General features: G+C 38.5%; 2 protein-coding genes across 3 annotated transcripts in view; one reads left to right on the plus strand and one right to left on the minus strand.

The window, feature by feature from the left end:
- The first annotated feature begins 5,417 nt into the window (after positions 1–5,417).
- Positions 5,418–28,511, plus strand: LOC127441441 (uncharacterized). 2 transcript variants are annotated; one of them, XM_051698886.1, is made up of 4 exons: positions 5,418–7,004; positions 10,976–11,700; positions 24,902–24,979; positions 27,569–28,511. In XM_051698886.1, the coding sequence occupies exons 1-2, from the start codon at positions 6,144–6,146 to the stop codon at positions 11,537–11,539; spliced, it is 1,425 nt and encodes a 474-aa protein (XP_051554846.1). In that variant the 5' UTR covers positions 5,418–6,143; the 3' UTR covers positions 11,540–11,700; positions 24,902–24,979; positions 27,569–28,511. The 2 variants fall into 2 exon arrangements, with proteins under 2 accessions (XP_051554846.1, XP_051554845.1); XM_051698885.1 differs by lacking the exon at positions 24,902–24,979.
- Positions 28,512–49,810: 21,299 nt separating this feature from the next.
- The window catches only part of LOC127441443 (protein-lysine 6-oxidase-like), an 18,523-nt gene continuing 5,910 nt past the window's right edge, over positions 49,811–62,423 (minus strand). The window contains exons 4-7 of the mRNA XM_051698889.1: positions 51,068–51,224; positions 50,742–50,837; positions 50,502–50,617; positions 49,811–50,387 (exon numbers count right to left, since the gene is read on the minus strand). Of these exons, the coding sequence (XP_051554849.1) occupies positions 50,381–50,387; positions 50,502–50,617; positions 50,742–50,837; positions 51,068–51,224 (376 nt within the window). The 3' untranslated portion in view covers positions 49,811–50,380. The remainder of the gene's footprint in view (positions 50,388–50,501; positions 50,618–50,741; positions 50,838–51,067; positions 51,225–62,423) is intronic.

Here is a 62,423-nt window from a genome sequence, read left to right on the forward strand (position 1 = left end):
TGTTGCTATGTGGTTGCTAGGGTGTTCTTTGTGGTTGCCAGGGCACTAGGTAGTTGCTAAGATGTTCTTATGTGGTTTCTAGCACGTTGCTATGCGGTTACTAGGGTGTTTTGGTTGGTTTCTAGAATGTTGCTATGTGATTGCTAGGGTGTTCTGAGTGGTTGCCAGGGCACTATTCAGTTGCTAAGATGTTCTTATATGGTTTCTAGCACGTTGCTATGCGGTTACTAAGGTGTATTGGTTGGTTTCTAGAATGTTGCTGTGTTTGCTAGGGTGGTGCTATGCAGTTGCTAAGATGTTCTGAATGATTTCTAGAATGTTGCTATGTCGTTGCTAGGGTATTCTGGTGGGTTTCTAGATTGTTGCTGTGTTGTTGCTAGGGCGTTCTGGGTGGTTGCCAGGACACTATGCAGTTGCTAAGATGTTCTTATGTGGTTTATAGAATGTTGCTATGTGGTTGCTATGGTGTTCTGGGTGATTGCCAGGGCACTATGTAGTTGCTAAGATGTTATTATGTGGTTTCTAGCACGCTGCTATGCGGTTACTAGGGTGTTCTGGTTGATTCCTAGAACATTGCTATGTGGTTGCTGGATGTTCTGGGTGGTTGACAAGGTGCTGCTATGCAGTTGCTAAGAAGTCCTAAATGGTTTCGAGAATGTTGCTTTATGGTTGCTAGGGTGTTCTGGGTGATTTCTACAATATGTTGTTACATGTTTGCTATGGTGTCCTGGGTAGTTGCCAGGGTGCTGCTATGTGGTTACTAAGGTTCTGAGTGGTTTCTAGCATGTTACAGTGTAATTGCTTGGGTGTATTGGTGGTTGCTAGGTGGTTACTTACTAGCCCAAGTCAAAAGAGTCTAGACTTCACAATTCTGGTCTTTGGCAAACCAATCGGAACATCATAGCAAATACCGGTAATAGGAAATTTGTTAAGCCAATTTCAGCATTGTGGCGAAACACCTTGCAAATGTTCATCAAGTAAAATTTCCTTCTATTTTCAATAAAATCAAGTTTACTTTTATTCTGCATTTTTCCTTCTTTATTTGTCTCTATCAGTGTTATATATCATTACACGAGTGACTTTGTGTGTCCCTGTTATAGTGCAATGGAAAAACAACCTGAAAGAATGTACTGTATCTCTCTACCCCACTGTGATGTGTTCACTGTGACTTCTGCACCTCAATCTCAGTGGTACAATTCACAAGAATGGAGATGTGAGACAGACTCTCTCCCAATTTAGTCCTCTATTCATCTGTCCACGCAGTCGCTAACGGCAACAGTACCTGAAAAAACACTGATCTGATGTACTTCACATTCTGATCTTTAGGTATTTTTTAATAATAATCTCCATCACATTCAACATCAGTATCATAATCATCAGCTGTTTTAAAAAAAGACAGTAATGTGGTCAACCTATTTTTCCATCATCACTCTTCATGTTCATCAAAAACAAAAAGAGACAAAAAACCTCAGTATGAGAGAACGTGTTGAATGCATGTTATCCGTGGGGTCAGACTATTGCAAATAAAAGCTGTTCTAGTGCTTTTCACTGCAGCACAAACAATACGTAGTTCCAGGAATTATTAATTATTTTCAATGACAGAAGGACACTTTCCCTCTGTAGCATTTCTTGCTGACATTCTTCTGGTCAAAGTAACTGAATGGACAGAGGAGAATATCAACACAGCACACAAAACCTCTCATCACGTATTCTTTCCCCAATAGATGGTTTCCATAGGAACATAATTCTGTGAAAATATCAGCAACACTTGAGAAATCATAATGGCCGATGGAAATAACTCTGAAGGCAGGACTAAATTTGAATATGTGGAGTTTTACAAAAGCCTTGAGGTTACTGCATGGCTGTGGACGATTACCCCAATTAACCGCTTCAGTTTGATTCCGAGTTCAATGTGAAAGGCTGCTCACAATAATGTTTGCCGTAATTATGCATTAATTATATATGTTCTTTTGTATCAGGAAATGCTTTTGCTTTTAATTTGGCCAGAAGGGAATATTAGAGAAAAAAAGGCACATTTGTGGATTTGGGTTTGAATTAAGTTCAGCCATGCAGAAGAAGTTACATGATGCAAGAAAGCCTTTAGGGAAACCTTTTAGATTTCAAGACAAAATGAAAAAAAGTCCAGAAATAAACAAACACACATACAAGAACACACACACTCACACTCACACACACACACATGATGGTGCAGCTATCATTATGAGGACTCTCCATAGACATTATTATTTTTATACTGTACAAACTATAGATTCTATCCCCTAACCCTAACCCTACCCCTAAACCTAACCCTCACAAAAACCTTTTTGCATTTTTACATTTTCAGTAAAACATAATTTAGTATGTTTTTTAATTGATTACAATTATGGGGACACTAGAAATGTCCTCATAAACCACATTTATAGCATAATACCCTTGTAATTACCAGTTTGTAACCTAAAATAAATTTCCTCGTAAAGCACTTAAACCTGCCCCCCCCCCCCCCCCCCCCCACACACACACACATACACACACACACACACACACACACACACACATACATATCCATGTGGTGAAAATCCATTCTCTATTCTTATAAATAAAAGCTTATAAAAACTTAAATAATATTGACTGACGAATCATGCTAACACTAAAATACACCTTTCTGAAATGTTTATGAAAAGAGTTAAAAAAATGTGTCATTATTTACTCACCATCTAGTTGTCCCAGGAGGTGTTAGGCAGAGTGTCCATGCTTCTCTTTACTTAACAACAAAAATAGTTTGTGATATATGGGTGTTTCTTCAACTTTCTTTTTGTTATATTAAAGTCACATTAAAAATGACTTGGAAACTTTTTATTAGGCTATCATCATTTATTTGTGTTACTTTTACATTTATTTGTGTTACTTTTATTTGTGTTACTCATTTATTTGAGTGGTGGTGGTGTAGTGGGCTAAAGCACATAACTGGTAATCAGAAGGTTGCTGGTTTGATCCCCACAGCCATCACCATTGCGTGCTTGAGCAATGCACTTAACTCCAGGTTGCTCTGGGGGGATTGTCCCTGTAATAAGGGCACTGTAAGTCACTTTGGTTAAAAGCATCTGCCAAATGTAAAATGTACTTTTCAAACATCTTTAAATTCTATGTTCAGTTTTAGCCTTGTCACAGACCCAGACTTTTCCAGCACACCAAACAGTTTTGTCCCTAACAAAGGTTTTTCAGAAGTTAGTGTACTTGTGAACCAAGTGGACAAAAGTATCAATGAAATGAAATATGAGACAAAACAAAGAAAAATCAAGGGAAATATCACTTGAGAGCAGAATATTTTTATTGGGAGTCATTTCAAATCAAGCTGCAATTTTGCCAAATTATGCAAAAAGTGTGAAAATATTATTTAATTGTGTGTTTTTAGGATACATTATATGTTAGCTATAAAATTAGCCTTATCAAGACAAAGTAATTGACTATTTTATTACAAAAACGTTAAAAATGTCATTTCCATCAGCGTCATTTCAAGCACTGAATTCTATTAAACACAAAACAGAATTTGAGATATGCTGGAAATGACATTGTGGTGGGAATTTTCATGACTTTCGGAAAACAGTGCATGCACTGTTGGACCTCGTTAGTAGACAAACTAAATAAACAAGTGAGATAAAATTTAGTTGGATTTTACTTTGTAGAAATTCACTGGGCTAAAAGTCAGTGACCAAAAATTGAAGGATTGAAGTTTGCATCATGAAACCAATCTTAAAGGATCCTAATGGGATTAGATGAGATTATACTGGATTAACTGAAATTCCTACACACATTTCTATTATTATTCTTACAGTATTTGACTCTATAAGTCCTATTGAATATTGTATAATCTTAAGTAGAACTCTGCTTGTATTGTATCTTTAGACTGGGGTTTGCAGTGATTTCTGCATGTGCACCTTTATCCTCGATTTAACGGAGCTATTTCAAGACACAATGACTATGAAATAATCCATGAATGTGAGGAAATGCTTACACTGTTGTACACCCTGTGCTCTACAGTTGAGACAGCTGCTCAGAACTGATCGGCGCAGTCGTGTTTATCTCTGTGGTATTCACAGCGTACTGTATCCAAACCAACATCAAGGGAACCCAGATTAATATTATATTGCTCAGAGGTTGCCCTGTCACAGCTCTGGGAGACGTGGAGTTCTCAAATATGCTTCATTTAAGTATCAATGTTGTGTCAGGATAAATAATAAAAATCAACCTGGTCTCATAGAATCGCGTTACTATACTTACACTTTTGCAAATTGATTTTTACATGGCTCGTTGTACGTATCGTGTCAGTTTCCTGATGAAGTTAACACTAGAGGCGCTACAGCAAACAATTACTTTTATTCACTTTCACACAAATCACGAGTAAAACGACAGATTATCAGTTCATAGATACTTACTTTTCACCCTGTTCCTCACATAATGCTATCGTATGACATCTAAACACCTTTACTATAGTGCATGACTCATTTTAACGTTTGCATTACATAACCAACTACATTTACAAGCTTGTTCGATTGTGATCAAGTTGCACGGTAGGTTGACTCATAGAGCGTTGCACTTGTGATACAAAGGACCGGGGTATGAGTCCTGAAAAGCACATGAGTTGATACGTGAGCCAAAAGTGTCATAGAAGCACCACAAAATGATTTGGTTGCTTTAGCAATTGTATTTTTTATCTCATATTTGCTTTTTCTGACACTATCGGTTTAAAATCCTCATCTGTTTAGAAGAACATTTAACTCGTTTTTACCGTCACACTTTAGTATCTGTGCAAATATGAGTTCCACAGTTTGAGACATTCAGGGTTAGGGTTAGGCTAGGCTAAAGTTAGGTTAGGGTTAGTGGTTTATGAGATCTCTTCTGAAACTCTAGAGGAGACACATGTAAGATTACCAGGGGTCTTCAGCAAAAGTTTCCATTTGCTCTCTATGGCTGTCTAGGAGAAAGAAATAGAGATATTAAAGAGATCTCATTTGTCATTTTGCTTTGCTACAGGAATTTTAGTTGAAAGGAGTGTTTATTTTAAAATACATAAATAATCAAGATGATTTTTCTACAATGCTTTTATTTTTTATATATAAATATATTAAAAGTCCAAAACTGTGCTGTTCGTTGTTCATTAAACATGTCACAAGAAACCAATAAATGACAAACACTGTGCACGTATCTCAGCTGACTTTATTCAGATAAGCAAATGCACAAGCACGCTGATTCACGTGAGAAAAAGGTGCATGCTTTCAATTCACCCAAACACACATGCTCACGTGGGCTTGTGGGAAAGGAGTTATGCTAAAAATCCCCCTTTTCCTGAGGCCGAGCCTCTCTCTCTCCCCTCCCCACCTCTCTCAGTCTCTCTCTCTTCTTACCACTCCTGTCTGCTTCAGCAACGTCTGAAACCCCACCTCCTCTCTCCCCATCTGTCTCTCGCTCTCTCCACCCCATCTGAGGCGGCGTGGAATCCTGACTGCGTTTAATTGCAGAGTGGCAACCAGGCGCAAGATCTGAGGGAAAGATCGGGAATCACATGGAGCCACCACGTCTGTCAACGCTTTACGAGCCCCGACCCTGAGAGAGCGCGAGAGAGAGGTGCAGAGAGGAAGTGTTAGGAGTTTGGGAAAGAGTGAGTTGAGTCAGAAGGAAATTTCTTTTACGCAGTGGGAAAAACAGAGCTTGGAAGAAGGGTTTTGAGAAAGGTATAGCGGAGGAGAAAGAGTGAAGTAGGAGAGAGGTATACAAGAAAGCCTGCAAGTGAGTGCAAGAATTATAAGAATGGTTGGAGAGAAAAGAAAACAGGAGGGAGGGAGAAGTTAAGAGGCCCACCATTGAAGAAAGGGCAACAGGCTTCGTTCGAGAAGAACAAGAGGGAGAAGTAGGAAAACAAGAGTAAGTTAGAGTAAGAGGAAGGAAGGGGGAGGTGATTCTGAGGGAGAACAAAAAGTTGGAGAGGGAAAGTGAGACAGTATGTGTGAGAAAATCTGAGGAGAAATGACTAGACTAGAGTTGCGCAGATGAGAAAAGCAGGCATTGTGGATGGCCTGGGTGGAGAGATGACGAGTAGGAAACCAGTTGTTTTCTAAGTCGTTTGGACCAGTGGCTTTCGGACTGGTATGCACTCTGAGAGCACGGCAGCGAGACACATTCCATTCCAACCAGCTTTCTGTCACCATTGCTTGCAGCAGGGGCCCCAACATACACGTGGCCCTGTGGATGGATCATGTCTACGCATGGAGCCTGGCATAGCCCAGTGCACAGCCCCGTTCCCGAAGGAGTTTGGGATTGCTGATGGCAGATCGGAAAGGACGGGAACTTGCGGCACGTCTCCGCCACGGCAGGTTTACGTCGAGGAGATTCAGCATCCATGCTATACCTGGTGGGACAGGCCGTTGAACTCTCCGCAAGCCCCTTGCGCCTGTGTGAGAGAGATACGGCAAGAATGCGGGTGCGTCCGGCGGTGGTATTATCCGGAGTTGCCGCTGCACAAATTCAATGGAAGCCATGTTCCACCACACCTGAAGGTCAGAGGTCACAACACAAAGGTGTTGTATGTCTCAGAGCGGCAGCAGCCCCAATGGGACAATGTTAAGTTATCCACATACAACGGACACTGTCCGAGGAGACGAGTGTCTTTCCAGCATCCCGAAGAGCGACATGGCTTCAACTCTACTGAGACTAGTAGACAATCAAGTCCTAGTAAGGCTCACTATAATGGGCCAAACTCTGGACAGGTGGCTTTTTTCCCAACGGAGGTGCCCCCAAGCAAACTAGGGTGCTCCAGGGCCCATGGGCCCATGCTGAAGGTAAACGGAGCAGAGCAGGAAACAGGGACATCTCAGGTGGGCGTAGATCTGGAGAACCATAGCAACAAGAGGAAGAGCCAAGGAACAGTACGAGAACAGATCAAGCAAGTGGTTACAGAGCTCGAAGAAGTGCTGGGTGGTCTCAAACAGGTCCAGTTGGAGATGAAAGAGGTGAGGAGGGTCAGATCAGATTCTGAAATGGTAAATGCGACATATGAAACGAATAAGGTCGTTCCAACTAGAGCTCAAAACAGTTTTTGATTATGTTTTTACCACATTTAGATCCCAATATCTCTGGGATTTAAACATATAGGGGCTTAAAAATGAAGATACAAAAATAAAACTTTGTTCTGAACCAGAATCTAAAAGGATATTTAGATATCTGTAATATGTCTGTTGTTATAGACACTCCAACTTTAGAAAAAAAGTGTTTTTTTCCCATTTTTGGACTCACATCATTGGCATATAAGGCAACAAGGGGTGCTGAAATGAACTGATTTTAGTAATAGACCTACCTATCTCTGTGTAAAAATTGAATCATGATGCTGCCTTTCTAAGGTTATCTTTTGACCTCTAGTTTTGCTCGAAAATCATAGGCGGAAATGAGCATTTTTAGCCTCCTCTACAAAATAATGGATAACTTAGTAGATATTGATCCATTGCATTCAATATTTTAGCTTTCATCTTTCTTCAGAAAAGTATTAAAATGTAAAATTTAAGCAGGGTAAGTTTGGTTGATTTGACATGGAATAACCCAATAGTGTTCATTGTAATTCAAGATCTAAAATTAAAGCTAATTAATGACAATGCTGCCCACTGGGGGAAATGAGTTTTCTTGGTGCTGTACTTTTCTGTTTGAGGAGGTATAAACAAATGAGCCATGAGGAAACTTTACTATAACAAGGTTTGTCAGTGATTTGGGGTTTTGTGTATTTGAGATGGGATTTTAATAAGCGTCAGGACTCTGAAGAGAGATTGTGGATTGGAAAGTTGAAATATAATAACTGTGTGTTCTTCGCAAACATCTTTATATTGAATCCTTTCTGACAAACAGCAAATGCAAGCATCTGCTGAATCCCTCCAGAACCCAACAACTATGACCCAAAATACACATCTAAGGAAAATGTAATGGCAGTTCATTCAGTGGAATTTGAAATGTTCATGTGAAGAGGAGTATTATGTGTTCTGAAAGGGAGAGGGCTATTACAAACAGCATTGAGATCTTAAAATCAATACATAAAGTTAGCTTTAAATATGTAGATTGACATTAGTAATAATGGACTGTGCAGGATGAAACACATTAATTGAATTATTTAGATATGTATCAATGGATGCATCAAGACCTCCATTAAATGCTTTAGAAATGACTGTTGTGCAAAAAGGGGATGATGTCAGTGGATATATTTATCTTTGCATGTGATGTATGTTTACCTGTGAGGATTGTTTAGAACATAGTTTAAAGGCGAAGTGTCATTTTACTTTCTCTTAGTCAAGTTTAAAGGAATAGTTCACCCAAACATGAAAATTCTGACATAATTTACCTACCCCCAAACCAGTATGACTATTTTGCAGAACATTCAGGCAGCTCTTTATTTATTTATTTTTAACAATGCAAGCACATAATGAAAACAAATATTTGTTTTTCACAGAATCTTGCCCACCGCAGCAGCTTTGAAATTTCATTTGCAATTCTACGTATTCAAACTTGCACTGTTGGCTAAATGGACGTCTTAGACTGTTGTGCTGTGTCTCAACCTTTTTCTTTTAGCGTCTCGTGCCGATAGGGACCACACTTTTCAGACACCGTGTAAGGTTTTGAAAACATGTTTTCAGACACATGCATTGTGCATTCTGTTCTATTCTTTGCCATGTGTCAAGGTTATTTTAGCACAAGAATACTTTTGGTCTGAACGGCCCCTTGCGGCAATAAGAAAAATAACGAGAGTGCCGAAACAACAGTCTTTGAATAAATGTCATATTTCTTGTTTTTATTTGCTTCAACCTAACACAGGCCATGAAATTAAACCAGTTGTGAAGTTGTGAAAGTCTTCTTTTGAAATCAAATCATGTCGTATGTTATTGCTAAAGCTGTGGTGGGCATTTTGGGCGACCATGAAAATATATTTTTAAGACTGTTGATTCAGCCTTAAAAAAGGCTTTTGTTGATTCGAGTAAAAAAAACAAAATGCAATTAATCATGTCCCTGGGCCATCCGAGCACATCAAGCTTGAAGTACCACCTGTTTTCTCCAGGGGGCAGTAAACAAAACTCCAGCTGTATAGGCAACGTGCAGCTTATACAGAGAAAAAAACACACTTACCAACAGCAGACAGCACAAGATGAGAACACGTTCTTGCGTTCAAACACACCTTGCTGTAGCGCAAATCCAGACGCAGGGATCTCAAGACGTGTTTCAAACTACGTTTAACTTGATACATCGACCTAAAAACAGTCTGTTTATGACACGACGCAACAAAAGTGAGACACTCCATCTGACACGTGTACATTGACGTGTCGTTAGACAAGCTCTTATTAGAAATCTATCTCGCAATGATGGACAAATTTAATTGCAAAACGGATTGCTGTGGACTGTAGGTCAGTGATTAGTTTATGTTCAATAATATGGAAATAAACAATATATTGGATTCTAAAGTCAACATTTGTATTGTCTTATCAATGCTTCTCAATCAAACTTATCTGTCACAATAATGTAAAATATTTTAATTATCGGAATTATTATTTTTATAATGTAATTAATTCGCTGAAAAAAATGTAATCGATTGACAGCCCTAATTTTTTCACATATCACCTAGCCCTTATTGGCACATAATTTACACTATAAATATAAATAGGATGTAGAGCTAAGAAACATTGTACAATAATAATAATAATAATAAATAATAATCCTGTTAAATTTAAAGTAAAAAAACCTAGCAGCTGAGATTGCAAGATATTCACTGAAACTATGTTTCAGGCATTATGGGATGTCATTATGGTGCCTGTATATTTTACAGTTCACAATAATGTTAATATACCAACCCATCGGGGGCCTGGGTAGCTCAGCGAGTAAAGACGCTGACTACCACCCCTGGAGTCACGAGTTTGAATCCAGGGCGTGCTGAGTGACTCCAGTCAGGTCTCCTAAGCAGCCAAATTGTCCCGGTTGCTAGGGAGGGTAGAGTCACATGGGGTAACCTCCTTGTGGTCGCTATAATGTGGTTCTCGCTCTCGGTGGTGTGCGTGGTGAGTTGTGCGTGGATGCTGCGGAGAATAGCGTGAAGCCTCCACACGCACTATGACTCAACAAGCCACGTGATAAGATGCACAGATTGAATGTCTCAGATGCGGAGGCAACTGAGATTCGTCCTCCGCCACCCAGATTGAGGCGAGTCACTACGCCACCACGAGGACTTAGAGCACATTGGGAATTGGGCATTCCAAATTGGGAAGAAAAGGGGAGAAATATATATATATATATATATATATACCAACCCACCAGAACTGAATATGCTTTTGTGAACTTACAGACGATTTTTACAGAACAGCCGATTTTCTTAAAGAGACAATACTGTTTTGTAGCACGTGTTCAACAAATCAATTTAAATTATAAATAGTAAAAATTTAAAAATGTTAACAATAGTTCCAGTAGAAGTACATGCATTGTCTTGTTAAACATAATATAATTTTTCAGTGAACTATAAGGTAAATCATACATTTTACTTCTAAAATATCATTTTTTACTATATTTACAGTGAAATTAAATATATTGTCTTGTTAAATATAATATAATTTTTCACTGTACATGGTAATCTAACCACCAGAAAACCAATTAACATTCTCTTTTACTGTAGTATTTTTACATGTTTTTTTCCATTAAAATTCAGAACATTTTTTACAGTACAGAAGGTAAGATTTTTAGTGATTCCCAACAAAAATGTTGGTCTGTTTCTCAGAGAAAGCTATTGTATGACTTTAGAAGACTTGAAATCCGGTGCCCTAGTCATAAGGACTACATTCATTCATGTCATTTTTTGGGTCCTTTGGGAGCTTGACAGATTGTTAGTTTGTAATGACATAAGGGTGAGTTAATGAAGACAGAACTTTTCCTTTAACTATGTTATGATCACTCTGCGTCTGTGTAGGTAGTCCAACAGATCGATATTCTAACATCAAACATCGACCTTACCGAAGAAGACCCAAGTCCATCCAATGGAATCGCTCAAGATGGCAGACACCGAAGCAGTTGGACTAGTGTTGTGGCTTTAATCCACAACTCAAATGCTGAACAGGAAGTGTCGCAGAGGAATGGAGTGCAAAATGACACTAAAACAAGGACTTCCTGTTCCTCTATCACACACAGCCCCGTTTCTGTGAATGCAATTCACACTGACAGTCCTCCGCCAATGAGAAACCAGGTGAGTCCATCCCCTACTCAGCAGCAATTGGCTACCGTTGAGGATAAAGACAGCAAAGTTGGGAAACAGAACTCAGAAATGCAAAGGATAAAGAACAAGGCCAACGGCACCTGCCTTCCACATCGAACATATAAAGTCAAACCCCAACATCACAAAGGGCAACTGGAAAACCACAGACCTCCTTCGAATAAAACCCAAAGACCTCCACCATACCCCCAGAATGGACAGGTCAAAATGAGGACACCCCCCTACCCAGGAAAACACAAGACACTCTCCTCCACCATAGTTTAAGGAGACAAAACCAAGTTGTCCTATCATCAATAAAGAGGACAACATACCAACAAATACACCCTTAGACAAAAACATATAGACTTACATGCACAGTCCAATATTGGCACACATACATTTTCGTTCACGAGGGACCCGAATGCCTCTTGGTGACGAAACTCAGGGTAAGTGGACACTACACACCATTGCTAAACATAAATAATCTAATATACTGTATACCCATAGGAAAGAGAAATCCCAAATGAGATATATTTAATCTATCAGCTGTTTCTCCTAGAAAGCAATGAGAATAAAAGGACAGAGACTATTGTTTAAAGGGATAGTTGACCCCAAAAATGAAAATCCTGTCAATCTACTCACCCCCATGTTGTGACCCAATGATCTGAGCTATGCTATCTACATATATTGTATTAATTGTCCACAATGATTTAATTTATTTCTTTCATTTATTCCTCCAAAGAAATTCTAAGAGAAATATCTTAGACACAATTAACACATTATCCATTGATCAATTATGTCTCCTGAGCTTTGAGCAACTTCTAATGGTTTTATTTCCCAAAAGGGCCCACTTCTGAAAGTTTAATGCTAGTAACAAGAGGCCACATGTGTCTTATTGGACGTTTGTTTTGGGAAAAACCTCCCTTTGAAAAGAAAAACATGGAACATCATTAAATAATTTCCTTGGAAATAGAGAGTGCACCATTTGCAATGAAGACACACTCAGAGTTAATACGGCTAACTATGCGTCATGAAAGATGTCCTCCATATGTTCCTCAGGCTAACATGGTATCAATATGCCGCACTTGTTTCCTCCGATTACGCCGAGCTTTGTTGTTTACCCTCGGGGCAGATGAAGGGTGTTAAACGCTGTACAGTTTCGAAACTCTTCCCTAACACATTCCCTTTTCTCAGAACAGAGGGTGAATGTAGAGTTTGGTGCCAGACTGGTGGTTGAGTTTTTGGAGAACATTTGTACAGCGCTGTGCAGTTTATCGCCATGGAATTCAGGATGCAATCAAGGATGTGTGATAAACGTTCTATAAATGAAAGTTCTATTTGCGGTTGAATCGCTGATTTTATCTGGTCTTTTCTGGTTGTTGTTGAGACATGCAAAAACATCAAACATGTTGCTTCAAGGCTGGATTTTCTAGGAATGATCATCTTACACTGCAGTAGACAAAGTGAAGATAATATTGCCGTGTCCATCAATGAACAAAAATGTGAGTGTTGCTTGCCTGTGAAAAACTTGCCGCCACAATGTTATGGTGTTTTGGCGGTTGATAGGTGTTTGCTTACATGCCCAAGTCAAAGAATCCACCCTCAAGTCTCCATGATATTCTGGTCTCTAGATATGGCTCGGGTCCCTCCTTTAATGTAAGTGTGTGTTATCATCATACAGGTATGTTGCCTTGATCATACCATGGAAGAAAAAAAATTAATTCATACTTTAAATTTCACAATTGTAACTTTTTTGAAACTGCAACTTTATATCTTGCAATGCAACCAAATTTCATGTAATTGCAACTTTATTTCTCATAATTGTGATTTTATATGTTGCAATTGCAACATTATTTCTCATAATTGCGACTTTAGCTATATATCTTCCAATTGTGAGTTTATATTTTGCATTTGCAACTTTATTTATCGTAATTGCAACTTTATTTTTCGTAATTGCAACTTTATAAATCTCAATTCCTACTTTATTTCTCCTAATTGCGACTTTAGCCATGTGTCTTGCAGCTTTATTTATTGTAATTGCAACAACATCAATTGCAACTTTATATTTCACAATTGCAACTTTATATATCAATTGCAACTATATTTCTTGTAATTGCAAATTTATATTTCACAATTGAAACTTTATATATCACAATTGAAACTGTATATATCAATTGCAACTTTATATATCACAATTGCAACTTTATTTCTTGTAATTGTAAATTTATATTTCACAATTGAAACTTTATTTGTAGTAATTGCGATTTCTCCCAATTGTGACATTTTCATAATTGTCTTGCAAATGCAAATTTCTCATAAATATTGTGACTTAAGCTACAAGTATATATCTTGCTCTTGCAGAATTATATCTCGCATTTGCATTTTTATCTTCTGTAACTGCAACTTTATATATCTCGCAATTGCAGTTTCATTTCTGGTAATAGCAAATTTTTTCTTGCAATTTTGAATTTATATCTTGTAATTATTTTTTCCTTCCATGGTTGGATCAAGGCACCATTAAAAGTCACAAGTCTTAATCGCTTAAATCATTTGCACTAGAGACTGTTGCGTGTGAAAATCCCGGGAGATCAGCAGTTACAGAAACTCTCAAACAAGCCCGTCTGGCACCAACAATCATGCCACGGTCCAAATCACTGAGATCACATTTTTTCCCCATTCTGATGGTTGATGTGAACATTCACTGAAGCTCCTGGCCCATATTTGCATGATTTTATACACTGCACTGCTGCCACACAATTGGCTGATTGGATAATTGCATTAATAAGTAGATGTACAGGTGTACCTATTAGCTTCTTGTAGAGTGCCATGTGATGTTTTTACCATTACTTTTCCTGTGCCACCGTGAACAGATGTGAAACAAAAGGCAAGCACCTGAGTGTCAACTTTTTAAAACTTGCACATTAGGATCGGTTGTCATCATTACTGAGAGAATTATACATTAGACTAATTTAAGTGCCTCTGATTCAGTTTCATTGTTCAACGGACATGTATGAGATTGGTTAGAATACTCAACCGCTGCAAAAAACATGTTAAAACACGTTGCAACATGTTCAGTACACTGAAATGGAATTGTGTAATTGTCAGTTTTCACTATTAGTTAATAGCACAATCCCTTGATTTTGCTTAATCACACCATTCTGTAAACAGCCAGGGATAATTAACTGTATTTCTTAGATGAAGAATTGTTAATTCTGATAATTTATTTTCATAAATGTAACAATTTATTGAACCCTGGTATCTTTTATCATATTGCTGCTCTTTTATAAAAGCAATAAGCCTCTCTAGGCTGTGTTACACTGATTTTACCATCATTAATGGGGTAAACACCCCTTTTGCATGATAAAATCACTGCAACATACAGCATTCCGGGGCTTGTTGCTTTAAAAATGAGGATTTATCATTCAAAAAGCTGAAAACGTAAATTCAACACTATCCCGTATTCTACATTCCTCTGGGGTTGAAGTTAAAATGGCAGATGTCATCTTCGTGTTTGTGGTTTTGAACAAAAGTAACTGGTTTTTGCCTGCTGGGTTTTGAAAACAGTAGTTACGGTTTGGCAGTAGAGGGTCATTGTCCTCTAGTGGAAGGTATGTGTCTCTGCAGTGTTTTGTTTTTATAGTTTTTGGGCCATTCCTTTTTGTCTGGTTTTCATTAGAAACCACTTGGCTCAAGGCCTAACCGAGTGAGGCAAGCTCGTACAATATTTGTCATGGTCACATAAACACTGGCATTTTCAGACATAATTTACAATGATGACCACCCACTAGATGCAAGGGCCCATGACAGCTGGGCTCAAACCAGGAAGTAGTGCTGCGACCAAAGGCTATTGCAGAAAAGTCACCCTAACATAACGGATGTTTTCATAGACATCTATTTACAGAAAACTCCCACATTTCGGTGCCCTCTTTCTGGCTAAACAGTGTCTTTTTGGGAAACCATGTCTTCATCTTCTGTTAAAACAAACCTATTCAAGATCATGGTGAACATGTCATTATTTGCAAGTGGCTTTTAATCTGTCACTGAATCAGTTAACACTCAAACCGTAGAAAAGAAAGATCACAAATGAGATCTCTTTAATATCTCAATTGTATTGCACACACTGCAGTGAGATTATATAGAGAGCAAATAGAGAAATCGTCTGCTTCTTGAGTTTCATAAAAGATATTAACAATGTAATAACTAAGCTGGTGGAAAAGGCCGATAACCTAATCGGCCTGGTAGTTTAAAAATTGGTTTTATTGGGGGCCTGAGTAACTCAGCAAGTAAAGACGCTGACTACCACACCTGGAGTCGCAAGTTCGAATCCAGGACATGCTGAGTGACTCCAGTCAGGCTTCCTAAGCAACCAATTGGCCCGGTTGCTTGGGTGGGTAGAGTCACGTTGGGGCAACCTCCTCGTGGTCACTATAATGTGGTTCTCACTCTCGGTGGGGGCACGTGGTGAGTTGTGCGTGGATGCTGCGGAGAATAGCGTGAAGCCTCCACACGCACTAGTTCTCCACGGTAACACGCTCTACAAGCCGTGGGATAAGATGCGCAGATTGACGGTCTCAGACACGGAGGCAACTGAGATTCATACTCCGCACACCCAGATTGAGGCGAGTCACTACGCTACCACGAGGACCTAGAGCGCATTGGGAATTGGGCATTCCAAATTGCGGAGAAAAGGGGAGAAAAAAAAATATATTTTTTTATTGAATGTATTTATTTTTACAATTTTTGGGAATACACCATAGTCCAGAATTAATAAACAGTTTATTGTGCAATCAAAATCGCAACAACCACCACAAAAATTGTTTTATGGTTCACATGGGACCTATAGCTATGAACAAGCGGGCAATACGGCAAGGACTCTTATTCTGAAAAGTCTGTGCACCCTGCTCACACAAACACATAAAGGGAAACAAAACATGCACTTTTAAAATCATCTACAATGTATTACAATTAGTGTTGTCAGTCAATTAAAATTTTAATCACGATTAATCGCATAATTTTTCAGTTAATCGTGATTAATAGCAGATTTTGAAATTTGACATTATACACTTCTTTTCCTGGCAAAATGCATTTATTTCCTTCTTAGGAAATAAAATAAAATAGCAAGTAACGATAAATCTTTATTCACATTTTTCAAACAAAGCCTTTCACAGTTTAAAGAGAGAAATGCACTGACATAGCACCAATTTAAGTAACAATAAACGTTACCCAAAGTCTAAATGGGAGGTTTACTAATTAAAAGAACTCCTTTCTAAATTAATAGGTTGAGTATTCATTGCAATATGCTTTAAATCTCTTTGATCACTGACACGGAATCACTGCAGTGTGTGTTTGTGGTGTGTGCATCAGTGTAATGACCCTGGATGGACACATCGCAAAGGTTCCACCCTACTCCAACCAGTGTTCAGAACTCACACGGAGCTGAATAAACTGCCAGAATCTAATGTAAATCGGTAAATGCACTAATCGCGATTAAGAAAAAAACATTGACCGTTTTAAATGAAATGCATGTGTTATCGAGTTAACTTTGACAGCTCTAATTACAATATAAACACTATAAAGTAAACATTTTCATAGTTTAACAAATACAGTATGAGTAGTAATTCATCAACAGTAAATCATCATTCATCAATAGTAGTAGTCACATGGCACAACAAACTCCATGCGGAGTCAGTGATTGTTTTTATTTCACCTCTATAGGCCGCTGTTATACTGTAGAACCAAGGAGTTTGTGACGAGGAGGAGGGCGTGGCTGGGCCGTGAGGGTGCACGGCCGGCGCCGTGAGGGTGCATGAGAGAGAGATAAAGGGGAGCCGGAGATGCCAATGAGGGACTTTATGTTGACTGCTCAGCCGGGTCCCAGCTTCCTCCTTTCCCGACTGAACAGAGGTCTTTTACATTTGGTGCTGAAACCCAGGAAGGAGGATGAGCACGCTGTTCGGGAGAACTCGCCCCTGCCATCCGCCAGGAGATGGACTGGGTCGCTACCATCCGCCAGGAAGCGGAGGAGCCGTTGCCGGCCACCAGGGGACGGAGGACCTGCTGCTGTCCGCCAGGGGGCGGAGCGGATGAGGACCAGTGGACGGCGTGTTCGGGACCGGCGAGCCAGCTTTTCTCTCTCTCTCTCACTGATTAGGTGACTCGCCGCCGGCCGTGCACCCTCACGGCCCGGCCACGCCCTCCTCCTCGTCACAGAGTTCTAACTGTAGAACCTTCCAGTGGCAAAAACGGATGAATAATAATACAAAAAACTATCAGCAACAATCGCCATTGATTTTTGAAGATAATCGATAGTTTCAAAATGCAACTACCGGCCCGATATATCGTAAAACCGATATATCGGTCGATCTCTAATCTAAATGACTTTCTTTTGCAGGACACCAAAGGAGATATTATGCAATGAAAGTGAATGGTGACATTCTGCCTAACATCTCCTTGTGTTTCATGTAAAAAGTCATATAGTCAAGAACAACATGAGGGTGAATAAATGATGAAAGGCGTTTACTTTTTGGGTGAACTATTCCTTTAACCTGCAGCAATAATAAAAGGTATATCAGCTATGATCTATTCCTCATGCAAAAGCTATTCTAGGAGCAGTCATAAAATAGACATAAATGTGCAGGACGGTTTTACTTTGGGGTAGGTGGATAATTACATCTGTCTGCCAGTGCTCAGACTCTGCCTTTGGGGTGGAAGAAGATGTGGACAAATGAGAAATGATGCGATGGTGAGCAAATGATGGGCGTTTGAGAGCTGTACCCTGTTGCATAAAGCACCTTAAGTGTCATTTTCCCTAAAGATCACCCTAAAGTTTCCCTTAAACTTAACAGTGTTGCAGAAAATAAGCCTTAAGTGTTACTGAAGGGTTTTTATAGGTAAAATGACAGAATTAGCAGAATCCTTCATTTACTGGTCTGCATGAAAAACTCAGGACGTTTTTTTACTTTCACAGGAAACATTTGTACACAAAAAAAAGTGTTTGAATCTCTTAGTTTCGAGGGTTGTACTATAAAAAATATTTATGTAGTAATCACAAACGACTTGTAATTGGTGCATCCTGAGAAAAGTAACAGGTGCCACGTGACAATGCCATTTATGCGCTGCTTTAGAAGAAGTTGGACAATAATTAACACGATAATGATACGGAGATACTTTATTGGTCATTAAAATTATAATAAAAACACAGTATAAAGTGAAAGTATTTTCTATGTGGTAAAATTGCCAAAATTTAGGTCAGGACATTTCCGATCTTCTGAAAGTTGGCAGAGACATGTTGTGTCCATCCATAAGAGTAAAATTTTATTACGGTAAAACCTGGCTCACTGTAGAAAATCCCTTAACGGTTGCCCTTACCTAAGAGAAATGTCAAAGACATTATATGCAACACCCTCAAATCATTCCCTCAGACAAGAAGAACCCCTAAAAAACCCAAGTCAACTTGCATAAAACCACTCAAGACACCTTAGTAGCAACTGCATAGCTGGAAATCACATAGTGATTTTAAATCATTAAAGCATCTCAGCAATTGGGTCCGGTATTTTTAAAATCTACAGCATATTTAATCCATTCATTTACATGCTGTGTTTAGCATCAATTATTGGATTGATTTATGCCTTCAGAAAGTCTGTAAACACGCCTTTTACAAGAATTGTGTTAAATAATTTCTGATCTGATTTCAGATCTGCCAGATTTTGTACCCTACTCGTGTAATTTTTTTCAATCAAATGCAATATCGCTCACTTTATGAATTTATAAACTGTGAAGTTGTGCAGTTTTTTGGGGGGGATTTATTGTATTTTTGACCTTATTTGCCTCAAAATTACTATACACCATTCATATAAAATAAGAAATGTTTAAGTTACATTCACTTCAGTGAAGCTCTACATTATACTCGATTTCATTCATGGGGTAAGCAAACATTTTTACAATTAAAATCACATGAAATTACAACTATAACCAGTGGACGGCTGCAGAGGTCCACTCATTTGCCTGGTTGTAGCAAACTGTTTTTTTTTTAGATCTTATCACAAGTTATACATTTGGATATATATTTGGACATTTAAAAATCACTATTTTTGTCAAAGTTTTTTTTTTTTTTTTTTTTTTTTTAAGGTATTCTGAAGTGTCAATGATGCCACATTATGATTACTGACCATGGTATTACAAAGAGAAGACTTAGTAAGATTTTTGTTGCCTATCCTTTATTTTAAACATCCCAATTCAACTCAATAACTTAATAACAAAAAATTGGTCCGCTTTGTAACGTTCGCTGGCGGACGTTCTGAGGACATTCCGAATGTTCGCTATAAGTCCAATTTTCATCCAGGCCAGAGTTTGCGACCGTCCTTATATTGTCCCTCATCTGACCTTTCCATAACAACACTTGCAAAATCCATTCGCCCATGTGTTCCCTTTTATCATCAGACCTGACACCTTGCAACTCAGACAAAGGCAAAATTAAACTAACCCAGCTAACAAAAAAATGTCCTCAGAATGTCCCCTAAATGGCCTCTGTGAATGTCCCCTAAATGTCCTGAATAGACGTCCTGTGAACATCCCCTTGAACGTCCGGAGGACGGCAAGAGGACCCTACACATGGACGTTCGTGGGACATTCGTAGAGGTCATTTAGGGGAAGTTCTGAGGACCTTTTTTTGTTAGCTGGGACATATTCATTCCTGTGTGTGATTGTGTGTGTGAGAAAGCATGTGTGTTCTGCATTGTGGATGTGTTATAGTATCATCCCTTGATTTATGTGTGTGTGTGTGTGTGTTCTGCATTGTGGCTGATTTATTGATATTATTTGACAAATTAAAAAAAATGCTCGGTTTTATCGTCTCCCCCATTCATTTCCTATGTGGAGTCAAATTTGACCCCGAACAGTAAGAGTGTGAGTAGTTTTGTCAAACCACCACACCACCAGATTATAGCCTAATTTTTTGTGTGTGTGTGTGTGTATATAGTAAATGTAGGAAAAGCCACTAAATTTCATGCCACTGAGTTGAAGGAAACCATGTTTTTTAAAGCAGCAAAGATCAAAAGGGGTCAAAATTTACCCCAACAGTACATAAGAGTTAAACACAGTGGTCTCTCACAAAAAAACAATCACATGCCTCCTTCACCATATTCTTTATGATGCCCTTAAATTCATCACTGGATATAAATAAGTTTAATTTTAGATCGTTCTGTATATTATTCCATATCCAAGGAGCATAGTAGGAAAATGCAGTTTTCCCCAGATCTGTCACAACCTGTGGTAAATTAAAAAGCAACCACCTGGAAGAGTGCAGCTGGTAACTTCCAAAGCTGAGACAGAGAAGGGTACAGAGGTAGGCTGGAAGTTTACCTAGTATAGCTTTATAGATAAAAATATACCAGTGCTGTTGTCTGCGATTGGCAATGGTAATACAATAATAAGAATACAATGGTAAGAGACTTTGCATTTGTAATGAAACATAGAGATGCATGGTACACTGAATCAAGGCTCCGTAAAATCGAGGAAGCTGCATGCATATGCAATGTGTCACCGTAATCAATCACAGGCAGAAAAGTAGCTTCCACAAGTTTTTTCTTGGCATTAAAAGTAAAGCAAGATTTATGTCTAAAATAAAAGCCAATCTTTACTTTGAGCTTCCTAACTAGATTAGCAATATGTACATTAAATATAAGCTTGTCGTCTATCCATATACCCAAATACTTGTACGAGCACACCCTTTCAATGGATTTACCACCGGACATGAGAATGCTAACATCATCAAGTAAACGAGCTTTTGAGAAAACCATAAACTTTGTTTTCTGAGCATTCAAAACCAGTTGTAAACTCAACAGAGCAGTTTGTAATGAATGAAATGCAGGCTGAAGCTCTTGCACTTCCTGTACTATGGAGGGAGCATATGTAAACATTGCAGTGTCATCTACATACAGGTGTAATTTTGCTTGAATGTCATTACCCAATTAATTTACAAAAATGGAAAACAAAATAGGTCCCAAAATGGAACCCTGGGGGACACCTTTAGTTATCTCAAGAAAAACAGATTGGATGGCCCTCTACATAGACACACTGAGTTCAATCTACAAAATAATTTCTGAACCATTTAACAGCCTTAGGACCAAGACCAGCATTCCTACGTTTGTTCAGCAGCAATTCATGGTCCACTGAATCAAACGCCTTAGATAGATCCACAAATAAGGCAGTGCAATGCTGCTTTTTTCCAAGGTACCAAAAGGATCATTTGTCACAGCCATAGCAGCAGTAATGGTACTGTGACCAGTTCTAAAGCCAGATTGAAAATCACTTAAAATATTATTATCAAATAAAAACTGTTTTAACTGCAAATTTACCTGTGATTCAAAGATCTTAGCCAGGACTAAAAAGTTTGGAAATCGGACGATAGTTGTTCAACTCTGAGGGGTCTCCACCTTTAAGTAAGTGGCGAACATAAGCAGCTTTCCACATTTTAGGTACTGAATTTGTCAAAAGACTCAAATTAAAAATATAAGTAATGGGCTCAGCAATAATATCTGCCGCCACCTTTACAAGATAAAGATCCAGATTGTATGGACCTGCAGGCTTTTTGTGGTCAATGTCTTTCAGAGCTTTACAAAGTTTTTTTTGTTGTTGTTATTTTCTCCCCTTTTCTCCCCAATTTGGAATGCCAATTCCCAGTGCGCTCTAAGTCCTCGTGGTGGTGTAGTGATTCGCCTCAATCCAGGTGGCGGATGACGAATCTCAGTTGCCTCCGCGTCTGAGACTGTCAATCTGCGCATCTTATCACGTGGCTTGTTGAGCGCGTTACCGCTGAGACCTAGTGCGTGTGGAGGCGTCACACTATTCTCTGCGGCATCCACACACAACTCACCACGGGCCCCACCGAGAGCGAGAACCACATTATAGCGACCACAAGGAGGTTACCCCATGTGACTCTACCCTCCCTAGCAACCGGGCCAATTTGGTTGCTTAGGAGACCTGGCTGGAGTCACTCAGCATGCCCTGCAACTCCAGGGGTGGTTGTCAGCGTCAAAGAGCTTTACAAACTTGAGCAACTGAAATGGGTTTAAAATAAAACAAATCCTGATTTCCATCAATTTCTGTGGTGATAGAACAAGGGACTGATGTATTTTTATTTGTGCTATCAAGTACAGACCCAGCATGGATAAAGTATTTGTTAAACTGACTGACCATAGCGGACTTGTCCTTTATTTCCTCGGAACCAACCAGAACACGTTCAGGGAGGCTTGAAGCAACATGTGTACCTGACAAAGTTTAAATACGTTTTCAGAATTTCGAGCGGTTATTTAGGTTCTCTGTAACTGACTTAAGATAAAACTCTGATTTAGAATGTCTAATCATTAAGGACACTTGTTCCTTAGCATTCTAAATGTAGTCCAATCAGCAGTGGAGCTTGTAAATCTAGCTTGGGCCCGTGATTTATTTCTTAAACTAATTAGCTCTGAAAGACTGTCAGAGAACCAGGGATTGTCCCTACCACTGATCCTAAACTTCTTAATGGGAACATGTTTATTAGAGATAGACAAATAGATTGAATGAAAATATTCCCATGCCATTTTAACATCCGGTCACTGTAGCACAAATCGTGCAGAAAAGCCTGCTCTTCAAAACTTTAAAAATATCTTTTAAAAATGAAACAGTGTTTTACCGTGGGAAATTTTGCATTCCTAACACAAGCAATAGCACAATGATCGCTAACATCATTGCAAAATATGCCAATCTAAGTGTATTTATAAGATGTATTCGATATAATTAAATCAAGCAAGGTAGATTGATTTTGTGCTTTGGGATTTGGCCATGTTGGTGCATTAATAAGTTGCACAAGGTTTAAGGAATCACACAGTTCTTGGATAAAACCATTATGTCAGCGTTTGTCGTATTTGCCCAAATCTTAATCATATCCATTTTAGGAACAAGACTTCTAACATTTAAATATATAAAACCAAGTCCTGATCTACTTTTAAAATCTGAAGCAGGTAAACATTGCACAGAGGTAGTAGGCCCAGGATTGGGCTGAACATTTCCAGACAGCATCAATAAAAGCATAACCATACATTGCAATTTTGATTCGACAGAAATTGGTTTATCAGAAATGCCGTCACCTACAAACTGTGAGAAGAAGTCCTCTGAGACGACAAAATAGTCTGTTAACAGCATTAGACTCTGAAGATACACAATCTCGTTTACTTGCACTTGAGAATGGTAAATCTTCAATTGATGCCGTGGACGGATTGACTGGTGAAATGACTCAATAACTTTCATCCAAGAAATTGAGAATGTTCTGGAATGTAACACGGTGAATTCACTCTCCCTGTTATGCCCATTTAGTTCATTTAATCCAGGGTTGCATTAAATAAGCATCAAAAATATAAAAAAGTACATGATGTCAGCTTAAATGCCGTTATGTTAAGGACAGACCAGGAGAAACACAGTCATTCCAGTTCATCCAGGGTCCACATCTAATTCATCTAGTTTATGTGCTACAAGGCCATAATCAAAAATTAAGTAGGAGAAGCGAGTCACCCAGAGGATCCGTAGAATGCTGTTTTGGCTCCCATAGGTGCTGTCCTCCAGCAGGTGGATTCCAGGTAGGCCTAGGCCTCAAACAGTCCAGATTGAAATCAAGCCAATCACTGAAACATCAGCACCACCTTGAGGAACAAATAGCATGCATAATATGTATGTGCACACGCATATGTGTTAATTCACCATTGCGCAGGTAGTCGTTTGTATGAATATAGTGTCTTGTAATAAACAAAAAAATATATCCTGTGATAATAAACGTATATAGATATGAAATAATCATACAAATATGATTTATGGAAGTGCAAACAAAGTGCAACACTACTACATACAGTGTCTCGGGTCTATAATGACCCTATACGCTTGTGTTAACTGAGCACAAAACTTTTTTTTTTTTTTTTTTTCACAATTCATAAGAGAAAGGTTGAGGAATACTAAAAAGGTGTGGGCACAACTCGGTAGGGGGTGGAATAAGGTCACAGGTCACTAAAGATCCAAGGTATACATTAACGGGTTAAATGCTAAACAATGTGACCAGTGACATTATTATTCTGTATCATTTCATCTTGTCCGTTTAAGGGATGTATGTCCAAAGCCAGAGCGCATAGCTATCACAATCTTCTCTCTCTGCAGCTATTAAAAAGCGTTCCAAATCAACAGTCTGGCATTTACACTAAGATCGTAATAAAGACAGCACACTGCAGCATTACAAAACTCTAGCTCAATCAGATTTGCTGTCCTCAACACTCAGCCAAACAGGGCGTATAAATTACACCAATAAATCACGGTGATAAGCGAGTGCAGTCTTGGCATTGGTAGATCAGGTAGTGGCCAAATTATGTTATGTTACTTTAGCACTTAATTTGAGTCTTTAACAATGCAAGAACATTTGGGTTTGTTGAATCAACAGCTACATTAATGATGCAACAAAACTTATTATCTTAATCAGTACTTTTGTTATGTTTTCTAGTGAAAAAAAAATCCTTACAGAGATTTTTGACATCATCATTTACTCACCCTTATGCTGTTCCAAACCCGTATGACTTCCTGTCTTCCATAGAACACTCAGTGACCATTCATTGCATTTTGTTTTCCATACAGTAAAAGTGAATGGTGACTGAGGCTGTCAGTCCATATCATTCTGCCTGACATAACTTTTCATGTTGGAACAACATGAGGGTGAGTAAATGACTATTCCTTTAAAAAAAACAATGACTAAAGAAGCAAAACTGTGTAAGATAATAAGACTTGTGTTCAGAGAATGTATGTGAATTGAGTAAATATTTTTTCATAAATACTTGTGGAAACTTTATGACAAAAACTTTATGACCTTACCGCCATATGGACATTTTTTTATTTGCTTTGATAAGTAATAATTATGGTATCCCTAGTTGTGCCCACACCTTTTTAGTATTCCTCAACCTTTCTCTTATGCATTATTAAAGTCATAATTATTAGATTTAAAGTCATAATTTTGAGATAAAAAGTCTAAATTGCAAGACAAAAAAGGTTACAATTATTAGATAGTAAGTCATAATGTTTGGAAGCCCATTTCTGCTAAATAAAAAAACAGTTCTTTGATGAGTGATAATTAAGAGATACAAAGTCATATTGAGATTAAAAAAATCAAAATTACGAGATGAAGTCAAAATTCTGATATTAAAAGTAAAACTTATGAGAAAAAAATGCAAAGTCAAAATTAGATAAAAGTCATCTCATAATTAGGATTTAGTAACTCATAGTTATGACTTTTTATCTCAAAATTATGATTTACCAAAGCACTTTTTTATGTGGTGGAAATTGTCTTCCATAATATTGAGAGACTTAATCTGATAATTATGAATTTACTGTATATCTCATAATTATGACTTACCAAAGCATGATTTAAAAAAGAAATATGACAGAAATGGGCTTCCATAAAATACAATAAAATTGAGTGAAGTTTATGTTTAAAACAAGAAATCACTATTCGCAAATAGGGTAAAAAAAACAAAACAATTCTTATCTTGCACAACATCGCTATGCAAATAAATAGATGTTTTTAAAGAATGTTTACATAGTTGTAATTAAGATTTTTTTTGAAGTGGACAAGTTTAAAGTATCACCTTGTGCCAAACTATCATGGATATTGAATGTCATTATTTCTGATTAGGCCGTTTTAAATGTTTATTGGCAACTCTTTAATTTTTTCTGGGATCTGTTCCATGGAGACATTTGCACATAATCATCGATCAGCACATTCTGAAAGGGGCATTTGTATAATGAATGAGGCTTGTGACCCTGTCTGTGATGTGTGAGACACGAGACTACACTATTAGGGCTGCAACTAATGATTATTTTGATAATCGATTAATCTAACGATTATTAGAATGATTATTCGACTATCTGGCGATTATTGCAACGATTAATCATTAGCTCTTAACCGATTATTCAGCTTGTGCCCCGACTTAAAAGGTTGTATTAAACATGCTTACTAACAATAAAGAGGACAAAATCATCTTTTAAAAATACCTCTAAATGACATTCACTGAATTAAAGGGAATAAAAACTTTTTAAGTTTAATTCAGTAAAAAATTATATTGTTATCAAGTGTTTTTGTCTTGTTTTCCATTTAAAATGGTCTAAAAATCCTTAAAACAAGATACATTTACTTGACATATAAGATATTTAGACTTGCTTTAAGAGAATGTATCTTAAATATAAGTGTATTTTTTCACATTATATTCTCTAAAAGCAAGTCTAAATATCTTATATGCTGCTTCTCAGGTGAATGCATCTTTTTTTAAAGGATTTTTAGATATTTTACAATATTTGTATTTTTAATATTATATTCAACATTCTCAGATAACAATGTTTTCTTCTGCTGTATAGCAGCTAAAGTAAATGTACGCTGTTTTAAAGCAGTTTTAGATATTTATACTGGAAAACAAACAAAAACTAAAACAAATCAAAAACTTATTTTGTTTCAGTGTATAATGGGGCAACGACTACCCTCTCTCACCTTTCTGTTCACTTCAATCCATCTTTAACTCACAAAAAAACTAACTCTCTCTTATTAATAAAGCTGCGGATTGCCAATTTTCTTCCTGATAAGAAATGCACAGTGTCACATATATTATGATTCAGTAAGTCGAGTCATCATGTTATAATCTAGCTGCTTTAAGCGTGTGCGTTTGAGGGATGAGTGTCCCATGACAGAGTGTGAATCAGCCGGGTGCAGTCTCAATCTCTCCCCTTTTAAATCGAGACATTCACATAACTCATAGAAGAGGCGCTGACCGCACAGAGAAATGCCAGTTTCAGAGTTTGTAGTTATTTACATGATCTGCTTCCGTATTATTTGAACTTTAATAAAGCTATAACGCATTAAATATAACTGCATTTAAGATGTAACGCCAGGGTGTTTCCTTTAAAGAGCTCCGGCTCCACTTACTGTATTCCACAACAAGAGTGCTTCTGTATTTACTTATTTAGTATTTTTTGCATTATAATTCCCTCATACTTTATGATCTACATCACCTGAATCTGTTTGGAAAGTTTAGAGTGCACCTGGACTGTGATCTGTGTAATTCTTCCTCTCCTCAGTCAGAACTGCAGTGCTGCTCTCGCGCATCATCATTAGAGTTTAATGTGATCTCATGTTACGTTAAATGAGATCAAACGACTAAATTGTGGTTGACAATTTCTTTATTGTCGACGTTGTCGATAAAGTCGACTAATCATTTCAGACTTATACACTATCTAATGAAAGTCTCCTTTATGATGCAGGGATTGATGCCACACAACTCATCTGACTCACATTGGAGGAGAGAGAACTCCAGACTGATGGTCACTGACTGTATTTCCAATGGAAAGCTCCAGAAACATCTCATCATGTGTGAACAAAAAAACTGCTTAAACTAGTTTGAGAGGTTTGCCGGTATGTTTGCCACTAAGCTGGTCAGGCTGATCTGGTTTGATGGTTTTAGAGGGGTTTTGGGCACTTGTCGTCTGGGAGACTAGCCAAACCAGCATAAATCAGCCAAGAAAACTGAGCTCATCAAACCACTTCTTGGGGTCTTTAATTAGTACTAGATGGGCAGTTTTTCTCTCCAGATGCACCATGTAAGCTTTTTAGAACAAGTTACCCTTCCTGACAAAACCTGTGACCTGATTTCTTCTTTAAAAGTAGCGCAAAAGAGGAATAAGCTGCTCTTATGTTGGAAATTTATGACTTTATAACAGAGCTTTGAGCTCTCAGATATATGCAATATCAGTTAGAATGCCTAAAAAGAGGAAGAGTTTTAACATTTCTTAATAATGTCTTTATTATTACTTTTAATCAGACCAAAGATTGATTTTTGGTCATTTTTGTTCAGGGAGGTTGAAGGATCAATCATTCTGCTAAGCTAAAGCTAATGTACACTAACATTGCCTTAAAGGCAGCTCATAAAACCACTTTAGAGAGAATATACTTCTGGTTCTGGATTATAGTGGATAAATACTAACACAGCATTGCAGCTGTGGACTGGAATTATTCAAGCAGTGTTTAAAGCCAGTATAAGCCATTTTTATAAACTGTTGCAATCATTTAGTGGCATTTTCACCCTGCATGTGGCCAATAGAGAGCGCTTCAGGCCACAGAAAAACCAAAACGGTAATGCCAGTGACACATGAATGTATTATAACTGTGTCCAGCTCACATGAAATAAAACATTGAGTGTTTAAAATGTGTTCTCAGTGAGTTCTGATTTTTATAAATATAAAGATTAATTAATAAATATTAATACATATTAAAAAAAATAAGACAAAATAATGTCACCCAGAAAGTCTGGATGATATTTCACCCCCAAATCAAAAGAAAAACATGATAAATGATATATACCATAAAGAAACTGAAGTGAAAAGTTGGAACTATAAACATTTTTAAAAGGGTGAATCTTACAAAACCTGTCAAGAACATGTCCAGGTCAAAAAGAAGAAGAGAAATTACATTATGCATTTCTGAAAGGCATTTTCTTTAAGTTTAGAGTTTTAAGGTCTGAGGGTTGAGATCTAAATAAGGCCTATTCACATGAAATAAAACATTAAGTGTTTAAAATGTATTCTCAATGAGTTCTGATTTTTATAACATTTTTAAAAATGTTTAAATAAAAAAAATTATTCACCCCAATATCAAAAGAAAAACGTAAGAAATTATATTTACCATAAAGAAACTGAAGTGAGAACTTGAAACTATAAACATTTTTAAAAGGGTAAATATTACAAAACTGGTCAAGAAAGGCAGGAAGGAAAGGAAGGAAAGAAAGAAAGAAAGAATGGAAGGAAGGAAAGAAAGAAAGAAAGAAAGAAAGAAAGAAAGAAGGATATGTGAGGATTCTGTGAGGATATGTGCATTCGTACTAGGACTTCTTTAACATTTAACAACGACAAACCATGGTTTACAGCAGAACTCAGGCAGCTTCGTCAGGCCAAAGAGGATGCTTACAGAGTTGGGGATAAAGTCTTGTACAATCAGGCCAGGAACACACTGAACAAGGAAATCAGAGTGGCTAAAAGAAGATACTCTGAGAAGCTGAAAAACAAGTTTTCAGCTAACGACCCTGCATCAGTGTGGAGTGGCATGAAACAACTCACAAATTACAGGACTCCTACCCCCAACCCTGTGGTGGACCAACAACTAGCTGATAACCTGAATGTGTTCTACTGCAGATTTGAAAGGCCCAATCTAACACCCCACACCCACTCTGACCTTCACACAAACACCAACACCTCCTGCAACCCCCTCCTCCCCCTCCTGCTACTCAACCTGCACTTAAGATCTGTGAAGATGATGTGAGCCACGTCTTTCGAAAACAAATGATAAGGAAAGCACAGGGCCCAGATGGCATCTCACCAGCGTGTCTTCGATCCTGTGCTAACCAGCTGGCCCCCATCTTCAATAGATCACTGGAGCAGTGTGAAGTCCCATGCTGCTTCAAACATTCCACTATCATCCCCATCCCAAAGAAACCAAAAATCACAGGACTTAATGACTACAGACCTGTCGCCCTGACGTCTGTGGTCATGAAGTCGTTTGAGAGACTGGTGTTGGCCCACCTGAAGAACATCACTGGACCCTTTCTAGATCCCCTTCAATTTGCTTAGAGCAAACAGGTCTGTGGATGATGCAGTCAACATGGGATTGCGTCATATCCTGCAACATCTGGACAGAGCAGGGACATATGCAAGGATCCTTTTTGTGGACTTCAGTTTGGCTTTCAACACCATCAACCCAGCTATACTCCAGACTAAATTACACCAACTCTCTGTTCCCACGTCTATCTGTCAGTGGATTACCAGCTTTCTGACAGACAGGCAGCAGCTTGTGAGACAGGGGAAACTCACTTCCAGCACCTGTACAATCAGCACTGGTGCCCCCCAGGGATGTGTGCTCTCCCCACTACTCTTCTCCCTCTACACCAACAACTGCATCACCAAGGACCCCTCTGTCAATCTCCTGAAGTTTGCAGACGACACCACTGTCATCGGCCTCATCTGAGATGACGAAGTGTCTGCATACAGAAGGGAGGTTAAACAGCTGGCTGTCTGGTGCAGTCAAAACAACCTTGAGCTGAACACGCTCAAAACGGTGGAGATGATTGTGGACTTTAGGAGGAACACCCCAACACTGACCCCGCTCACCATTCTAAACAGCACTGTGGCAGCAGTGGAGTCATTCAGGTTCCTGGGCACTACCATCTCACAGGACCTGAAGTGGGAGACCCACATTGACTCCATTGTGAAAAAGGCCCAGCAGAGGTTGTACTTCCTTCGCCAGTTGAGGAAATTCAGCCTGCCACAGGAGCTGCTGATACAGTTCTACTCAGCTGTCATTGAGTATGTCCTCTGCACTTCAATAACTGTCTGGTTTGGTTCAGCTACGAAACCCCTGCCCCCCCTTCAAGAACTATACACTTCCAGAGTGAGGAAAAAGGCTGGAAAAATCACTCTGGACCCCACTCACCCTGCCCATTACCTTTTTGAACTGTTGCCTTCTGGCCGACGCGTCAGAGCTCTGAGCACCAGAACTGTCAGGCACAGGAACAGTTTTTTCCCCTCAGGCTATCCATCTCATGAACAGTTAAATTGCCCCATTGAGCAATAACTATGTGCAATACACAGTTTAGTCAATTTATATTTATCCAACACATCCTACCTCTTCTGCCATTACATTCCCTTGCACTGTACATAACCGATTTGTATTTAGATTTGCACTACGTATGTGTATGTGTGTGTGTATGTATGTATATATGTATATATATGTGTATATATATATATATATATATATATATGTGTGTGTGTGTGTGTGTGTGTGTGTATATATATATGTATGTATGTATATGTATGTATGTATGTATATATATATATATATATATATATTGTCTATTGTGTATTCTATATATACTTTTTTCTTTTCAATATTTCTCTATTTTTTATTCAATTTTAATTATTTTTTAAAAGTCTTGTTGCTGTTTTTGTATTGTTGTGTACTGGAAGCTCCTGTCACCAAAACAAATTCCTTGTATGTGTAAGCAAAGAAAGAAAGGAAGGAAAGAAAGAAAGAAAGAAAGGAAGAAAGAAAGAAAGAAAGGAAGAAAGAAAGAAAGGAAGGAAGGAAGAAAGAAAGGAAGAAAGAAAAAGAAAGGAAGGAAGAAAGGAAAGAAAGGAAGAAAGAAAGGAAGAAAGAAAAAGAAAGGAAGAAAGAAAGGAAGGAAAGAAAGAAAGAAAGAAAGGAAGGAAGGAAGAAAGAAAAAGAAAGGAAGAAAGAAAGGAAGGAAGAAAGAAAGGAAGGAAGGAAGAAAGGAAAGAAAGGAAGAAAGAAAAGAAGAAAAAGAAAGGAAGAAAGAAAGGAAGGAAGAAAGAAAGGAAGAAAGAAAAGAAGGAAGAAAGGAAGAAAGAAAGGAAGGAAGGAAAGAAAGGAAGGAAGAAAGGAAGGAAGGAAGGAAGGAAAGAAAGAAAGGAAGGAAGAAAGGAAAGAAAGGAAAGAAAGGAAGAAAGAAAAGAAGGAATAAAGAACGAAAGGAAAAAGAAAGAAAGGAAGAAAGAAAGAAAGAAAGAAAGAAAGGAAGGAAGGAAGAAAGAAAGGAAGGAAGGAAGGAAGGAAGAAAGAAAAAGAAAGAAAGGAAGAAAGGAAAGAAAAGAAGGAATAAAGAACGAAAGGAAAAAGAAAGGAAGAAAGGAAAGAAAGGAAGAAAGAAAGAAAGAAAGTTTATTATGAATTATATTATGATATTTTCCTATCGGATAAGATTTTATTTTTATTTACTTTTTGTTGCATTGTAACCTAACATTATTTTCATAACAATTAAGCACATTTCCCCACCAATTCTCATTATCTTAATATATTCTCACACTTTACTTTGGAGTTTTCTTTGTAATTCCTATTATTTATAACGTAAACAATTACAGCAAAACAATGCAAAATCTGCATAAATTAGACGCAATGCAACAAGTACTACCATGATGTACAAAAACATAACAATTGAAATAAAATCTATTTTTGTGTGCGTTATAGTACTGAGAATTAGAGGGGAAAATATGATTACTGTCAAGAAAATATTAACACAATGAAAAAACATCTTAATGGACCCAAAACAATAGACTACTTCGAGCACAGTCAAATTTCTCATTTCTTTCTTTTGATTTCAAGGGTGAATTATGATTGACATTTTTTTTTTTTTTTTTTTTAGGTAGACCCTTTTAGAAATGTTTTAAGGTCTGTGGGTTGAGATCTTAATGAGTTTTTGTTTTTCTCCTAAATTCAGTATTTTCAGTATCAAACAATAGATTTACAGTATTCCTCCATTCTGACATCTAAGAATGATATTTTTACTTATGTACATAGTTCAGAGCTCTTAGGGGTCAGTTTGGACAGTGTCTGTGTCTCAGTTTATTTAAGTCTTGTCTGAGAGTTTCCTCACGTCTCTCTGAGGGGCCCCCTCACATCCCCGCGTGCATCTTTTCAGGGCCTGAATGGCTTCACAGTATTTAGTTTATGGGCTCCAAATATAATAATTCACAGAAGAAAGTCAGTCATATGTTTTGAACAACATGAGGGTGAGTAACTGATGACAGGATTGTTATTTTAGGGTGAACTACCTCTTTAAGAACACTTGAGGTCTTCAACTTGACTTGTTTTCCTGCCATAGCACATGAACCTCTGTTTCCCCACGTCGCAAACTCACATCTCTCGTGTAATGGACTCCAGGCAGGGCGGACAAACTTGAAGGTGGATGACTCACTCGACGACCCATCGGTTATCCCGTTAGGCCCCTGAAAGACAAATGGTGAGCAGATTATTGAGGGGTGTGTTCCTCGAGACTAGCTGCTAAGCATTATTCTTGGCCTGCGCTGGCGACCAAACTACATTATTTTAGATGCTGTTTAAAAAAAAAAAAAAAAAAAAAAATCCAATAACACTGGATTTTTTAACATTTTTCCAATAAAAAATGGTTCCAATAACAATTCTTTTAGTACTTCTGAGGAATAAATATTTGGAAATAAGAAATGCAGTACTAATTGGATTTACTGCCCTCAGCAACTTGTTCCCAAACAATGAGATCATTTCAGATTTCAACAGAACAGATTCTTGCAAATGCTGTTTCCACAGACTTTTTAAGATTATAAAATATTTTATTAATTTGTAAATTTTTGCAAAATACCACTAATTACAACAAAAGTCATAATGTGTATATTTAACTACACACTGTCAAATCAACAATCATCCAGCAATTACTCTGATTTAAGTCTCACAAGCCTTTACACAGTAACAGTTCATGGTTCATTTAGAGTAGAACATCATTTTTGATTCACTAAAAAGAACCTGCAAATAAGAGTCATTCTTTCAGGAGGTAACGCTGTGTGTTTCGAGCTATAGATTCAAAAGAATCGGCTCATAAGAGTCATTCGTTCGGGAATCAGATTACACTGTTTGTGCTGAATGTTTTGTGCTGTAGATTCAAAAGAACCGGCACATAAGAGTCATTCGTTCGGGAATCGAACTACACTGGTTACGGTGTATGTTTGCGCTGTCGATTCAAAAGAACCACCTTGTAAGAGTCATTTGTTTGGGAATCAGACAGCACTTGTTGTAGTGCTTGCTCATCTCTGTAGATTGAAAAGAACAGGTTCATAAGAGTAATTTGTTCGGGAATTGGACTACACTGGTCGTGCTGTATGATTCGAGCTGTATAGATTCAAAAGAACCAGCTCATAAGAGTTGTTCGTTTAGGAATCGGACTACACTGGTCACGCTGTATGTTTTGAGCTGTAGAATCCAAATATCTGGCTAATAAGAGTCATTCATTCAGGAATCTGACTACTGGTCACACAGTATGTTTAATGCTATATATTCAAAAGAATCGCCTAATAAGAGTCATTCATATGGGAATCGAACTACACTGGTTGCACTGCATGTTTCGAGCTGTAGATTCAAAATATCCAGCTCATGAGAGTCATTCATTCAGGAATTGGATCACACTGGTCGCACTGTGTGTTTCGAGCTATAGATTCAAATGAATCGGCTCATAAGAGTCATTCGTTCGGGAATCAGATTACACTGTTTGTGCTGAATGTTTTGTGCTGTAGATTCAAAAGAACCGGCACATAAGAGTCATTTGTTCGGGAATCAAACTACACTGGTTACGGTGTATGTTTGCGCTGTCGATTCAAAAGAACCACCTTGTAAGAGTCATTTGTTTGGGAATCAGACAGCACTTGTTGTAGTGCTTGTTCATCTCTGTAGATTGAAAAGAACAGGTTCATAAGAGTCATTTGTTCGGGAATCGAACTACCCTTGTAGAGGTGTATGTTTTGCACTGTCCATTCACAAGAATCGGCTTATAAGTGTCATAAGTTCGGGAATCAGACAACACTGGTCATACTGGATGATTCGAGCAGTAGATTCAAAAGAACTGGCACATAAGAGTAATTTGTTCGGGAATTGGACTACACTGGTCGTGCTGTATGATTCGAGTTGTATAGATTCAAAAGAACCAGCTCATAAGAGTTGTTCGTTTAGGAATCGGACTACACTGGTCACGCTGTATGTTTTGAGCTGTAGAATCCAAATATCTGGCTAATAAGAGTCATTCGTTCAGGAATCTGACTACTGGTCACACAGTATGTTTCATACTATATATTCAAAAGAAATGGTTCATAAGAGTCATTCGTTCAGGAATCTGACTACTGGTCACACAGTATGTTTAATGCTATATATTCAAAAGAAATGATTCATAAGAGTCATTCGTTCAGGAATCTGACTACTGGTCGCAAAGTATGTTTCATGCTATATATTCAAAAGAACCGCCTCATAAGAGTCATTCATATGGGAATCGGACTACACTGGTTGCACTGCATGTTTCGAGCTGTAGATTCAAAATATCCAGCTCATGAGAGTCATTCATTCGGGAATTGGATCACACTGGTCGCACTGTGTGTTTCGAGCTATAGATTCAAAAGAATCGGCTTATAAGTGTCATAAGTTCGGGAATCAGACAACACTGGTCATACTGGATGATTCGAGCAGTAGATTCAAAAGAACTGGCACATAAGAGTAATTTGTTCGGGAATTGGACTACACTGGTCGTGCTGTATGATTCGAGTTGTATAGATTCAAAAGAACCAGCTCATAAGAGTTGTTCGTTTAGGAATCGGACTACACTGGTCACGCTGTATGTTTTGAGCTGTAGAATCCAAATATCTGGCTAATAAGAGTCATTCGTTCAGGAATCTGACTACTGGTCACACAGTATGTTTCATACTATATATTCAAAAGAAATGGTTCATAAGAGTCATTCGTTCAGGAATCTGACTACTGGTCACACAGTATGTTTAATGCTATATATTCAAAAGAAATGATTCATAAGAGTCATTCGTTCAGGAATCTGACTACTGGTCGCAAAGTATGTTTCATGCTATAGATTCAAAAGAACCAGCTCATAAGAGTTGTTCGTTTAGGAATCGGACTACACTGGTCACGCTGTATGGTTTGAGCTGTAGAATCCAAATATCTGGCTAATAAGAGTCATTCGTTCAGGAATCTGACTACTGGTCACACAGTATGTTTAATGCTATATATTCAAAAGAAATGATTCATAAGAGTCATTCGTTCAGGAATCTGACTACTGGTCGCAAAGTATGTTTCATGCTATATATTCAAAAGAACCGCCTCATAAGAGTCATTCATATGGGAATCGGACTACACTGGTTGCACTGCATGTTTCGAGCTGTAGATTCAAAATATCCAGCTCATGAGAGTCATTCATTCGGGAATTGGATCACACTGGTCGCACTGTGTGTTTCGAGCTATAGATTCAAAAGAATCGGCTTATAAGTGTCATAAGTTCGGGAATCAGACAACACTGGTCATACTGGATGATTCGAGCAGTAGATTCAAAAGAACTGGCACATAAGAGTAATTTGTTCGGGAATTGGACTACACTGGTCATGCTGTATGATTCGAGCTGTATAGATTCAAAAGAACCAGCTCATAAGAGCTGTTCGTTTAGGAATCGGACTACACTGGTCACGCTGTATGTTTTGAGCTGTAGAATCCAAATATCTGGCTAATAAGAGTCATTCGTTCAGGAATCTGACTACTGGTCGCAAAGTGTGTTTCATGCTATATTTTCAAAAGAAATGGTTCATAAGAGTCATTCATATGGGAATCGGACTACACTGGTTGCACTGCATGTTTCGAGCTGTAGATTCAAAATATCCAGCTCATGAGAGTCATTCATTCAGGAATTGGATCACACTGGTCGCACTGTGTGTTTCGAGCTATAGATTCAAATGAATCGGCTCATAAGAGTCATTCGTTCGGGAATCAGATTACACTGTTTGTGCTGAATGTTTTGTGCTGTAGATTCAAAAGAACCAGCACATAAGAGTCATTTGTTCGGGAATCAAACTACACTGGTTACGGTGTATGTTTGCGCTGTCGATTCAAAAGAACCACCTTGTAAGAGTCATTTGTTTGGGAATCAGACAGCACTTGTTGTAGTGCTTGTTCATCTCTGTAGATTGAAAAGAACAGGTTCATAAGAGTCATTTGTTCGGGAATCGAACTACCCTTGTAGAGGTGTATGTTTTGCACTGTCCATTCACAAGAATCGGCTTATAAGTGTCATAAGTTCGGGAATCAGACAACACTGGTCATACTGGATGATTCGAGCAGTAGATTCAAAAGAACTGGCACATAAGAGTAATTTGTTCGGGAATTGGACTACACTGGTCGTGCTGTATGATTCGAGTTGTATAGATTCAAAAGAACCAGCTCATAAGAGTTGTTCGTTTAGGAATCGGACTACACTGGTCACGCTGTATGTTTTGAGCTGTAGAATCCAAATATCTGGCTAATAAGAGTCATTCGTTCAGGAATCTGACTACTGGTCACACAGTATGTTTCATACTATATATTCAAAAGAAATGGTTCATAAGAGTCATTCGTTCAGGAATCTGACTACTGGTCACACAGTATGTTTAATGCTATATATTCAAAAGAAATGATTCATAAGAGTCATTCGTTCAGGAATCTGACTACTGGTCGCAAAGTATGTTTCATGCTATAGATTCAAAAGAACCAGCTCATAAGAGTTGTTCGTTTAGGAATCGGACTACACTGGTCACGCTGTATGGTTTGAGCTGTAGAATCCAAATATCTGGCTAATAAGAGTCATTCGTTCAGGAATCTGACTACTGGTCACACAGTATGTTTAATGCTATATATTCAAAAGAAATGATTCATAAGAGTCATTCGTTCAGGAATCTGACTACTGGTCGCAAAGTATGTTTCATGCTATATATTCAAAAGAACCGCCTCATAAGAGTCATTCATATGGGAATCGGACTACACTGGTTGCACTGCATGTTTCGAGCTGTAGATTCAAAATATCCAGCTCATGAGAGTCATTCATTCGGGAATTGGATCACACTGGTCGCACTGTGTGTTTCGAGCTATAGATTCAAAAGAATCGGCTTATAAGTGTCATAAGTTCGGGAATCAGACAACACTGGTCATACTGGATGATTCGAGCAGTAGATTCAAAAGAACTGGCACATAAGAGTAATTTGTTCGGGAATTGGACTACACTGGTCATGCTGTATGATTCGAGCTGTATAGATTCAAAAGAACCAGCTCATAAGAGCTGTTCGTTTAGGAATCGGACTACACTGGTCACGCTGTATGTTTTGAGCTGTAGAATCCAAATATCTGGCTAATAAGAGTCATTCGTTCAGGAATCTGACTACTGGTCGCAAAGTGTGTTTCATGCTATATTTTCAAAAGAAATGGTTCATAAGAGTCATTCATATGGGAATCGGACTACACTGGTTGCACTGCATGTTTCGAGCTGTAGATTCAAAATATCCAGCTCATGAGAGTCATTCATTCGGGAATTGGATCACACTGGTCGCACTGTGTGTTTCGAGCTATAGATTCAAAAGAATCGGCTCATAAGAGTCAATTGTTCGTGAATCAATCCTCACTGGTAGAACTGTATGTTTTGAGCTGTAGATTCAAAATATCTGGTTCATAAGAGTCATTCATTCAGGAATCTGACTACTGGTCGTCAAGTATGTTTTGCACTGTAGTGGCTTGTAATAATTATTTTTTTCGGGAATTGGACTACACTGTGCTGTATGTTTTCTCCAATTCCCCAAATTTCTCCCTTGGGTACTGTTGTTTGCTTAGACTCTAACTTTGGTACTTGCACCACGACTGCCCTGTGGCATGTCAGACATTGGATCTGACCAAAAACAACATAAAATGAAAGTCCACTCAAGCAGCAAATGTTCAACACTAACAAACATTTCTCATCAAATTCTTCTTAGACAAAATTATCTGAGCTATGCTATGCATGTAAATTACATAACTCTACAGTATACCTTTGTCTTATGCTTTGTTCCAAACCTAAAGTGATTCTCTACGGTGGCAGTATTTTAAGGCATCATACAGTAGGCGTGCTCCTGAGAGTGATTCCAAAAGGTATAGGCAGCATAATTATGTACAGCATTCCGAATAAGTCTCTTATAAGGTTCAATTTCAGTTAGTATACTGCCTATGCAGAATGAGCTTACAAGGATTTAGAACAGAGCCTTACTGTCTATAATCAGTCTTATCAGTTTATTTCTTAAAGCTGATGTGTTATATTTTCAATGTTAGAATTATTTTTCATTTCCCAGCTTATGCAGATGTAACCAGCCCTGCTTGACCTACTCCGAGTGGGATTTGAACCAGGGTCTCCAGCATGGGAGGCGGGCGCACTAATGAGGAAGCTAAAGCCTCTAGCGTCAGTTGCTAGTGCGCCTCTTGAGGCGAGGGGAGTGAGGTTTACATACTGCACAGCACGTACCAGCTGGCTCCATTACACTCACCCCCCTAAACCTCACTCCCATCCGGGTCACGGCACCACTGCTCGACCCGCTCCGAGCGGGATTAAAACACTGTGACTCTGTGGTGCTTTCAAAACACTCCTCTGTTTGTTTGAGCGGCCCAACCAGCCCGACACACCAAAGGAGTGAGTTCTGGGCGTGACTATCGATTTGTGCAACCAATGGAGATGGGGGGTCATTTTCTGGAATTTGTTTGAAAATGGCGATTATTTTTGTAATTTCATTTGGTGATGGTTTAGAACGTATTGCACACCTGAGTTTATACTTAATAGAACAGTTCACCCAAAAATGAATATTCTCTCATCATTTACTCACCCTCATGCCATCCCAGATGCATATGACTTTCTTTCTTCTGCTGAACACAAGTGAAGAATATCTCAGCTCTGTAGGTCCTGGTGAATGGTGACAAAAATTTTGAAGCTTCACTAAGACTGGACTCAAACTGAAGATCTTACAGCCAACATGTCGCATTGCCGTGGTGTTTTGATATACAGTATACTGTAGCATCATGGTACTAAATGATTACCATATTCATGTGTCATTGTTTTTATTTGGCACTCCAACCTAAGACAACTATAATATTACATGCCCATAAACATGGTAATACCAAGATTAGAAATCCCAAGCTTGTTGCTGTATTTAAATGGTACTCTAAGGTACTTCAAAGAATACTCTGGTATTACATGTCTACATGTCTAAAACATGGAATTACCATGATACATGTAGGTAATACCATTAGAAATCATAAAAGAGAGCTTGTTGATGTGTTTACAACATGGTACTCCAAGAGTAGACTATATTGGTATTATTACTATGGTACATGCCAACAAAATTGAAGTAAATAATAGAACTACTAAGATTAGAAATCATAAATTATGTTGTATATTTGATGTACATGTTAAGTAGAATCATGGTCCAAAACACATGTTTTCAACAAGGTACACGTTCCAAAACTATACAAAAGACTATAACTCCCAAAACATTGCGCATTGATGTATTTACATGGTTCTCCAAGGTACTTCAAAGAATACTATTATTACCTCAGCACATGTACCAAAAACATGGTATTCTAACTTGCACGCAGTTTCCTGCGCTTTTATCAATGGCTGTCCTCTCTGTAAGGTTCGACTCATTTTAATGAATTGATTCGTTCGGATGCTTAAATAAATGATTCACTGATTCAATCATGTCCCCGTGTCTTCTTATAGTTGGCGAAATTTAGTTAAAACGGCTGTTTATGAATGCTTTTTTTTTCTTAGTCATATACAGAAATTCATGTGTTTTCTACTTTTATTTGTAGTATTTTGTGTCAATGTATATGTTACATTTAACGCTGTCACGATGTCTATGCTCAACATATACACTTCAAACATACATCAATAAGCACGTTCTCTCCTATACGTAGACCACCCATGACGTCAAATCTCGTCTGTCAAAATCTCCATGGACCATGGCAGATATTTGCTCAGGAAGTACACTTGATGTCATTCTCATTCACTCTTCAAACATGTACTTGTGTGAAGAAGATCAGGTAAACATCCCAATGAAGCGATGGTTTGACACAGCTCAGCTACTTCCTGTGTAGTCCACAACTCAACCAAAGCATTTTTGGGCCTGTGCCATTAAATGTTATAAAATCTAACTGCTGGTTTACTATAGTTTTTAAGTTATATATAATTCTTGTTTGCTTTTTGGGAGGCTTATTTTAAAATACTAAATGGCCAAAAATATACCTCATGATATAGGCTTGATATAGGCTTATTAAATATATGAATGCAAAATATGAATATAGTTGAGAGATTTATTTTTTTCTGATATATTTTGGGCCATTGTTGTATACATACTGGCAAAATATATTTAAAAAATTAATTTCAGCAAGAGAGCTTAATGATGTGGTTACAACATGCAACATGGTATACTATTACTATGGTACATGTCCACAAAATTGTAATAATAGGCCTACTTTGATTAGAAATCATAAAATATGTTGTACTTACTTGTACAGTGGTGGCCAAAAATATTGGCACCCTTGGTAAATATGAGCAAAGAAGGCTGTGAAAAAAAAATCTGCATTGTTTATCCTTTTGATCTTTCATTAAAAAAATTCACAAAAATCTAACCTTTAACTGAAAACAATTGAAAGAGGAGAAATATCTCATTATTAAATAAATATTTTTCTCCAAAACATGTTGGCCACAATTATTGGCACCCCTAGAAATTCTTATGAGTAAAATATATCTGAAGTATATTCCCATTCATATTTTACATGTTTTAGTGCACCTGGGTGACTAGGCACATGAAACTGTTCAGCCATTACTTCCTGTTTCACAGGGGTATAAATATGAGGTAACACACAGGCCAAATTCCCTTAATCATCCGTCACAGTGTGTTAGACTAAATAATATAGTTATGATATGTGGCAAAAGGTTGTTGAGCTTCACAAAATGGGAAGTTGCTATAATAAAATAGCTAAAGCATTGAAATGTTCATTTCCACCATCATGGCAATAATTAAGAAGTTCCAGTCAACTGGAGATGTTAAGAATCGGCCTGGAAAAGGACTTGTGTCCATATTGTCCCACGCAAGGTGAGGAGGATGGTTCGAGTGGCCTAAGAATCTCCAAGGATCACAGCTGGAGAATTGCAAAATTTAGTTTGGTCTTGGGGTCAGAAAGTCTCAAATAAAATATCAGACATCACCTACATCACCACAAGTTGTTTGGGAGGGTTTCAAGAAAAAAACCCTCTGCTCTCATTCAACAACAAACTCAAGCATCTTCAGTTTGCCAGACACTACTGGAACTTCAAATGGGACCGGGTTCTATGGTCAGATGAAATAAAAACAGAGCTTTTTGGCAGCAAACACCAGAGATGGGTTTGGCGCACACTGAGATACGAAGTACCCAATGCCCACGGTTAAATGTGGTGCTGGATCTTTAATGTTGTGGGGCTGTTTTTATGCCAGAGGTCCTGGACATCTTGTTCGGATACATAGCATCATGGACTCTATCATATACCAACAGATAAAAAATCAGAACCTGACTGCCTCTGGCAGAAAGCTTACAATGGGCCCTGGTTGGATCTTCCAGCAGGACAATGATCCAAAACAAACATCAAAATCGACACAAAAATTGTTCACTGACCACAAAATCAAGGTTCTGCCATGGCCATCCCAGTCCCCTGACCTGAACCCCATAGAAACCTGTGGGGTGAACTGAGGAGGAGAGTCCACCATCATGGACCTCCAAATTTGAAGGATCTGTTTAGATTTTGTATGGAGGAATGGTCTCGGATCACTTACCATGTGTTGTCCAACCTCATTAGGCATTATAGGAGAAGACTCAGAGCTGTTATCTTGGCAAAGGGGGGTTGCACAAAGTATTGAATAAAAGGGTGCCAATAATTATGGCTAATGCGTTATGGACAAAAATATTTATTTAATAATGAGATATTTCCCTTGTTTCAATTGTTTAACTTCAATTAAAGGTTACATTTTTGTGATTTTTTTGAATGAAAGATCAAAAGGATAAACAATGCAGATTTTGTTTTTCACAGCCTTCTTTGCTCATATTTACCAAAGGTGCAAATATTTTTGGCCACCACTGTATAACCTGATATAAGATAAGATAGGTTTATTAAATATTTAGTTATTTATTTTTTCTGATATATTTAGGGCTAATTTAGTATATTTTAAAATTAAAAATGTATAATTACTGGTCAATTATATAAAATAAAAAAAACATCAGCAAGAATATAAAATAGTTGCTTTTTTCTTACAGTTACTGATACACTCAAAAAAATAAGTTTGACTTTTTTTTTATTTATTTTTTTAGGATTTACGCATTTCAAAATTCTATCAAATAGAATAGTGTAATTTTAAAACAAAATTAAATTAACAAAATTTGTACGTTTTTTTTTATTATTATTTTATTTTGTTAAATTGATGGAATTTTGTTTTGAAAGTGAAATGTGTAATTTTATTTTTACATTTAGTCATAGACATAAGCCCCCAAATGTTGTCTATACTGTATATTTTCTTAATACGGTCAACCATATCATACATACAGTAAATACTGTATATATGAACAGTTGATTGGATTATATTTAAAAATCCAGTGGGCATAGTAAATCTCTGTTCAGAGACACCAGTGCATGTAACAGGCAGACAGCATGTTTTCAGAGTCCTGCCGTGTCAGCATGTTCCACAGTTGAGCATGTTTATGTTCTGTATGTTAGTGGAGGTGTCTGCCAGTTGTATAAGTAACCCACACAAAATGTCTTCTTGTCTCTAGTGTATGTTATTGCAGCTCTGTGGCGATCAGTCTACGGCTTTCCCCTCAGTTTTTCAGGCTGACCCAGTAGCTGAGGATTTTCTCTGTGTGGAAGACTTGTGCCAGTGGAGGCTTGCCAAAGAGACTGCACACACACACACACACACACACACACACACACACACACACACACACACACACACACACACAGGATGCTGTACTGAATTGGCTGGCAGTTCAAAATCCATCATTGGAATGTCGTTTTCTGTATGCCTTTTCCGGGTTCAACACAAGTTGAGCTCAATCGCCAGCATTTGTGGCATAATGTTGATTACAACAAAAAATAATTTTGACTCATCCTTCCTTTTCTTTAAAAAAAAGAAAAGAAGCAAAAATGGAGGTTATAGTGAGACACTTACAATGGAAGTCAATGGGGCCAATTTTTGGAGGGTTTAAATTCACAAATGTGAAGCTTATAATTTTATAAAAGCACTTTAATTCTTCTGTTAAAACGAGTGTATTATTTGAGCTGTAAAGTTGTTTCAATTAGTAAGTGATTTTATCACACTAAAATCATGTTTACATGCATATTGTTTATGTCTTGTGACAATACTTTTGAAACAGTGATCATTTTAACGTTTACGGATTGACCCCGGGATCTCACTGTAACACAGATTACTTTTAAAGAAAAGGAGGGATGAGTCGAAATTTATTTTTGTGGTAATCACCATTATGCCACAAATGCTGTCGATTGAGCTGAACTTGTATTGAACCCGGTTTGATCTAAAGTCCCATGACGCAGGGTAAATTGTTAAATCTTATCAGAAACTATGGTACAATATAAAAATATTAATTATAAGTCTACTAAATGCTGTATATAACTTCATTCATATATATACAAATAGTTAAGTTGTTTTAGAGGATTTTGAATGCTTCATGGGCTGCTGAGCACTTGTGATGCAGTCCCTATTCCCATGGTAACAACTTCTCTGATTGGTGGATCTCTTCTCGAGGTTATGGATGCTGTAGTTCTTCACTAGGAAATAGCTACTAGGAAAAACTAGAATATGGGCCTTATTCAGATAATGATGTAAATTCATGGAGAAATGGTCCCTCCCTGACCCTTAAACTCCATGACTTTCATGAGCGCTTTGACATGAAATGACTTGGAGAATGTATTGATTAGGGTCTCTGTATCTGTCCATGCACTCAGGAGACAAAGGAAGATTCTCACCATATGCCTCCGGTTGCAGCTGTACAAACAGTCACATTTCCACCAACATGACATATCTGAGTAGGAGCAAACTGCTTTGAAAACCAAAGCTTTTCTTCTATCAAATGAACGTGAGTAGGCTCTATAGTCTTCAGAATATTTCTGATTAGCACCAAAACAGGTTTTGCAGTCTGATGTTATATAGGAGAACCTTTTTAAGATCCATCAAGGGTATTTTATTCTCTAGTTATTCAGAGAACATCTGTGTACTGGTGCTTTAAATAACCCAGGCACCAAAATGCTGATTTGAAGAACCGATAATGAACATGAAGAACTTTATTTAATCCACAAAGATCCGCATTGCCAACTCGGTTTATGGGTGAATCAAATGAAGACATGTAAATATTGTATTTTTGTGACATTATTTCATGGCAATTAAGCACATTTTCCACCCAAATGTTCAGTAACATAATGCAAAAAAAAACAAAAAAAAAACATATTATTTAAATAGTTATCAAATCCTATATTAGATAGTTTAAACTTGTATTATTATTAATTTTATTATTATTATTATTATTAAACTCTATATATCGTGGAAGCATTTTTGTACTACATTCATTCTGATACATTTTAAATCATTGTATTACAGTCATTTATTTTTTCTTTACTCATTACAGACATGAGAATCTAATGAGAATCTTCATTAAGAAAATTGGGAATTACAGGAAACTTATAAGTAAAATGTCTGGACGCATTACGCTGATGAGAACTTGGGTGGGAAAATGTGTCTAATTGTCATTAAAACATTGTCACAATGCAAAAAAGCCCAATGGATCTGAAATATAAGCTTGTTCGTTTGGTTTTGGGGTGAAATGTGACCTGTACACGTTTCTGTGAGATTCACCATACAGTGATAAAATGGTTCTTGATAATAAAGGTGTTCCTTGCTAAGTCTAAGATGCTTTATTTTTAAAGTCTCTTCCATTCTAACACACTGAAAATCTCTCTGTCCTTCTCAGTAATTGCTAATAAAACATAATTTATTTCAACAGCTCACTGTTCAAAAACAACTGCTCGTCTACTGACCCAAATGAGACAGTAAATAAGCCGTTGAGTTCCTTCCCATTTTGTCCTATAAACAGCACAGAAACACAGAGAATAATACACATCTGATGTTCCTGAATGTCACTCTGTGTGAGTCAATATTAGACCAGACAAGAACGGACTAAAGAGCAAAGGAAGTGAGCTTTTCCAGACACATTTAAAAACACTGAGTATCTATTTTGGCTGAACTTCACCTGCCCAAGAATGCCAAAATAAACAGCTTGTTCTGTGTTCATTCTCATTACACTTAAACTTGGCTTTCATTCTTGGGCCTTTGAGTTAATAACACCCCCTGTGGTGATTTGTAATGTGAAATACTTGTGAAAAACTAAAACTGTTGAGTTGTAGAGTGAAAGTTAGGACAAACTGAAATATTAGACTGATCTCACAGTGAAAAAGGTTGACTTTTCTTGAGCTAAAATCGATCTGTGCTTACCGAAATGCGAAACACTGCCTCCAGTGGCCAAAGCGGTAAGTGTCACCATTTTCCAGGTGTAATGTCCACAGAGGGGCGCCGAAAGAGAGTTGTGAAGCTGATTGTTTTCAGCTGTAATCAGCGAAGAGGAATGTATACTTTATAAATGCTACCAACAACCCAAACCCAAAACCTAAACATCAGTGGAGTAAAAATGTAACGCTAAAGAGAAAAATACATCCTCCGAATCGCACTCCTAATTGATTATGCAGACATGATTACTTAGCATGCTTCTGGTCACACCACAGGAAGAGGTGAACGCACTGGAGCTGAAGCAAAAATGTCTGATAAGAGATGCCACTTATCAGTGAGTCAGCATAATGTGGATGATCCTAGTGTACCGGAACTCTCGGAAAGAACATGCCGACCTCCCGTGTGATGATGTTGCAAATATTATCGCTCGAAGGTATTCCTTTAAAGCTCAGGAGGCTTAATTAAGTTCTCAGTTATGTTTCAGTTAAGTATTAACATTGCATTAGGCAAAAGTCAACATTTTTGTCTCATTTCAAGCTGGAAATATTAGGGAATATTTAAATTGTGATTTCCAGCCCTTATAAGTCATATTGAAGAGTTAATTGTATTTTATTTTATTTATTTATTTATTTATTTATTTTTGTGGATTTTTCCCCTTTTTCACCCAATTTGGAATGCCCAATTCCCAATGCACTTTTTTTTAAGTCCTCATGGTCGCATAGTGATTTGCCTCAATCCGGGTGGCGGAGGATGAATCTCAGTTGCCTCCGCGTCTGAGACCGTCAACCCGCGCATCTTATCACGTGGCTTGTTGAGCACGTTGCCACGGAGACATAGCACGTGTGGAGGCTTCACGCCATCTACCGCGGCATCCACGCTCAACTCACCACGCGCCCCACCAAGAACGAACCACATTATAGCGACCACGAGGAGGTTACCCCATGTGACTCTACCCTCCCTAGCAACCAAGCCAATTTGTTTGCTTAGGAGACCTGACTGGAGTCACTCAGCACGCCCTGGGATGCGAACTAGCGAACTAGTGAACTCCAGGGGTGGTAGCCAGCGTCTTTTACCACTGAGCTACCCAGGCCCCCCGAAGAGTTAATTTTGAGATCTTTTACTTGTGATTGCAGCCTTTGGTATCTTGGAAATTCTGAGACATTCTTCTCGGGAGAAAGATATGAGAAGCAGGACATTTATGCAAAAGTCTTCATTTTCTTTTCATTTAATCTCAGTGCTGTCTAGGAGAAATAACTGAGACATTAAAGACATCTCTTTTGTAATTTGTCTTTTTTTATGTGTATAAGGCAAGCACTACATTATGAGGCATTTAGTTAAATTATTGGACATTCTCTGCCAATTAGGATAGCCTGCTGGGATTTAATAGCCTGTTATAGCTTGAGGTTGCAATATTAATTTGTAATTTCTAGCAGAATTTATGTTCATCCTATGTTAATCATTGTTGGCACAACAACAAATGGACAGAAATTCAAAATGAATGGAGATTTGAATGATGGATTGAAAAATAGATACATACTGCACATTGAAAACACTGTCAATAGTAACTGCTAGATGTACAGTATATACAGTATGGAAAAGATGTCCTCTATTGTATATGCCGCAGAAACATACACTGCTTTAATAAAAACATTCATGGGTGTTTCTTCAACTTGGACACTCTCATGACCCAGGGGTGGATTTTTATTAAAACAAACAGATTCCAACTTTTTTCTTTTTGTTATATCAAGGTCTCATTAAAACTGAATACTATTTATTTATTTACTTACTTTACCAGGCTTACTTCCATCATTTATTTTTGGTACTTTTCAAAATGTATTTTTTGTATACTGTAGATTTGACTGTTTTAAGCATGTTCCACATCCAGACTTTCAATGTTAAACTATGAAAATCCATTACAAATATAAAAATGATCTAAAACTATGATACTATAAAAAGACCGAAATAAACATGCACAATGTTTTCAAACATTACGACTGTCCCACAGTCGTGGCATCATTTACCCCATGACAAAATTTCACCAATAAAGTTTGTTCAAAAGTTAGTGTACTTGTTCACCAAGTTGACAAAAGTGTCAGAGAAGAGCATGCTTGAGGTGAAATATATCATTTCCAATCATTGCCAAACTATGTGAAAAAAAGTGTGAAAATATGATTTAATTGTGTGCATTTAGGATACATAAAATATTAGCTATGAAATGATCCTTAGCAAGAATAAAAAGTGTCATTTTATTTCAAAAACATAAAAAATGTCATTTCCATCAGCATCATTTCCAGCACAGAACTCTTTTATACATATTACAGAATTTGAGACAGTGGCGTAGCCAAGAGCGGGCCTGGGCCCACCCAAATTAGAACCAGGCCCACCCAGAATATTAGAGATTGTTCTTTGAGTTCAATTATATATGTGTAATGAGTTTAAAAATGCATAAATTCTGATTTCTGAAAGTGTGAAAGAACTGACTGAATGTGCCGCTTCTCTGTTGTTAAGGAAAATTTGTTAAAAAAAAATATTTGTGCGAAACCTGGGCCCATCCTTTTTTGTTGAGGCCCACCCAAAAGTAATTTCCTGGCTACGCCCTTGATTTGAGATGTATCAAACAAGACACTAACGAGACTTTACTTTCTATAAGTCCACAGTGCTAAAAGTGCTCGAAGTTGAACAAACACCCACATACAATACAGTATTTCTCCAATCTATAAGTCTTCTTTGAGTGAGCTACTGTCCAAATGTTTCGCTTTGTCATCAGTTTGGATGAGGTACAGTATATGGTCCTGAACACAGACAGATCCTTTATTTTAGCACTATACCGTGAAGTAGAATAAGGCTGGGGAATAAAAAGTATATATAAAGCATCAAGTTTCCATGTTTCACTTCCTTTATCCTGTTTACAATGACCCCTCTTACTTTAGAAGAGAAGGTTCATTCCAAAAACTGCTTCATTCATTCATTCATTCAACGGTGGTTGAATAACATCTCGGCTCTGTCTTTACAGGTCACCGTCAGTAAATAGGCAGAGTCCCTCTTACTGACAGTTAACACCTGCAATATAATGAATTTAGAAAGTCTTCAACTACAAACTGTCTAGATGCACCATTTAAACCAGTGCTTTTTATATGCACTTCCACAAAAATAAAGTTTCCAATTATAAACATAAAGGGTTTTACAGCATGTTGTCATTGGAGAACCATTTTAAATCCCACAAAGACGTTTTTGTTGTCTAGTTCAGGGTTTAAAGCATTCTCGGGTTTTCATAATCGTCTCAAAATCTTCAAACCAAACAATTGCAAATTCTTACTCTACTGTATATATCATTACGAGACAGTAACGTTTTTCAGGGCCTGAAGGTCTTGGCCTTATCAAAGTTTTCCTTAGGAATGCTTAAGTCTACATCAGAGAAACTCCTTGTGAGACTCCAATTCATTTTTTGTTTAAATATTTCAACTGATACTTCATTTGAACTCTTTTGTGTTGAGTGAACCCGTGATCTACTGCTGAAGGAGCTTAGAAAAGAACCACAATTCATTTCTGTATTACATTTTCACCATTTTTATGTTTATTGCATATCAAGCCAGAAGGCTTCGTCCATCCAAGTCCAGGATTCATGAAGCGATTGTAATAATCATGGCAAACGAAACACAGACAGTGAACACAGTCAAACTCTACATATTGCATATTCACAACAGCTTTAGCGTTTAAGCTAAAACTGGAATATCAACTCTTTTGAGCATTTCAAATGTACATTTTACACTAGTGTTCTGTACTGGAGAAAAACGCTCAACCACTATGAACACACAATCAAGTAGAACACCCAGATAAAAGGGATCATTTTAAAGGAAATGCATACTTTTCATAATCTATGCAATAAACACAAACACTAAAGAGCAATAGGATACAAACATTCTGCAGAAACCTAAAGTATAACTTTTGATTCTTACTTTAAAATAAATGTTGCACGAAGAAATTTACATTCTATTATAAAGCACACTGTGCAAACACAATGTTGATGAGACTAAAAACTCAATTCCAAAAATGTATGTTTTTCAAGTTACTTAAAAAGCCTTCAAGCCAACAGAAAATGGAGCACAAATACATTTACATGATCCGATGTCTTTAATTCCTGTGAGAACAGTAAGAAAGAAATATACTTAGTTGATAATTGCATTGATTATACAGTAATGAATAACTTTAGTAATATTAATGCTCTGAAATGACTGAAAACACTTTCCCTCACCCAGTTATTCTGCAGTTTCGTGTTTGGACGAAATGGCCGGCGTAAATGACTTCACAACGCACAATGTTGTTGGAGAAGTCAGACTCAGGCACCAGGAAGTTTGGATTGACTGTGACCTGAACGGGATATGAAACAAACATCAACAGCAGGTTTAGTTTTAGAAAACCTGTCTGGAATTGAAAGCGTTCCCTAATATAGTCAGCATTATTACACCTTGGATCCTTTTTGAAATTTTCATACCTTAAGAATGTAGCTTCCTGGAGGAACATCTGTTATGTCAATCCACTGGCAGTCAATGTTGGCTGCATATGTATCATGGCAACCTGGACTCAAACCCTGCAAATACACCATCACTAGTACATCAAAACGCACCTTTAGTTAGCTATACTTTGGGGACAAGGAACAAACTGTCTAGCTAAATTACACAACATGCATTGCAAGTAAGGTATGTGGGTAAACGCATCTTCTAAATGCATACATTTAAATGTTCAGTAGTTATTAAAAGTAGCTTTTTATAACAACAATAGAAGTGCATGGTGTGTCCCCATCTTGATAAACATGTATACCTGGGTGTGTACAGTGCAGGCATATCTGCGACGAAAGCCGGGATCACAGCCAGTGTCTTCCAGACAGAAGCTCGCCTTGTGTCCTTCAGCAACCTTTAGTCCAGTGTTGATGTCCAAGAGATCATAGTGACTGAACGCGTCCATGCTGTGATAGTGCCTGTTCAATGTGAGAATGTTGTGGTGGATGATATTGCACTTGTCTTTTTATCTCAACATTCTTTCTTCTCTGCAGATGAGAATAAGGGAAATCATTTTATATGCGGTGTGTTTTGAATCCGTGTATAATTCATTAATTTCATATTCAATCAGGAAATCGGAAAAACAAAAAACGACTTATTTCATGATGCGTTTACAAAACCAGTATATTATAAAAATAATGACTTGTTTTTCGTAATTTCGATTTAATACTCAAGTTAAAAATAGGAAATTGGAAAAATAGCCACGGGCGACTCTGTGCATTTTCATTATTTGATTTCACTAATACACTATATTGCCAAAAGTATTCGCTCATCTGCCTTTAGACGCATATGAACTTAAGTGACATCCCATTCTTAATCCATAGGGTTTAATATGATGTCGGCCCACCCTTTGCAGCTATAACAGCTTCAACTCTTCTGGGAAGGCTTTCCACAAGGTTTAGGAGTGTGTTTATGGGAATTTTTGACCATTCTTCCAGAAGCGCATTTGTGAGGTCAGACAATGATGTTGGACGAGAAGGCCTGGCTCGCAGTCTTCGCTCTAATTCATCCCAAAGGTGCTCTGTCGGGCTGAGGTCAGGACTCTGTGCAGGCCAGTCAAGTTCTTCCACACCAAACTCGCTCATCCATGTCTTTATGTGCCTTGCTTTGTGCACTGGTGCGCAGTCATGTTGGAACAGGAAGGGGCCATCCCCAAACTGTTCCCACAAAGCTGGGAGCATGGCATTGTCCAAAATCTCTTGGTATGCTGAAGCATTCAGAGTTCCTTTCACTGGAACTAAGGGCCAAGCCCAGCTCCTGAAAAGCAACCCCGCACTATAATCCACCGTCCACCAAACTTCACGGTATGGCACAATGCAGTCAGACAAGTACCGTTCTCCTGGCAATTGCCAAACCCAGACTCGTCCATCAGATTGCCAGATGGAGAAGCGTGATTCAGTCACTCCAGAGTAACGCGTCTCCACTGCTCAGAGTCCAGTGGCGGCGTGCTTGCAGTGCCACTTGGTGATGTGATGGCTTGGATGCAGCTGCTCGAGCCATGGAAACCCATTCCATGAAGCTCTCTACGCACTGTTCATATGAGCTAATCTGAAGGCCACATGAACTTTGGAGGTCTGGAGCGATTGACTCTGCAGAAAGTTGGCGACCTCTCGTGCTACTATGCGCCTCAGCATCCGCTGACCGCCGCTCTGTCATTTATACTGTGAGCCAGAATACCACTTCGTCGGCTGAGTTGCTGTCATTCCCAGATCGCTTCCAGCTTTGTTATCAATACCACTGACAGTTGACTGTGGAATATCTTAGTAGCGAGGAAATTTCACGGCACTGGACTTGTTGCACAGGTGGCATCCTCGATCACAGCTACCGACGCTGGAATTCGAACTGACGTCTCCTGAGATGGCAGGCCGCATTCTTTCACAAATGTTTGCTAGAAGCAGTCTGCATGCCTAGGTGCTTCATTTTATACACCTAGTGCGCCATGGAAGTGATTGGAACACCTGAATTAAATTATTTGGATGGGTGAGCGAATACTTTTGGCAATATAGTGTATATGGCTTGAATATTTGATTCGCAAATGTGTGGTTGGACCTGAAACGCCCCTTTTTTCTGATTGGTCAACCTGCACTGTCGTCTTCTCAATGCTGCGAGACAGAATAAAAGTTCTCGGCTGTTTAATTGTTCAGATAAATTCCAGCTGGCTACCGTTACACTCACCCTCCTAAACCTCACTGCCACACGGGTCATGGCACCACTGTAACCAGTCCTGCTCGACCCACTCTGAGCGGGATTTGAACCGGTGTCTCCGGTATGGAAGGCGGGAGCATTAACGAGGAGGCTAAAGGCTACAGTCTCTAGTGTCATTCGCTAGTGCGCCTCTTGAGGCCAGGTGAGTGAGGTTTATACACTGCACAGCTATCTACCAGCTGGCTACCGTTACATATGGCTTGAATATTTGATTCGCAGATATGGGTGGACCTGAAACGGCCCTTTCGTCTGATTGGTCAACCTGCACCGTCGTCTTCCTCAATGCTGCGAGACAGAATAAAAGTTCTCTGCTGTTTAATTGTTCAGATAAATTCCAGCTGGCTACCGTTACACTCACCCTCCTAAACCTCACTGCCACACGGGTCACGGCACCACTGTAACCAGTCCTGCTCGACCCGCTCTGAGCGGGATTCGAACCGGCGTCTCCGATATGGAAGGCAGGAGCATTAACGAGGAGGCTAAAGGCTACAGTCTCTAGTGTCATTCGCTAGTGCGCCTCTTGAGGCCAGGTGAGTGAGGTTTATACACTGCACAGCCACCTACCAGCTGGCTACCGTTACATATGGCTTGAATATTTGATTCGCAGATATGGGTGGACCTGAAACGCCCCTTTCGTCTGATTGGTCAACCTGCACCGTCGTCTTCCTCAATACTGTGAGACAGAATAAAAGTTCTCTGCTGTTTAATTGTTCAGATAAATTCGTCTCAGTTAATATTAAATTCTTTACCATTTATTCTCCTAAACTCGCCACGTTTACAGTTGAGCTATCTCTCTCATCCGACAGCCAGATTTATCAGACCACATATATAAACCTGTGGTCTTTGACGTTGCTCCGGTTTGAAAAGACATGGTTTTAAATGAAATGACGAAAATAACCATACATTCATAAGACTATTGAAGATTATCAGTGGTGTAAAGTATTTGAGTAAATGTACTTCGTTACTGTACTTAAGTATTTTTTTGGCTACTTTGTATTTGTACTGAGTATCAAAAATATAAGCAACTTTTACTCTCTACTCGACTACATTTTTGATTGAATATATGTACTCTTTACTCCACTACATTTGAACTGACACTTACCGTTACTCGTTACATAGTGATTGTGCACGACAAGTCGGCAACGTTATCTGCAGTGGCTTATTTCTTGGGCGGAAGAGGTGATATTGCCATCTGCAGGGTATTGAAGGTACTGGATGCTATTTGCCTATATGCGCTAAATGAGGCTACTCCACGTGAACGTGAATTAGCAGCTTGCCAAATGCCAGGTGTTTCACATAAATTAGCGACATGGCTGCAACCACTGATGAAGCCGAAGCCAGCACATCATGCAGTGCCAGCACTGACGACCATCCATGGCCTTATTTGAAAGAAATGTTTTCATTTGCCAGTGTACAGAATGACTCTTACAGGATGCAGTGTCTACTTTGTTTGCCACGAACCACGAAAATAAGTGCTTTTAAGAATTAATTGTCAAATTTGAGGAAACACATTGAGGTAAGGGTCTATTTAATGGTAATTTAATGTGAATTTAGCCAAATGAATCTATACAGACCATGTCTGACTTTACAACGGTATTGTAAGCATAATGTTTGTTAACATAACTTTGCTGTTTGTTAGCAATACCAAAAGTTAATACAGGTACTGATATGGCAAAAACCACTGCAACATGACTGTATTTTAGTTTAAAATTTTTAGTGCAATGTGAATAAATGTATCACTGAAATCTAATGATCTAATCCATTTGATTGTTGAATATGGGAAGTCTGCTAACAGATTATACATTTTGCATCAGGTATATTTAGCTGTGAGTTTGTGATGTATTTATCATTGAATTTATATGTATTTTACTAAGTTGAAAAATAACACTGCTCCTCTTTGTTTCATTTTAATACAGAGAAAACATCCTAATCACTTGAAAAACTACTCAGACCTGACCTCGATCGCTCAGAAGAGGAAGAATGTGAGCAAAAATTTGGAGCCCCTAACGAAACAACTCAAAATTGGAGAGACCAAGATCATTTCTCAAGCAACCGTTGATAAAGCTGTACTGCGATTCATTGTATACAGTCTCCAACCTTTTAGCGTGGTTGAAAAAGATGAATTTAAGGGCCTGATTCATGACTTGCAGCCTAACTCTACTGTACGATCAAGATCAACCATCTGTGCCAAGATAGAGGAAGCTGCAGGAGGAATGAAGAAAAGTGTAACAGAAGCCATGAGTGGGGTGGAATACATCTGTACAACCACTGATTGCTGGAGTTCAAGGCGGTGCAGCTTTATAGGTATGACAGCGCACTGGATTGACCCAGACAATCTACAACGATGCTCTGCAGCACTTGCCTGTCAACAATTAAAGGAGTCGCCCATGTTTGACGTACTTGCAGCTGCGATTCATGACATACACACTGAATTTGAGATCCATGAAAAAGTTGTCTGTATAACAACAGACAATGGATCAAATTTTCTGAAAGCCTTTCGTGTCTATGGAGGTGAGAACATACACGACAACAACACAGAAAGTGCAACAGCAACCCCATCAGAAGATGAGGATGAATATGACACTCAAGATGAGGAGAAATGTGAGGAGATTGAATATGTTGAGGTTGCTGAAATTCTAGCCAAGGATGATCTTGAATTTCATTTGCCCAAGAATCAACGTTGTGCCGTGGATGTTGACACTGCTCAATCGGATAAAACATTCAAAAGGTTATCAAGATCATCCTTCTCCAAATGTTGGGCCTTGTGGAACAAGAGTGGCCAGTCCAACAAAGCTGCAGAGATGATGGAAGAGGAATGTAGTATGCAGTTAATTCGTCCAAATGCCACACGATGGAACACTTTGTTTCTTTCAGTGGAGAGGATCCTGAAGATCATGAAGGAAAAGGGAGATAGTGCTTTCCGAAATCTCTGTGCGGAATTCAAAATCCCTATGTGAGTAATGTTATAATGTAATGATGCTATGCATTTTCTTTTAAAGTTTCTTTCAGAGACTTTATACCTTGTTCCACCAGCAAAAGTGAATATTTGTATGCCATCAAGGCATCCTGAATTGTCAGATGAAATAATGGATTGTTTTTTTTTTTTTTACTATTCATTCAAAAATGGGAAATAGGAGGGGTAGCAGCAAATCATTACAAATCAATGCAAATTGTTCTACTATCCTATGATGACACATTTCTATCCTGATTGAGTAGAATCTATATTTTGCAGTAATCAGCTACTTTAAATAGTCTTAAACAAGGTTTTTCTTTTATAGGTTCACTCCTGCAGAAAAGGCCTTTCTTGGGGAATATGTCACAGCTATGGCCCCTGTTGCCAAAGCGATTAATATCTTGCAGGGAGAAACCAATGTGCACATGGGCTGGCTTGTACCAACACTCAATGTCATGGTTTCCAAACTAAAACGAGCCAAGATATCCATGAAACTCTGCAAGAGCCTGGTAGATGCAATCCTTGCAGGTGTGAACAAGCGCTTCGGTGACATGCTCAATGATCCTGAGCTGATTGCGGCTGCAATCCTGCTTCCAAAGTTTAAAACTTATTGGACAACTGATGCTGCCATCCTCAAACTCGGTTTGTTGACACAGGCGTATAAAACTAAATGAAGAGCAGTGACATGCTAATTATTACAGATTTTTCATTTTATTTATTTATTTTTTTTAATTAATCGCAAACTGATTTTAGAACTAACTTACCCATTTAGATGGAATAATGGGTGTTCTAGTATTGTATATAATTTGGGGACTTTTGGCAATATTCTATATACTTTTATCAGTAATGTGTGAAATTTTTGGAACCGTGGAATGCTGAGATAATATATTTAAACGGAATGAGTGCATATAAGCTTGATAATTTTAAAAGCACTAAAAATGCTTTTGAATTAATTTTTAAATTGTTGCAGAAACATTTCCAAATGTGTATTGTATTGTAGGCCTTGACTACATAAAGGGAAATATGGAGGAGAACTGTCAGCTTACAAGTGATTCCACTTCATCAGAGGGAGAGGATTTCTTCAAGCCATTGAAGTCATCCCAGGCACAACAAGGCCCAGCAGTGCTTGATGGCTATCTGACGTGTGCTGGTGACGACATGGGTGTCCTGAAAACCTTCCCACCTCTATTGAAGTTGTCATTAAGGCTCAACACTCCCCTACCTGCATCTGCTGCTTGCGAGCGACTTTTTAGCAGTGCTGGCCTCATTTTCAGTCCAAAAAGCGCTAGAATAAGTTCCAAGAACTTTGAGAACCAGCTTTTGTTGAAGTTGAATAAAAATATCGCCCCCCTCTGAGACTGAGAGGTACATCAAATCAAAGTCAGCTGTGAATATTTGATTTTACTTTTTTTATTTGATTTGTCCATTGTATACTGAAAAGACCTTTTTGAAAAAATTGTTTTACTTACGCCTTTTTTGAACACTTGAGTTTGACTGAGACTGACTTGTTTGATCTGTGTTTTGTTCTGCCATGTTGAAATATTGAGGTGTTCAATTTAATTTCTATATTAGGAAATAAAACCTCATAAATAAACTGTTTCTTGTTTTTCACTGACATATTTCTTGGTGTTGAGGACTAGTGCATCTTTGAGCCTACATTCAATATGAGTAAAATACTTAAGTACTTTTAAAATCGGATACTTTAAGACTTTTACTCAAGTTGTATTGGAATTGGTGACTTGTAACTTGTAATGGAGTCATTTTTACAGTAAGGTATCTGTACTTTTACTCAAGTATGGTTTTCAGGTACTCTTTACACCTCTGAAGATTATGCCTACATTGTAAAGACATAGGGTTATGTTTAACTGCAGGGTAAAGTTATTTTTAGGTTCTATATTATTGGATATCGCCCATGGTGCGTAACGGACCGTCTGAATACTCCACCCACAACTAAAACGTCACTGGCATCAGAGCAGTCATTTATTTCACTATTGACTTGCATGCTATATCTAAAAAAAACATTGTTATTTAAAAAAATAAAACAAACAAACTAAAAACAAAAAACATTTCACAGGTAGATCGCCAGAGTGATGGCTGTGCATATGAATGTACAGTATTCACTTATATTATGAAAAAAGAAAAATCACTAAAATTAACAAAAACATTATTTTCACATTCCAAAGGTTGTAGTAAGTTCTCAGTAGATAGAATGACTTACTACAGGTGAGATTTTTACAGTTAGTCAGTCTATCCACTGGGAAGTTACTATAACCTTTGGAATGTGAAAATAACATTTTGGTGAATTTGAGTTTTTTTTCCCCCGAAAATAATCTAATACTGTACTCATTATTGGACTTACAGTAAACATCTCATCTGTAGTATGTCAGTCTATTAACTGGAAACCTACTACAACATTTGGAATGTAAAAGTGTACTTTTAATGTTTATGTTTAACTTGCACTTCAGCATAGCCTTCACATTTGTCTGATAATAAAAGGCACACAAAACTCGTATACGACCCATTAGGTAAAGGCCACCCATATTCCCATTCAAAAACATGGATGTCGGAATGATCTGAGCTTGAAATTAGTACTCTTCGCTGCCATGTAAATACTTATTGTCTTATATTAAATATTAAATGTAATAATATCTTCCAATTTATTTGTAATAATAATAATAATAATAATAAGGACCCATTTTATATTAGGTGGCCTTAACTACTATGTACTTAAACATTTGATACAATGTACTTATTATGTACATACATGTTGTTGCATTGTAATTACATTTAAAGTACATGCATTTAATTACATTTGTAGTTACACTGTTAACTTTACCCCTAACACTAACCCAACCCTTACCCCAAAACCTAACCCTTAACCCATAACCTAACACTAACCCCTAATCCTAACCCTAACCCTACCCTTACTCCTAAACCTACCCTTACCTCAACCTCAGTAGCAGCAAATGTGGGAATTTTGCAGAACAACATGTAGTTACACATTAAATACATAGTCTTGTTTGTATTTAATGTTAGTACATAGTAGTTAAGGCCACCTAATATAAAGTGTGAAAATAAATAAAAACATTCTCCCCAATTTGGAATGCCCAATTCCCAATGCGCTCTAAGTCCTCATGGTGGTGTAGTGACTCACCTCAATCTGGGTGGTGGAGGACAAATCTCAGTTGCCTCTGTGTCTGAGACCATCAATCCATGCATCTTATCACGTGGCTTGTTGAGTGTGTTACCATGGAGACATAGTGTGTGTGGAGGCTTCATGCTATTCCCTGCGGCATCCACACACAACTCACCACGCGCCCCACAGAGAGTGAGAACCACATTATAGCGACCACGAGGAGGTTACCCCATGTGACTCTACCCTCCCTAACAACTGGGCCAATTTGGTTGCTTAGGAGACCTGACTGGAGTCACTCAACACGCCCTGGATTCGAACTCGTGACTCCAGGGGTGGTCGTCAGCATCTTTACTTGCTGAGCTACTCAGGCCCCTTAAGTGTGACATTATTTATCATTTATTATTTACTGTTGTAGCTGATATAACAAAAACCTGTCTGCATTCAGTGAACATTTTACGGATGTGTGTAGGCACTGTGTCTGACTATTTGATGAGAGAGATAGCTCAGCTGCAATAAACGTGCCAAGTTTTGGAGAATAAATGGAGAACTTTTATTCTGTCTCACAGCATTGAGAAGACAACGGTGCAGGTTGGCCAATCAGAAGAAAGGGCGTTTCAGGTCCACCCATATGTGCGAATCAAATATTCAAGCCATATGTAACAGTAGCCAGCTGGTAGGTAGCTGTGCAATATATAAACCTCACTCCCCTGGCCTCAAGAGGCGCACTAGCGACTGATACTAGAGACTGTAGCCTTTAGCCTCCTCGTTAACCCTCCTGCCTCCCATGCCAGAGACGCTGGTTAAAATCCCGTTCGGAGCAGGTCAAGCAGGACCAGTGACACATATATAAGTGAAATAAAATAATCAAAACACACAGTGTCCTGTGACTATTTTTCCAATTTCCTATTTTTAACTTGAACATTAAATCAAAATTACAAAAAACAAGTCATTATTTGTTTTTTAATATTGGTTTTGTAAACGAATAATGAAATAAGTCGTTCCCTATCTGTCACTCACTTGACGTTGTGTCGATGTAGTGACACTAGGGGCCACTCTTGGGAGCCCCAAACACCTCTGATGTTTTAAGAAAAGGCCAATGAAAATTGGAGAGTGGAATTTGCATGCGGACATACCCCAGGCCATACGGGTATAAAAGGAGCTGGTGTGCAACCACTCATTCAGATTTTTTCTTCGGAGCCGAGCGGTGTTGACATATTCCACTGCCAATCCATTCACCTCTGCAAGAGAAAGCAAAGAGCGATCTCCGCGGCTGCTGGATTTTACGGCGCATCACAGTGGTTTCTCACCCTCTCACACAGATAAGTGCGGAGAACACCCCTGGGCGCTGCGGGCAAAAGACCCCAACGGTTAGCACTGGGGGCGATTTGGGGACTTCAATGGAAGTAATTCCGCTGGGTGAATCCCCACGGACCTCCCATTCCCCAGCTCGCTTGTGCACCCCGGTTGAGTTCTGGGATGAGTCAGGTGGCCCGCCTCAGAGTGGGTTCGACCTCTCATTCGGCGCTCAAGAGGAGGATGAGATCTCAATAGCAGCATCGGAGAGCAGGCTGCTTCAGTCCAATGCGGAGGACTCGGCTGGGCTTCCGCCTTCGGGTGTGGTCGCCCAGTATGAGGCTGACGCCAAGCCATGCTTGCCCGGGCTGCCGCGAGAGTTGGGCTAGAGTGGAACCCTCCACCCTGCCCTGAACACTCGCGGCTTGATGATTGGTTCCTGGGGTCGGTGCGCATCCCGGAGGTGCATGAAGAACTCACGAAGTCATGGTGGGCACCTTTCACTGCCCAGACCGGGCTTTCGAGTTCTGCTGCTCTCACCACCCTCGACGGCGGGATGGCCAGGGGCTACATGGACGTTCCCCAGGTAGAGCAGGCGATTGCGGTGCACTTGTGCCCGCAGAGCGCCACCACCTGGTGGAACCATCCTAGGCTCCCATCCAAGGCCTGTAAGACTACGTCGTCTCTGACGGCGAAGGTTTACAGTGCCACGGGGCAGGCCGCCTCTGCTCTGCATGCCATGGCCCTCCTGCAAGTCCACCAGGCCAAGGCATTGAAAGAGCTGCACGAGGGTGGTCCTGACCCAGGAGTAATGCAGGAGCTGCGCTCTGCATCTGACCTCACCCTACGGGTGACAAAGGTCACAGCGCGGGCTCTCGGGCAGGCGATGTCCATGTTGGTGTTCCAGGAGCGCCACCTTTGGATCAACCTGGTTGAGATGAGGGATGCCGACAAGGTTCGCTTCCTTGACGCCCCTATTGCCCAGGCTGGGAAAATTAACTAGAAAAGTATTAACTAGAAAAGTAATCTTCATCAAAAAAATGCTTTGAATGTTGGCTTAATATTTTGTCTGAAAATTCTGAATGTTCTTTAGGCCTTATGCACTTTGGGTGGTTGCTAAGGTGGACTAAATGGTTGCTAGGCAGTTGCTAAGTTGTTTAAGGTGTTTCCTAAGGTGTTGCAACATGGTTGTTAATGTGTGCTGGGTGGTTGCAAGACAGTTTCTGAATTATTTTAGGTGTTTTCTAGGGTGTTGCTAAGCGCTTAGGTGTTCAGAGTGGCCTCTAGACAGTTTCTGAGTTATTTTAGGTGTTTCCTAAGGTGTTGCTAAGTGGTTGCTAAGGTGTTCAGAATGGTTGCTAGCTATTTTCTGAGTTATTTTAGGTGTTTTCTAGGCCAAGGGTGTTGCTATGTAGCTGCTAAGGTGTTCAGAATGGTCACTAGACAGTTTCTGAGTTATTTAAGGTGTTTCCTGTGATGTTGCTACATAGTTGCTAAGGTGTTCTGAGTGGTAACTAAGGTGTTCTGAATGGTCACTAGACAGTTTCAGAGTTATTTTAAGTGTTTCCTAAGGTGCTGCTTTGCAGTTGCTAATGTGCTCTGAGGGACTGCTAGACAATTTGTTTTTAGTTATTTTAGGTGGTTCCTATGATATTGCTACATGGTTGCTAAGGTGTTCAGAGTGGTTGCAAGACACCCAGTTTTTAAAGGTGTTGCAATGTGGTTGATAAGGTTGTCTTAGTGGCTGCTAGACAGTTTCAGAGTTATTTTAGGAGGTCTCTAGGGTGTTGCTAAATTCTTGCTTAGGTGTTCAGAGTGGCCGCTAGTTTTTTAGTTATTTTAGGTGTTTTCTAGGGTGTTGCTAAGCAGTTGCTTAGGTGTTAAGAGTGATCACTAAGGTGTTCTAAATGCAGGGGTGTAAAGTAATTGAATAAAAATACTTAAGTATTATACTTAAGTATTCATTTTGGGGATTTTTATTTTACTTGAGTGCAATTTAAACGGAATACATGTATGGAATACTTACTTTTA

Source organism: Myxocyprinus asiaticus, chromosome 5 (assembly GCF_019703515.2).
Source record: "Myxocyprinus asiaticus isolate MX2 ecotype Aquarium Trade chromosome 5, UBuf_Myxa_2, whole genome shotgun sequence".
Taxonomy (NCBI): Eukaryota; Metazoa; Chordata; class Actinopteri; order Cypriniformes; family Catostomidae; genus Myxocyprinus; species Myxocyprinus asiaticus.

What these genes read in the sequence shown, in the direction of transcription:
- LOC127441441 (XM_051698886.1), top strand. Translation starts at nt 6,144, where the DNA reads ATGCACTCTGAGAGCACGGCAGCGAGACACATTCCATTCCAACCAGCT. An exon ending in TCCAGTTGGAGATGAAAGAG is followed by an intron (nt 7,005 to 10,975) that starts GTGAGGAGGGTC and finishes GCGTCTGTGTAG; the next exon opens with GTAGTCCAACAGATCGATAT.